The sequence below is a fragment of the Dreissena polymorpha genome, chromosome 6, assembly GCF_020536995.1.
Source record: "Dreissena polymorpha isolate Duluth1 chromosome 6, UMN_Dpol_1.0, whole genome shotgun sequence".
Taxonomy (NCBI): Eukaryota; Metazoa; Mollusca; class Bivalvia; order Myida; family Dreissenidae; genus Dreissena; species Dreissena polymorpha.
The window spans coordinates 84,408,672-84,480,760 of NC_068360.1; the positions used below are offsets into that span (position 1 = coordinate 84,408,672).

Sequence of the window (72,089 nt, forward strand, 5' to 3'; positions counted from 1 at the left end):
GGGTGACACTGTTTTGTCTAAGCATACTGATCTGTCGACTTCGGCTATTCAACCATGATTTCCCTTATACATTCCATTTCGACGCATTAATGTGCACTAACTCATCGCTTTGGTAACAGCCGCTTGGAAATACGACCGACTTTATTATCACATTCAAAACAAACATGTATATAAATCGTAGCATAATTTAACTTATCACACATATTCAAGTAATATATGCAAAAGAAACAAGTAATAAGAATTATCATATATTTTCACACGAATAAATTATAATATATATTTAAGTAAGGCCACAACAAATTGAGGATTTGTTCTAAGGAATCCCCCCCCCCCATCCCATGAAAAAATGAAGCGAGCGAAATAAAAATAAATTAATTTTATTGATTTTTTTTGAGTCACAGGCGAGCAAAATGCGAAAATAAAAAATACATATATTGTGTATGTAAATTTATATATTTGTCGAATAAATGCACGGTATCTGCAAAATACCAGTACAGTAGCATTTAATAGTAATAACTGTGTTTTATCTATGATCCAATGCTTGTAAAAATAAATAAATCTCCAATAGCTGTTCCGCTAACTCACACCAGATAGTGTCTACTTAAATTTAACATGGTACTGTTTAGTTTTCATTATCAAAATTTATTAGAAGCTCCGCTTTCTTTCAATGATGGTGAAATAACATAAAACATTAAATAATACAATAAACACCAAGCAAAAGCAAAAAAATTATTCGCTTATTTACAGCCTGTGTGTTTTTGATTAGGGAAAAGTGCGATTAACCATGAAATTGGGAACATTTAAACGTTATTATTGTTATTATAAATAACAGTATACTAGTTTCTAAAAAGTGCATGTTTAAACTTTTTTAAATTATTATTATAAAGTGCTTGGGAATGAAACTGCTATATGATAAATTAAATACACCAATTAAGTTTCTTTAAAAAGGTTGGCATATTATTTCGGAAAGTTTGGCCAGTTGTGTGGAAACAATGTCACTTTTGCCAAAGTGAAACATACTTTTGTTTTACTTTTTGGAATTTGAACACAGCCTGTAAGAGGCTGTTATTTTGGGGGAAAAACATCGATACGAAATATATTGAATTTGTATTAAGGGGCAATTTCACGTTTTGGTAAATTGACTAATGCAAAAATAGGTTTTAGATTCGCAAATTTTCGTTCAAGTCATTTTTATATTTGTGAGGAAACAGTGATACTGAACATTAACCATGCTCTAAAATACCCATTTTTATGCAACTTTTGACGATTTAACGATTAGTGCCGTTATGTTTTGTGATACTAAGAGGATTGCTTATAAAGTATATAAAATACACCACTCATTGTATGTGCACGGATGGCCGTGTGGTCTAAGCGATATACTCTAGGGGTTCGAGCCCATTTTAGGGTTACTTTTTTCTTTCTTGAATTTTATTTTGTTTTTTTACCGGAGCTTTTTCGATCCAATGTTTACATTAACCAATATCAATATAAAGCATTTAATGGCAAACTTCAATTCATGCAAAAATCTGTGAAAAGGTTCCTTTAGTTCTAAATATCATAGGTTATGGTTATATACAATACTCGATGCATTACTTGTATTTGTTTTGCACTGTTAAAATGATAATTGAGAAGTGTAAGTTTTGTAAAGTAAGAAAAAAAGCTTCCTTATGAAAGAAAAATAACAAATGGATAGTAAAGTTTTCTATTTTAATATAAAAAGCCAATCAAATCCCAGTAAATTTGTTAAGGTCCAGAAAGTGTCTTCACTTTCGCACGTATGATAATTTCATGTTTTTGGGGCATAATGATTACCTTGGGCTTCAACAATTTGAAATAGTAGATGGGAGGCGTGTACAATCTATATAATACTCGACAATTGTTTTGTCCAGTTCAATGGCGATACTCAATTGCATGCTAATGTTTGATATTTTAACTTCAATTTATACCATCAAGTTCATTGCTTATTTTTTTTTTACCAAACGTACGCAAACCGGCAACATTTCACATCCTGACGAAGATGCGGCTGAGATAAATTAATTACTAAAATTCTCTGTGTTGCAATGACTAATTTCCCCGGGGAAACATTAACATGTCCATTTGTGTCCTTGGCCGACACGTCAAGGCAGACGAACGCCGCAATTTTTTACCAAATAACTAATCTAATAACGCCAAGCATTATACCAGTTTATGTCGTTAAATAGGTAGGCTAAATTTAACTCAATCATTAAATGAATAAGTGCGCAACAAAATTGTTGCTGCGGGCGAAAACTAATTTATTTATTTTCGTTTTAGGATTTTTACGTGCGGAAAATCCGCCGAACATTTAATCAATTGGTTGTTGCTTAACCTTTCCATTCAATTCAATATGTCCACATTAAATATCCATTTTTAAAATAACAAATAACTGCTAAAATATTAAAACTGCTATTAAAATCTTCTGTATAGAACAGTTTAAACTCCGACAGGTAGAATCAAAATTATTTAAACATTAGCATTATCGGTTCTAAATCATCTTTTGTTTACTCGCCGAATCAGTTGACAGAGATCAATGAATCATTTCTTAATATTGTGAGAATGGTAAATCACGAATTAACAAAATTACTTTACTAAACTAATATACAGAAGACGATTTGAAAATGATTGATCTTTGTTCTTCCGTCAAATATTTAAAGTGCTCATAGATCCGTATAAAAGCTACTGGGAATGGGAAATGGCTAAATATTGTGAATACAATGGTTGATTTTTAAAAATTATACAACTGTGGGAGTCACAATCCTGAACTTAATTAATAAGATACAAAATGAATTCTTGAAAGATACATTGAACTCGTTTGTTGAATCCAGTAACAAGGACCCATTTAAAACCCAGTTTTGCTTAAAAATTAATTATTCTATAACCCAGACATAACAATTGGTAACAAAAGTGTTTTTTAAATCAAGGTTTGAAAAAAGGCGTTATTTTTTTGTGACTTGATGCACAACGCTCAACTTTTAACTTTAACAGTTATGATGATTTTTCTCAAAGAATTTAACTTCAATCAAAATTATATATTTTTGTCAAAGGAATTATCAACGCAGTTAATAAATGCACGAAACGCAGAAGCTACCATGACACTCCCTTGTTGGAGCCTTTTATGCCCACTATCCTACGATCCATCTTAGCTAACACAAAGTTTACACATCCTATGTATGAAATTATTACCAAAAATGAGTCTTCGCTAGTGTGCATAAATAAATGTTAAGGTTTTTTGTATTAACATTGAAACAAAAGAATGGCGACATATTTTGGTATGCCATTTCATATCACACGGGATACGAATTTGCAGTGGTTTCAGTACAGAATTTTACATAGAATAATAGGTTGAAAGTCCTTCGTATTTAAAATTTGCATGGTCAGCTTAGCCAATTGCACTTTTGTCAAACTGAATGTGAAACGATTAAAAATTTATTTAACGAATGTAAGTTTGTGATTAAATTATTAGCAGAATGGTTTTTTGGCTGTAATCATTTTTTCGAACTGTCTCAATATGCCCTCTTTTATACTGGGACTTGCAAATAGAAATGGAACCTTAAATTTATTTTGATAGAAATGTGTATTTATAATAGTAATATAAACCAAACTAAACCCACACGTAAAACAACAAAATCGTACCTGTCCTTACATGGCCTTGTACTTAATGCTTTTTTTAAGATTTGAGGGATAGTAAAAAATGGGAATTATTGTCAAGACGTGTTCATTAGGTGTGAAAAGAAAAAATGTATTGTCAAATATTCTTTTAACAAATGTTGAATATAGTACCACCACACCTCCAGCAGTTGTAAAAATAGACAGAAAAAGTCATGTATTATCCAATATTTCTTTAGCAAATGTTGTTTCTATTGCCATGTAAAAGCTATTGATGGTAAAATGTGGTAAGATGTTTTGTTATATGCATAAATTGATTGTAGACTCTTTACGGTGTGGGGTGGGATGCCCTCGACCCATTCATACCTATTCACGAGGTAAATAAACTGTATTGAAAGGAGAAAAAAATCAATAACAATGTGCTCGCTTCGGTGTTCCAATGCTGAACGGCATAGGCGCTATGCGAGCTCGAAAGCCTCTTAAAACGACACATATCGGGCAAGACATAAACAAGAGACATTAATTTTCGTCTTATTCGCTTACAACCTCAGCGCAGAGATTTGACTGGAACCAGCATATCTATATCAAATACCTGCCGTTATAACCAGCAGCGTGATGATAGCCGAGCCACGTGGTACAATACTTTTCCGCTTATTTTTACTTTTTTAAATTTATATTATTATTATAATAAACCTATAATTATAAATAAACTATTTTTAATATATATATATAAGAAAATGATACTACTGTTCATAATACTCAAACAAAAATATACAATCCTTCCAGAATTGGAAGGATTTACTTGTGATGGGACAATCTCCTCACAGAGTTATCGTTCCTTACTCTCACATACAATCTCTGCCATCACAAGACATCATACCAGATTCGGTAGGATTTTTTTTGTTAAAGTATTATATTATGATACGTTATACCATTTTCTTTTACAGTTTAAAAAAGTGGTGTTAATGTTTAAGTGCATAATAAACAAATACCTTAATATAACAACAAAATAAACAATAGCTGTGTTTGTGAAACACAATGCCCCCTACCAAGCTTTGAAGCCGTATGTTTAAAAAATTCAACGAAACTTACATGAAAGTTGAGGTTCAATAGTAATTCTATGAGACAACGATGTGGTGAGGAGATAAAGTTAGATGTAGCCCGCAGTCAATGCGCAGTCAGTCTTGAAAGAATTTTGGCATGATAATAAATATTTCAATCAGCATTGGCTTATTTTAAAACAATTTAGAAAATTATATAATTCCGTAAAAACCCTACTGTAGGGAGAGAGGGAGGCATTTCATCTCCTAACCATATCGTTGTCTCATAGAATTACAACTGAATCTCAACTTCCAGGTAAGTTTCGTTTAATATTTAAATTCTATTCCGACAACGATATTTTCGTTCGTCGACAAAATGAGACTTTGAAGCATAACATCCCGCCAAACACAACTAATGTGAGAATCTTTACCTGTAATATTTCACAGCTTTAATACCGCATCTGCAACTTTGTCTTTCCCAATTATCTCTTTATCATAATACCTGGCAAAGGTACTGGACCTTGACCAACCTGCTTTCTTCATTATTTCACCAATTGGACCACTCTCTTACACTGTGGTTCATTACATTCACCTCTGTCGTGGGCTCACGGACTACTTTCCATCGCACGTGACTTTTAGTCACATGATCATAGTCGCATATTCAAAATGGCCGCGCCCATCGGCTTTGCTTTAACTACTAGTTTTTGAAGTTTACAACTAGGCACGTGCTATTCAATTTTATTTCATGCGCATATTTAATTAAATGAACATATTGCAATATTAAAAATGAGACAAAGCTGTATAGAAATTATATTAAATTATTAAGAAGCGGCAATAATTAGTTGCTGATTTGACAAGATTTTGAGAAATGTTGAATATAAATATTGACCAAAGTAAATAGTCTATGTTTAACCAATGCAATGCAAGTTTGGTACACATAGACCCTAAAGATGTTTACTCAATTTAACATTTTCTATGGTAAAATACAAATCTAAAAATAAAGTCCAGGCCAACACCAGTGCAGTTGTTTTGTTATTGGTGTTTTAACAAATACATTTAATTGTCCCATGCTTTTCCTGAAAGGAGACAACTGGAAGCATCAATCATACACTTACAAGATCAATCAGCAATATTTATAAATTAAAAAATTATATAAGAGAATTATGACAGTCTGTCAACAAAGTACACAATCAAAACTGCACAAAACCAAGCTGCTATAACATTAATTCAAGTCTTTACATGATCTTTTAAATAAATAATAAATCACCATGATATTTATGCCTTTCCCCAGGCTCTTTAAGCACTAGGGCACCCCTGTGCCTTAAAATCTTTAATTTATCACATTTTCTCACCAATTGATGTTGCTGTAATTCTTCAATATCATGAACGACATACACATAACAAGAGCTGTCACCATAGGATGACATATGCCCCCTATAAACGCTTGATAGAAGTTATGAGCTTTTTTTGAAACCTAAACGCAGATTTCAAAACCTAAACCCGGACCTAAGTTCAAGGTCAAGGTCACAGGGGTCAAAATTTGTGTGCATATAAAAGGCCTTGTCCATATACACGTGCATACCAAATATGAAGGTTTTAGCTCAAGCGGCAAAGAAGTTATGAGCTTTTTTCGAAACCTAAACGCGGGTTTCGAAACCTAAACCCGGACCCTAAGTTTAAGGTCAATGTCACAGGGCTCAAAATGTGTGTGCGTATGGAAAGCCTTTGTCCATGTACACATGCATGCCAAATATGAAATTGCTTTCTGGAGCGACATAGAAGTTATGAGTATTTTTCTAAACCTAATCGCAAAGTGTGACAGACAGACGCACGGACAGTCCGATCACTATTTGCCCTCCATTGGGTGCATATAAAGATTCAACAGCTTTTTAAAGGCTGATTAGTTTAAAAATATTTGTTCAATTATTGCACTGTATTGAGTACAGAAACATTTGATTAAGTGCCTCAAATTGAACACATTCAAAGGGGTAACCCAGTACCTGGTGAATCACACATATTTTCCTCTGTGCCTTAGCGCATTTCATGAGGAAGACCTGAATTGCTGATACAGTAGTGCGTGTCCTTGTTTTGTTCAAAGTTAATATCATTTATTCAGGATATTCTGAAGGTTCAGCAATGCATCAAAGTACACAAATTAAAACATGATTACATGTGACAGGATTTATTTGATATTCTTCGCAAAAGCGAAGGATGAGTTAAACAAGAGAAAACAATAGGAGAAAAAAGGACAATGGGGTGTAAGTTCGAATGTCCTTACTTTTTTTTTCTTTTATGCACTAGCGTACTTTTCCATATAAATTATATCTGATTTTTCTAAAATGGAAAACACAACTTGCTTTCATTTCAATCCGTCATGTTCAGCTTTATTTCTGTTTCAACATACATTACAATGCCAATAAATAATTTTTTAAAATATCTTTTCAATCTAAACAACACTAAATAAATATTGACATGCGATGTTTGATCGTAATATTTTATCCATAGGAATGCCATTTGTTAATTCTATATAAATGGGTACGTATTGCACTGATAAATGTAAAAATTGATTGCAGAAAAAAGTTTATGTATTAAATAATAACTGTGACTTATAGTATTTTCTCAATTTTGATTGAATTAACGCTTAAATTCCCAATTGCATGAATAGAAACAGCAGTATATTTAGTTTTCTCATGGTCAATTTGTGCATATTTTTACAAACTGTAACTGTTTTTAACGGTATATACTGGTAATAATAAGTTGATACTGAAATGGACATTATCGAATAAAATATTCTGGATCATTGCTTTATTCAATTATTGATTTATTTACAATAATATCTTTGATTTTAGACATATTTGATATTGATAAACTAGTCAATGCAATTTAAAACAATTGCAATAATTGTATTTAAATGAAAGTACGAATTGAATATTATATATAAATGCTTTGTTGCCATTACATCATCTTCTGGAGCCCCTGCTGGGATTTTAACCCAGACCTCTTTCCAATTGGGTTGACTGGAAAGTATTCTCTCTTGAAAGGGCAGGAATGAAGAATTCAACAGTGTTAAGCATTTCGTTTATCATATTATTTATTTAAGTGGCAATAAGACCTAGAACTGCAGTTTATAGATTTATAGTTTTAGGCATTGTGAACAGAAAAAAACATCTCATTTATAACCTATAAATCGCGGATAACTTATAAATGAAATCGTGTTAGAATTGAAATAATGTGTGTTAGCCAGTGTACTTTTATTATTTTTATCAAAATATTAATGGTTGTTCATTGCTGAAATTAAATACAATTATTGAACATTAAAATTGTTAATGGTTCATTAAAACTGTTCATGTTTAAATAGTTAATTCGTTACGATAATAAAATAAATATTACATGTCTGAGAGGGTGACAGAAAATTGGTAAACTTTCGAAAAAATACTGTCAACTGAGGTGAACAATATTACCTAAAGTTGACAAATTTACTGTCACCCTGTCAGCCATGTAATATTTATATACTAGTAATAATGTGTATCGTGTAAGTACCTGTTATCGAACAGCACCTATCATCGGACGTTTTGTTTTGGTTCTGTATGCACACACGCAAAAGTGCGCATGACGTCACATTGATAAACAAATGGTCGCACATGAAGTCCATGACCTACTGGCCTACTTAGCTTGAAACAAATGCGCCGAAAACAGGTTAAAGAAATGCATTTATTGTTATTTACACCGTTTTGTGTGTTTTTTGCTATTACTTTTTGAATGCATTTATCAAAACGTGCATTTACACAAAAAAGCATATGCCCGTTTGCAATTTTGATTGCAGCAAAAGCAGATTTTTTCGCCGAGTCTGGGTCACGTGATAGTCATGTGACTTTGTATGCTGGAGTAGTATTTATGAAGTGTCGGGTAATAGGTAATGTTTACATCGGCCGCCATTTTGTTTTGTCTGCTAGAGGTGACAATAATCAGGGAATCATTGTTATGAATTCTTGAAGGTAGTTTGCTGGAAAACTTTACAGATAAATCATTCAATGATTGAACTGTTAGTCATATGATAAAAGTAAATGTTTTTGTCATTTTAAGTGTTTCAATTTTAAGGTTATTTAACGTAATTTCTTAGGTGTTCGATAACTGGTTCTTCCACCATATAATTTTTACTGTAAAGCATTAAAAGCAAAACATTGAACAAGCACAGAAGCAGCATTTGTTAAGTTAATAGTGCTTGGTGAATATTAAACCACATTAAATTAAATTAGCTAGCAATATTTCAGCAATACACACGCAAATTTGTAAATGTGATAATTATCTACATACAATGATACAATAAGCATACATCAAAACTATAAAAATAATTATTATCTAATTAGTTTTTTTGCAAAAGATTATGCTTTTCCAACATGCAGACTTGCGATATATTTCCATAGTCAGCTATTTCATTTGATTACACATTAAAGATAAACATACACGTTACGAAACTTTCAATGTGTTAGTAGATAAAAACAAGCTTTTCATCACTATTTCGTTTTTTGTTTACATTTTAGCGGAGTGATGCTATCTGCGTAAATGGGCATGAAAATAGTTCTCATAATTGTTATAAAATATGTACAGTCCAACCTGTCAATAAAGACCACTCAATGGATTTGGTCGTTGTGGTCTTTGTTCACAGGTGGTCTTTATTCGCAGGGTCGATCGAAACTTTGCAAAATATGCTGGTAGTTTTTTAACAGGTACCTTTTCTATGTATGTGCTCTGTTGTTTAATTGTTTGAATACTTCTGCATGTATAATGAAATAAAGGATTGAAAACACAGTTTTGTTTTACATTTGTATATTTATTACATGTTGTATTTATATTCCCTTTTGTTTTTATTATTTATTAAATTTATCATATACTGTATAAATAACTATTGACATACATGTATACGTACATGTACATGTAATTCTACAAAGAACAAAGTACAAAATAGACATAACATAGCAAACATTTATACATGAAATACATGAATTACTACTACACAACCAGTAGAGTTGACGATAATGGACAATAAATGACATCTGATATTTATATAAGACTGAAAACATCCAAGAATAAGATTCCAGACAGATACTCAACGTACCAGTAGAAACAACAAAACACAATAAGCACTACGACCCCCGTCCCCCTCCACGCAAGACACACTCTGAATTTGAGTTTTTCCTACACCAAGATCACTAGCCACTCGTCTACAACTGTGTCCTTTACCTAACCAACTAATGACCTTAACGCGTTCTTCCAACGTCAAGAACTTACGCTTGGAAGCCATGATGGTTAACTTGAACTGACAATTTACTTTTCTATAATCTATGAACGTCTTATTACGGAGAAATTTAAGAAGAGAATGACTATCAAAATGTTTGTGTTTAATAGGCATCGTAAGTGATATGAAACTGTTAATTTCCTCAATGAGTTTATGAAAGCCCCAAATTTGTCTTTGATATTTTCGGCAATTAGTACATTAATCGCGAGTCACTTAAATACAAAGACAAATTTTTACACTTTTGACAAACGGTCAAATGCATAAAAGAAGCAGGCGACTACCAATTAGCAATACATGTTAAATAAACAAACAACTGCTATCGAGTGCAATAAACTGTCACTTGCCAATATCTCCATAGCGACCGACGAGTCCACTGGTAAGATTGTATCACATGACTACGCAGCGTCCTGGTGGCCATTTTGTTTTTTGAAAGTTACGAAATCGTTGATTTTTATGATTGCAGTGGTCGTTGTAAGCTATCAAAATGGTAATTTGGGAATGTGAAAGGGTGGTCGTTGGTCTTTGTTCACAGGTGGGCTTTATTCGCAGGTTCAATATATAGTGAAATCGTTCAGGAGGAAATCGGTGTGGTCGTTATTGACTGTTGGTCGCTATTAACAGGCGGTCGCTCGGGCAGGTTGGACTGTAGATAAATTAACAATATATGCACTTTTTAAAGGTAATTACTTTAAAATAGTATGCTTGTGGTCCTTGATATTTCCACGAAAGAGCGTACAATTACGTTGATGTGTTATGCCAAGATTCCTTGCGTTGAGGCCGCTGCAGAGACGTATGTTGAGGCACGAACGACAACTCTGCTAGGAGAATGCAATTGGACTTGCCAGTAACTTTGCTTTCGACGTTGCTAAAGACCGAACATTATGACCGCCATACTTTTCAGTATTTATTCCTGATTTCCTCATAACATCTTTGTTTCAACGAGACACTGTATCCCGTGAAACAGCTTTATATGGCGTTATGTAACTTATCAATAATCTTCCCCCTGAGCTCTGTTTAAGCTCTTTAGTTCTTTTAAAATATTGTTTTAGAACAGTATTTACACAACCTCCTATCTGGAGGAAAGGCTTTTAAATGAGCTCTAAAACAATCAAACCCAGGCCGGCTTTGTTTTAACAAACTATCAAACTCAATAATAAACTCTGACGATAACTTTTTAAAACCATTAGTTGTTAACAAATGAACAGTCTGTTCCCTGGCTGTATTCACAAGTTCAAGAAGCATAGCAGTTAAATTCTTCAAAGTCAAATGACGCCCAGGTGATAACGTTTGCAAAAACAACAGAAGCTTGTTTACATTCCATATTTCGGAATATCTACTACGCGGTGGTCGAAGATTTAAAAACCCTTTTCATAAATCTCAGCACCAAAGGATGTGTACCTTCAGTAAACTGTCCCAATAATATTTTCATTGAAGAAAAAGCACCCCGGTGGTGTTAATTGAATAATGACTTTATCTTGTATTATACTGTTCTGTGAGAAAGTCATTAATATTGTATTGTTCAAAGAAACTCGAATTATATCAATCTTTTGTTCACTACAGAATTGAAACCACCGCGATAATTAGACTTGAGACTGGCGTTTTGTTGATAATCGCCAAGAGGCCATGAGGATCTCGGTAGATTAAAAAAAACAACTTTGGGTTCTGTAAGATCTCCTGAAAACTTGCATGAAAGCACAACCATTTGTTGAGCTAGTGGATGCGTTCGATCTGTATGTTGTATCCGCAGAAGTTTGTCCACCCTTGTTAATATGCTAGGTTTTGCAACTAGGCGTAACATCAGCATTGGCCACCACAACTGTGTTGTCCACAATGCAACCACTATGGCTGCGTTGTTCTGATCTTGTTCCACCTTTTGAATACAGCTAGCAACCATACTGAACGGTGGAAACATGTGCCACAGTTTGAATGTATTCCAGTTTAAGTTGAATGCATCAATAAAAAAGGCTTCATGATCAGGCTTCCAAGAGCAAAATACTTGTTATTTCTTGTTAAGTCTGATTACAAATAAATCTACATCTGGTTTTCCAAACAAACTACAAATATCATGAAACACAACCTGATCCAACTCCCATTCGATATTTTCCTTCAAAAACTGCGAAGGCTCGTCAGCCTCATTTTCAACTCCAGGAATATGTGAACACATAATCCGAACATTATGATTTGAACATTAATTGCAAGTTTGCAAGCTTTTATAATTACAATCTTGAGATTTAAATCAAACAAAATGGTTTATAAAGTATATAGCTGTTGTTTAATCTGTTAACACTTTAACAAACTTGCCCTGTATGCACGAGACAAAAGCTTTGAAAGCAAACACAATTGCCCTTATTTCTAGAACATAAATTTACATTTTGAATAAGAATCCGTTCATCTTCCTCCTATTTTTTCATCATCTAAAACTGCTTCCCAGCCGCACGTACTACTGTCTGTTTGGATGACAATTTGTGGGTTTCCTCGTCTTATTTTACGACACATTATTTATCCACCATTTTAGTTAAGATTTCATTGGAAAAGTAATATGCAGTAAAAGCTCCATTATTGCCATTTTTAACTCCCTTTAATGAATTTTTCCCATTTTTACCGCTGAAAATGAGGATAATAACAAAAGAAAACAATAAACATAATAACCTTAACCATCATAATTTTCAAGCCGTTCAATGTTTTCATCTTGAACCATTTGTGTATAGTGTTTTGAACACATAATTGACGTTCTCTGCAAGCGCATTCTTCAGATTCATCAGTGATTTCTTTGCCCTTAAATCGCTTTGCCATACTAGTCTAGAAAACCGACTATCGGCTTCCACTTGTTGGGACAGGGGCCCGACTTAACACTGACACATTCCTCAGCAACTTCACCTGCATCAAAATAATCGTAAACACAAATCTGTCCAGGGTAATCCTGACATTTATTATACTCATAAGTTTCTTCATATTTTTGAACCTGTAAAGCATACTGTCAACCTTTTGGTCGTACTGTTTTTGAATCGACTGAATTCGCTGTAAACACTGCAAAATACCGCAGTCCACATCTTGTTTACTTTTTTCTGCCTTCGAAGAAACAAGAGGACCATCAGGCCCTAAGGCGCTCACCTGAAAGCCAAAGGAACTAGACTATTCTGAAAAAAATGCAAGCTGATTCATGAAGATTATTTTGGACCAAAAAAGTGACTTTTAACATGTTTTTTTTATATTTGACCTTGTGACCTAGTTTTTGAGCTCATATGACCCAGCTTCAATCTCTGGCGAAATTTCATTGGGACAAATGTTCTGACCAAGTTTCATGAAGATTGGCCAATAAATATGGCTAATATAGTGTCAACAAGTTTTCACTAAAGCCATATAAGGACAACTGCCCGCCCCCTGGCGGCCATGTTTTTCAACGAACCATAACCATTTTCAAACCCACTCGAGCTATTGTTAGAACAAATGTTCTGATCAAGTTTCATAAAGATTGGATAATAAATGTGACTTCTTGAGTGTTTACAAGATTTTGTAGTAAATAGCTATTTAAGGAAAACTCAACGCCCGCTGGCGGCCATGTTTTTTTAACTGATCTCAACCATTTTTAAACTTAGCCCAGATATTATTAGTTCAAATATTCTGACCAAGTTTCATGAGCATTGGACCACAAATGTGACTTCTAGAGTGTTAACAAGGTTTTACCATACAGTAAAGCCATATAAGGAAAACTGCCCCGCCCCATGGCGGCCATGTTTTTTATTCAACTGGAACCATTTTCGAACTCGTCCAAGATATTATTGGGACACAAGTTTCATGAAGATTGGACTAAAATGTGACTTCTAGAGTGTTAACAAGGTTTTACTATAGCCATATAAGGAAAACTGCCACGCCCCCTGGCGGCCATGTTTTTCAATCAACCGGAACCATTTTCGAACTCGTCCAAGATATTATTGGCACACATGTTCTGACAAAGTTTCATGAAGATTGGACTAAAAATGTAACTTCTAGAGTGTTAACAAGGTTTTACTATAGCCATATCAGGAAAACTGACACGCCTCCTGGCGGCCATATTTTTCATCCAACCGTAACAATTTTTAAACTTTTTAAGATTTTATTGGGACACATGTTTCCACCAAGTTTCATGCAGATTGGACTAAAAATATGACTTCTAGAGTGTTAACAAGGTTTTACTATAGCCATATAAGGAAAACTGCCACGCCCCCCTGGCGGCCATGTTTTTCAACCAACCGGAACCATTTTCTAATTCGTCCAAGATATTATTTAGACACATGTTCTCACCAAGTTTCATGAAGATTGGACAATAAATGTGACCTTTAGAGTGTTAACAAGGTAAATGTTGACGACGCACGACAGACAAAAGGCGATCACAATAGCTCGCCATGAGCACGTTGTGCTCAGGTGAGCTAAAAAAAACAAGGGCTTTCCCTTTCGATGCATTTCTTTGTTTTGACGACCCTTTAGCACTACTATTTTTACTTATTTTGTCAGATTGACTTTCCGTGTTGGCTTCGCCATAACGACGAGAGACGTGATCTTTGTGCAGATAAAATTTGCACTTAACACATCTGTCAACGTCTTAGGCGTAAATTAACACTAAGACTCGTCTTGAAATTATCCGATGGACACAAAAGGACATCTCGGATGTGTTATTTTACTTCAATATCCGAAAAAGACTGATTGCAAAATAGCAAACATGCCGATTCCACAATTAAGCGGAAGCTATTGACTGCGCATGCGTGGGCTACATCTCATTTCGTCGACGAACGAAAATATCGTTGTCGGAATAGAATTGACCTTGACCTTTCACCATTCAAAATGTGCAGATCCATGAGATACACGTGCATGCCAAATATCAAGTTGATATCTTCAATATTGCAAAAGTTATATCCAAAATTTAAGTTTTGGGACAGACAGACATACGCATTCAATGGCAGCTAGACAGACAGGCCAAACAAAATATACCCCCGTCATTCGATCCGGGGTTGGGGGGAATAAAAATAACAACGGTAAAATAAGTGTACCACGTGGCTTGGCTATCATCACGTGGTCGGTTATGAAGTCAGGGCTTTGATCCACCTATGCTGGTTCCAGTCAAATCCCTGCGCGGAGGTTGGTGATGACAGAGGTTGTATGTGAGAGCATGGAATGACAACTCTGCGTGGAGATCAATTCGCTTCCCTCAAACGCCGAAAACTACATTTGTATCCACCGGAGAAGTCATGCGGTATGTATTTCTATTTGTGTGCATGGGCAAACACGTGCACGACATAATAGGGTTTTTTAATAGATTGCAAATAATCGTTTATGGTTTCCGATAAAATAAAAAAATCGAACAAGGACCGGACGCAAACTTACATAATTATATAGACAGAGAAGAAACTCAACCATAGGTTATTTGCAATAATTACGGGCATCATGTTCGCAGGCCCGATTAATTCCAGTGCAATAAATTGAAACATCCAAAAACAATCGTAAATAAGAAGACTCGTTTAAACACACGAAGTGTTGAGAATTAAGCCATTGTACATCCACATCAGATACATAAATCAATAACCTTGTGTAATCTTAAAATTATCTCTTAAAATTATCGGGAACATATAGATGATATTTTGTGTTTAAAGAAAGTGTCTTTTTAGCAAAAATCAATGTTAGGCGGAAAGTGTCATCCCTGATTTTCTTTGCGGATTGCACAGGATAATCTGGACGACACTTTACGCACATTCATTAAAGCCCCTTTTTAAAGAACGTGGCTCATATATATATATATATACTGTAAAGATGGATGATATAGGTGCGACATAGTCAATCGCGCAAACTGAATGCATGTCATCTTTGTGTTAAAGGGCCGCCCAAAATATTTTGGCATGTATTGAAGCTTGTCATTAAATGCTTTAAATTGATAAATGTAAACATTTTGAACTAAACATCTCCAGTAAAAAAAAACAAGAATACAATTGAAAAAAGGAAAAAAAAGCAATCCTCAACAGGACTAGAACCACTAACGCCTGGAATCCTGAAGTAAACAGTTTCCCGCGTAGACCACTCGACCATCCACGCTCATGAGTACAGCGGATGTATTTTTTAGCTATATAAGCAATCCTCGTAGTTTCCAAAACTTTTGTTTCGCGTCACACAACGCTTTATCTGTTGGACGACCCCTTTAATGCGTTTTGCAATAAATAGTTTTCAGGTTACCGTGTTCTCATTATTCGTTACGCGTGACTGACTTGTTCAATAACATCATATGTGAATGACATATTTACATTACCCTTACTTCATGTCTAAATAATAATTTTTCTATGGACATTTTGCAGAAAATTAAAAAAAAGTATAAGGTGGATTTTTAGAAATTCTAACGCTGTACAACAAACTGTATAGTATAATCAAATTTATGTAACACTATTAACCAATTCATAGAAACAAACCAATTTATTTATTTTTCGTGTTATAATACATTATATTATTGTGCACATATATAAAATAATTCCATTGATACCAAGCAAACATGAATATAATTTTAAAAGTAATAAATTACCAGAAACAACTAACATCTAATAACACATATGCCAATGAGTTTTCTATATTATACTGAACTAATTATAAAGCTTTAATAATATTATTCATATACGATTTTGTTTCAATGGACAACTAGACATGGAACATGTATAAGCTTAAAGAGTTAACATTTTTACTTATATCCTCTTGTTTCAGTTGTTTCTATATATAATTAAAACCAATTTTATATAAATAGATATGAACAGATGATAAATACATATACATGTATAGCAATGTTTTTGGGACATGAAAGTTATTTACAACACATGACAAAAGAAGATGCTGTTCTTATATATAATATTGATAAATAAAAAGTTCTTGAGGGTCACATTTTGAATTATTGTTGTAAATAAAACAATAAACAATGACCCATGGGATTAATGCATAGAAGTTGAATTGCTTTCTTGGCTTAACAGACTCATAATGACGCAATTGTTTACCTGGCCTATAACCAACAATACTGCATTTATTATTTTATTTTAACATTATTGAACAAAGTTTTTTGCAATAGTTAAAATGATTATATTTTGTGCATGGTTTAAATTTAAATATTTCGGAGTATTATAATTATTTTTAATTTACTTTAAAGTTGGTCAAGATATATCATGAACAATAGCTTATTCTCTCTATACTTGCTAGCATAACTGTCATTACAATAACGGAAAATGTTAAAAAACAAAAATAAGTCTACAACATGAAAGTTCTTACTGACTTTTTTCTTTGTTGTCACACAAACTTTGCTAATTAAAAGATTATATAAATACATTGTTATGTACAGTATTTTTCGCAGTCTGGTCAGGAGCTACCCTTTCAGCTTAAAAGTCACACAAGGATTTTATAGGCACTCCTTACCCGACTGGCCGGATGCGCAGGCTGTGTTGGAGCAACGCTGACTATATTTTGCATGAGACCCATTTCGGCATGACGTTGCTTATCATCCAGTCTATACTACATGATTTTAGTGAAATGTACCAGTTTATGCAAGAGTGTTATCCCTTTCCCACTCAGAAGAAAATTGACAAGGGACAAAATTGTCACAAAACCAGGTTTTCATTGTGAAAAAAAACAATCTGATAAAGGGAGAAAACTCAAACTGAACTTTTGAAATGACTAAAAAAAAATTAACCCCCTTTGTAAGTTTTTTTTTTTTTTTTAAATCTATTTTTAGTCGTGGCGACCTTGACATTGGAGATATTGACGTGATTCTTTCGTGGGACACACCGTCCCATGATGGTGAACAAATGTGCCAAATGATTTTAAAATCTCACAATGAATGACATAGTTATGGCCAGGACAAGCTCATTTATGGCCATTTTTGACCTTTGAACTCAAAGTGTGACCTTGACCTTGGAGATATCGACGTAATTATTTCGCGCGACACACCGTCCAATAATGGTGAACAAATGTGCCAAATGATTTTAAAATCTGACGATGAACGACATAGTTATGGCTCGGACAAGCTCATTTATGGCCATTTTTGACCTTTGAACTCAAAGTGTGACCTTGACCTTGGAGATATCGAGGTAATTATTTCGCGCGACACACCGTCCAATGATGGTGAACAAATGTGCCAAATGATTTTAAAATCTGACAATGAACGACATAGTTATGGCCCGGACAAGCTTATTCCGCCAGCCCGCCAGCCAGCCAGCCCGCCAGCCAGCCCGCCCGCATTCGCCAATCTAATAACCAGTTTTTTCCTTCGGAAAACCTGGTTAAAAATGCCTTTATGCTACCAGCATAAAACCAGAACAGCCTGCAAGTTATTCAGGTTTTATGCTGTTTGCTGCTCATCGGTATCTTAGGGTTGAAAATGATTTGATTTTGAAAATTCAAAGGGATTACAAACATGTCAATAGGTTTACCTGAGTGGTAAAGGCATTTAGTTAATGAGTATAATTTGCTACATCCCCAAGGTCGAGGTCAAGCTGTGACGGGCTCAGTGGGGACAAACTGTTTCTTGCAGATGTAGATCTTGTGATTGGAGACCGTGATCACGTACATGAAGCTGTCCCAGACAACTATAATGAACGTGTGAAAAAAATAAAATAAAATCTTTTACATTAAAGATAAGAAACTATTTGGATGTTAATTTCTGATAAATTTGTTTGTTTTTTTTCATTAAAATTCATATCATGACAAATATTGTTAATGTTGCAACAACTATTTAATAATGACTTAGCACTGTTTAAGAAATCATCATCCTCATCCTAATTCACACCATTATAATCATCATTATCATTCTCTCCATCCCAATAATCATCAGCAGTAGTAGAGGCAGCAGTCAGCAGCGGCATCATCATCATCATCATTATCATAACATAATTATCATCAAAACCAACCATTCAGCTGCAGCAGGAGCAGCAGAAAGTTAAGCAACTCTTCAAGAGATTGTGGCATCAGCAGATAGAACTTACTGTTAATCTTTCATTGTAAAAGCACTAAGGTCATCATATGTCAATACATAACACGGCTATACTCTTACAAGCAGATGTGCCGTGGGTCCTCGTGGTGTTGTGGATATACATGTAGTGTCTGCCTAGAAACCAAAGGTCACAGGTTTGAACTCCACTGGGAGCCTAAATTTGAACTTCTCTTTAGACACCAAGTACTGGTTATACCCAGGAAACCGATTTGAGAGCATGTCAATATGCCTTTGGCACTCGATGCAATCAAGCATTGGCACAAATAAATAGGTTTAAGAAAACAAGTAGGTGTACCTGATAGTCTTTTGAACTTATCCTTATGGCTGGTTGGAATTCTCAAGGCTGTTCTTACAAGGTGGAGGAACTTTTGTGCCATATCTTCCTTGTTCTCCAAGTCTCCACCTGACTGTCAAGTTAACATTTAACATTATTATACCTAACTTTTATTCACAATGCTAAACTCCCATAGGCCATCGTGACATAGAAATACTATCAGACCCAGCGTGAAAAAGTTTACTGTCCAAAAAATACTGTCGCCCGCTACCTTAGTAATCACGTGTGGAATGACGTCACTTTGATTGTCCGCCCACTGTTTATGAATGAAGACGGCGTCACTTGATTTTCATTGTTTTGGTGATGTCACGTTTTCGCGTTTCTGTTCGCCTTAGAAAACACTTACAGAGACATACTTAATACTGTTTAACTATTGAATTTGTATTTTCTGTGATAAGAAATTGACTTTGTTAACCATTGTACTTTTATAATTGTTATCAAAATATTAATGGTTGTTCATTGCTGAAATTAAATACAATTATTGAATATTAAAATTGTTCATGGTTCATATAAATTGTTCATGTTTGAATAGTTTTTTCGGTATAATAAAATAAATATTACATGTCTGACAGGGTGACAGTAAATTTGTCAACTTAAAAAAAAAACTGTCAAACTCAGCTTCCCCTCGGTATTTCCTCAAGTTGACAAATTTTTATGTAATATTTATATATTGTAGTTTCTGTAGGCTCTTGTAAAGTACTTAATTATTGCTTTTCTTATTGTCCATCATTATCTTGTAAGCTTTAAAAGCCAGGCTTCCTAGAGCCTAGAGGCAAAAGGTCACAAATTTAGATTTTCAAAACACTTTTATTCAGTCCCACATTCATCTTAAATTCTACATGAAACAGCTTATTCATCTTCACCATGACCACACATACACGTATTACAAACAAAGAATGTTTAAAAGTTAGTGAAGATAAGATAAAACTGTTAAGTGGTTTCACCTTAAATGACTGTTTTCAATAGTTTCACATGACAGCACCTCACTTTCCCAGTCTGTATTGAATGATTTAAGACTTTGTTAAAGATATTACTTTATGCCCCAAAACTAAACATAGGTGCATATGAGACCCCAATACTTAGAGGGCACACATGTTTCTTCCAACCAAATATGTAGTAAAATTACATAACCAAATCATTATGAGATGCCTTCTTTGATAGATAATTATTTAACAAGAGGACAAAAGCCCCTAAAGCGCTCACCTCACACCCCAGCAATTTTACTGTTCTGAGCATTTAGTGTTTACAATAGACTTTTTTAACCCTTTACAACTTTGATACATTTTCTGACGCATTTGTTGTGCCTTCAGACAATACCAAACTTCCAGATTGGTGTCAGACATACGGTCTGACGGATTGACAAATTCTGTCAGACCAGATGAGTGTTATTTCGAAAAATAATGCGTATAACCGAACATGTGCGAGCTATTCTTATTGGAGGACACAAATAGATCGAAAACATAAAAAAACACTGGTATTAACGTATTTAGTTCTACATGTTTTGATGGCAAATATTGGATTCCCACGGAGCATCAGACGATGATTAATAAGATATTTATTATATTTTTTGAAGTCGGACATTTTGGTCCGACGGAATTGCAAAATCGATCAGATCTTGTCATAATCTGTCAGATATGTCCGTCGGTCTGACGAAGTTTGGTATTGTATGTGCCTTATAAAGTTACATTTAATTTAAGACCTTTCTTACTAGATTCAAGTTTTTAAGACAACAATTCCAACATTTAGACTTTGATGTTCAGCAAACAGCATAAAACTCAAGTGTCTGTGAGTTACTCTCAGGCTGTTCAGGTTTTATGCTCTTTGCACATACATGTAGCCTGCATTTTCACTTTGCTTCTAAGTGGGAAAGGGTTAAATGAGAGGAACAGCATCATATGCCATGTCACTCGTCAGATAAATAATTAGAGAAAATCTTCAGAGTGAATTTCAGGAAATTACAAAAATAACTATGGGTGTTTAAAAGATTTAGTTTGAGCTATTGACCTTGTTTTTAACCACACATGACCTAGCTTTGAACTTAGCCAAGATCGAACAAAGTTCTTACCAAGTTTTATGAAGACTGGGCAATAAATATGGCCTTAAGAGTTTTCACAAGCTTTTTCTTTCCCACTTAGAAGCAAAGTGAACAATTGTCTACGTGCAAACATTACAAAACCAGAACAGCCTGGGAATAACTTGCAGTCTGTTCAGGTTTTATGATGTTTGCTGCTCATCAGTATCTAAGGGTTGGAAATGAAGCCTTTAAAAACTGAATCAAGTAAGAAAGGTCTTAAATCAAATGTATCTTTCTAAGGGACAACAAATATGTTGTCACATCTTCAAGTTTTATGAAGATTTGAAAGTAAATGCGCCCTTTAGAGTGTTCACATGGTTAATTTTTAATCCTTTCAGTGCGGGAACCGAATTTTGAAGGCCTTTGCAAACAATTTGGATCCAGATGAGACGCCACAAAATGTGTAAAAGGAAAATGCTAATTTGAGAAATTCAGCAGCCAACATTTTAGCAGCCGACAAATTTCCCAGCATGCAAAGGGTTAATGATGCACAATGGATGACTGATTATGATTGACAGACAAAAGGCAATCAAAAAGCTCACCATAATCAGCATGTTGTGGTTAGGTGTGCTAAAAAAAATAAACATGCACACAAGTATTTAACAATTTACATGTCTGATCACTTACACTTGTAACTGCTCCTTCTTCGTTTAATACAAGATGGCCTAAGGCATCATTCAATCTCTCAAATGGGGTTGTCATTTTGTACTAGATTGATATCTGGAAACGGATAATACAAGCTGAAAAATAAAATATCATATATTAATTGATGAACATTGAGAGTTTGCTAAATAATATCTAAACTGGAAAAAGTTTTGCTTGCTTGCCCCAGTATTTTATCGTACAACCCACACAGTGGATCAATTGATAAGATGAGGATTGCACTGACAAATTACTTATTTCAAACATAATTAGCATGTCTATCCATAGTATTGGCCCTCTTGATGAATACATATGAATTGTGGAAGTTAACAAATACAAAAACACGCATGTTTTATATGTCAATCTATAAATAAATGTGTATTCTTAGACATAACAAGAAAAATGCATTTAAATCGGCAATGTTTTGACAAATTACTGGCAAGACTATAGTAATCTGTTTCATGTACATGAACAATTGTCTCATAGTATTGGACCTTCTGATTGGGTGCAAAGATTTGTTACTATTCACATGTGCTTGTTCTAAAAAAAGTAACTTAATGGTAAAAAAAAACTCTTGCTCACGTTGTTCTTAAAATATTTTTACTTTTTATTTAAAAATGAGCGGCATATAAATCATTTGATTGCAAAGCTACTTTTAATCCATAAACAAACTAACATAATTCTGTGCTACATAATTAAATATCAGCATCACCCTGGAATAAACATCATTGACTAACTGTCCAACAAACAACGAAAATCATGTGAATGATCATCATAATAGTCATGGATAACCATAAAAAAATTACAACTTCTAAAAATAACAATAAACATTAAGTTTCCAGCACTTCTTGGCAGTTTTTCGTTAAAAGCACAATATTATGAGGAGGACCGATACTATAAGACTAATAGTTCTGGCTACCATAACTTTAAATGTCACTTTTTATGATTTTTGACTGGCGCGACTTTACAGGTGTGTAAATACTATGTAAACTGTTTGCTGAAGTTTCTTTAGCTATGAGACTGAGGGATAATGAAAATGAGGAAATAAAAGAAAATATATCCTGGATCAATAATTATAGAAGATGATATTTACCAAACAACCATCCTCATTTCAAATAATGAAATAAATTATATTATACACTAATAATACCTAAATGTAAGTACAGAAAATCCTATATAATCTATGCAAGCAAATTGTCTGAAACTTAATCATCCGAAAACTATACAATTATTCGTTAAACAAATTCTTGAGATACGTACGTGAACTAGTGAAATTAAGTCCTCCTTATTATAACAAGTATAAAAAATTTGCTAGCCTTGTCATAAAAGTAGGGTTATTCAATACGCTTAGTTGTTTAATATTGGATTATTTAACTGTTGACGCGTTGTTGTTGTTTCGACCTATCAGTTGGCAATTTAACCCAATGTAAAAGGTTACACAACACGTTGTTTGGTCCATCAGCATAATTTTCAGAGATCTGTCATGGCATGTATGGGTACGATAAAGAAGTTTAATTTCTATGTTGATTGTTTAGTTCGACACTTTATAATGTAATTTGGAGACAGTTTGGCCTGCATAATGCTTCATTTAAACGCTAGTCAGACGCCCATATAATTTCATCCCCACGCATAAAAATATCTCAATGGTCAACGTTACATGACAAAATTTATGTTATGCATCAACAAAGTTTAAAGCGCATTAAGCAATCAAGTCGAAACATATTTTTCCCTAAAGACATGCAGCTAGGAAGATATGTAGAGGCATATTGAATACAGTATTTCGGACGCGCCATCCTCACGATTTTCTTTACCTAGAACCTGATGTTTTTTCCGAGAGTATATGATATATTCACTATGTTTAATAAAGCCCGAATAACATATATTATATATACCTGTACAACTTTATAAACAATTACCTTTACAAGTTCGAGTCTACCTCACATTTCATGTATTTTTTAATATTGCAATGTATTTAATCCTTGTATTAGCCATTTGTGTACAGAAACATGGGAAACCCCAGTAATGGCCTTTGCGCAGGGAAGTTGTTAGGCGGTGGCATGATTGCATCAAACACAGTTGAGATCACATAGAGATATGTGTCTTGTTCTGTGGAAATTGGGAAAAATGCATGTGCGTAAAGTGTCGTCCCAGATTAGCCTGTGCATTCCGCAAAAGCTAATCAGGGACGACACTTTCCGCTTTTATGGTAGTTTTCGTCTAAAGGAATTTCCCTTTTTACCGAAAATCTAGTAAAAGCGGAAAGTGTCGTCCCTGATTAACCTGTGCGGACTGCACAGGCTAATCTGGGACGACACTTTACTTACATGCATTATGGCCAGTTTTCTCAGAACGCGACTCAAATGTTCATGATACTTGATATGCCTGAAATCTTATTAAAAGTCCTCAGTTTGGTGTGGGTGAGGTGAAGGTCAACGCGACTAAACGTGAAACAAGGTTTCCGTTGAACAACTTGATAATGAAGCTGCATCCCTTATATTTACAGGGTGCAGGATCACGTGACTGTGTTGGGTTCTCAATTAAACGGTATGGATGTTAACCCACTGATAAGTGCTGCTTTTTTCGAAGTGACTTTTTGATACAATTTTTGTTAAGAATTTCAAGTAGTGCATAACAGACAGATTTTTATGCTGCTTGTGGCCGTGTAAAATTCATAAGAATTTTTTACTTTATTTAATAAGCATGCGATCTTGTTAAAAAAATTCCATGTATACTGCACGATTATGTTTCACGCAACGTTAAAATTTGTCTCCGATTCCAGACGTATTCAAGGATGTATTCTTATACATTAATATATCGGCACAAAACTGCAAGAAAAACTGTCTCTTATGTACGAAAGATTTTTGCAAATGTATTTCAATAGCTTGAGATATTTTCAAAAATGAAATTCTTAACGATGTGTTTAAATTCTGTCCAGCCCGTGTGTAAATCCCCGAAAACCTTGTTTATTATGAACCCTGATTAAGCCAATTCTTCAAAACGCATGTGTAAAATCTAGGGCCAACGTGAAGATTAGAGATGTTAAAATGTAGTTTTATCCCTTAATAATTTGATAACTCACTGAGCTTTTCTAATAAAACTGTATGTTTATGCTATATATTTTAGTCGAACATGTATGGTTGAATTTATTACCAAGGTCATCGAAGTTTTAAACAAAAGTCGAAACAGTATATCTGGTTGACAATTTAACACATTGAGCGTTTGAAACGTGTATTTTTCGTGGACATTTCAGGTTCCCATGCCGCTCCATAGTTTTAGCATATTCGTGCTTCGACGCTTCAAATGTCATCTGTAGTTTCACAGCTTCCACTTACATATCACGTATTATATATTTTATGCAACGGAAAATATAATGAGTATATTGACAATTAACGCAATCCGTGTATATTTATATTTATATTTAATCAGCGTCCAATAATTAGTTTCGCAGGATAAAAAAAGATTTTTCTTTCTTTTTAAATACCTTGAGTCCATCAACCGAGACTAAATAGAAAAGTCCCCCAACAGTCTTTTAGTTGATACCTTTCATGGATGCATGAAATATTGTTCATAAATGATAAACATTTTATTTCGTAGCATTTCGAGGAGAAAATTGTTATTTTAAAATTGATTCCTTGAGACCAATTTTATTAACCAGTTATGTGGGCCTTATTGTATCCACTGATTAATTTGTCCCAATCATCGTCGCTTTATTATAATTAACATATAATTATTACAATTATAACATATTGGCACGTAATTAATCTCATGTTGCAATTACGCGATTATGTCATCCAGAAGTATATATACACTATTTCACTCTCCAGCAGACCACACTACATTCAAATTACCAGCTGCAAATATCATAAAGTCGTGCGCTTAATGTTAATTGAGTGATTAGCTCAAATTGGTGTTTAATCATAATTAATGAGTTCCCCTATTTGACTTCCATTAGATGGGCAGCATTCGGCGGATAATTGACAACTCGCAGACAATGGTCGTCGCGCTAATGACATTATGACTTAATCGCTCGCTCGCCAGTTTGACAGTTTATTTTAACATGTTAAAGGGGTGAGTACACATTTCGACATATTTTTAGTCGAGCTCTGAGAAAACCGGGCTTCATGCATGAGCTTAAAATGTCGCCCCAGTCTAGCATATTAGTCCGCACAAGCTTAGAGGGACGACACTTTCCGTCTGGACGGGATTAAGAAGAGGCTTTCTTGAAGCGAAAAATTTAATGAAAGCGGAAAGTGTCGTCCCTGATAAGCCCTTGTGGACACTTTCCCCTCATGGAATAATCCCGGACATAAGTAGTTCATGCCGGGTGAAAAAATCTACTTCTTAAGATGAACGCAGATTGGCCTTGTCTATAGCACTTGCAACGAATTCTTATAATTGGGTTAAATAAATATAAGGCTCAATCTGGAACAACGGGGCTTCATTCACATGCGTCAAGTGTCGTCTAAGATAAATTAGGGATATCCGGGACGACAATTGTCTCTTTTTTCGTTTGAACGAATTCTATTCTTAGCAAAAATTCTGTTTAGACGGAAAGTGTCGGACTGCATATGCATATTTGTGACGACACTCTACGCACATGCATATGCCCCGTTTTCACAGGCTCATACATCAAGAAGCATAACCCCTAAAACGAAAACAAAGCATCGTTCATAAAGAATCAGCTGTTGAAATATAAATTGATACATCCATAATTCTGGTATTCAGTTATATTTACATTGACGGAGACGTCTTACAGTGAAGTTAGATTTGTGTGGTTTTACGGAAGGCCATAGGTTCAAATCCCCGGATTCAATACTTCCTTTTCCTTTTATCAGTTGTTTTTTATTGATAATCTTTTTTATATACGCGGCTTCAAAATTTCTTTCATGTAGAAAGATAGGACTTTTATTTAAAACCTGTGTACTTTAGCTCAAATGCATAGAAAGCCTTAGGCTTATTTGAAGCGCTCTCGAGGTCGCTTCTTAGAACCAGTACTTTGTGTCTTCAGGGAGACCTAAAGAACGCTCCAAGAGTGGGAATCGAAACCGTGACCTCCAGGTCGCTAGGCAGAAACCACATCTACAACGCCACGGGGTAAATACAAGACTTACGACCTAACATATTTTCACACGACCGCTATCAGTCCCTTTAAAGTGCGGAATAACAAGGCGATGCGTGTAATGAGCGGTCGTATCAATTCGAAGGGAATATTGCATGAAGAAAAATCATGGATGTAATGTATAGGAATAAAACACCTATTTCTCGATGTGGTATGTGTTTCTTTGAAATAAATTAAGTATATTTAAAGGTAAACCTTAAATAACAATGATGTGGATTTAACCTCGAGTTTGTTGAGTGTACAACGAACCACAATGACAAAGTGGTGTTCACTGCTCAATATATAACAATACTACTACTACTTCTTCTACTACTGCTGCTACTGCTGCTGCTGCTGCTGCTACTACTACTACTACTACTACTACTACTACTACTACTACACTACTACTACTACTACTACTACTACTACTACTACTACTACTACTACTACTACTACTACTACTACTACTACTACTACTACTACTACTTCTACTACTACTACTACTACTTCTACTACTACTACTACTACTACTACTACTACTACTACTACTACTACTACTACTACTACTACTACTACTACTGCTGCTGCTGCTGCTGCTGCTGCTGCTGCTACTACTACTACTACTACTACTACTACTACTACTACTACTACTACTGCTACTACTACTACTTCTACTACTACTACTACTTCTACTACCTCTACTTCTACTTCTACTACTACTAATACTGCTACTACTACTTCTACTACTTCTACTACTACTACTACTACTACTACTACTACTACTACTACTACTACTACTACTTCTACTACTACTACTACTACTACTACTACTACTACTACTACTTCTACTACTACTACTACTACTACTTCTACTACTACTACTTCTACTACTACTATTTCTACTACTACTGCTTCTGAAACTGCTACTGCTACCGCTACCGCTTCCGCTACCGCATACGCTACCGCTTACGCTACCGCTTACGCTACCACTTCCACTACCACTACCACTGCCACTACCGATACCACTACCACTACTACTAGAGCTGTAACGATTCAGCCATCATTCGATTCGATTTCGATACCAAATGGTCCGATTCGATTATTTTCGATTCGATTCAAATTAAACTATTTGCTGCTTATTTTGCAAAATAGTTCATGTTAGGTTTGTCCAGGGTATGAATTAATATGTTTGGTATTCGTTACTAACGTATAAAAGAAGTATGTTGTACATTTAAAGTGTTTAATTTTTTAAATAAAATTTAAAAACGCAACATTGTTGTATAAGTAACAAATTTGTTGAACAAAACTTCCTTTTGAGTTATTGATAAATAACATAAAAGGCACAATGTATCAAATGTGTTTAACAGAAAAAAAACAACACAAAAAACATGTAAGTATATAAACTACTTCCAGTTGACTTCTTAACAGAATGCACATAGTTTAGTAAACAAACCAACTGACTGATTTCAACTTACGTCAACAAAACACGTTTTGTAAGTTGACTTTGCATCAGAACCTTCGCGAAACCCGAAATGTTCCCATATTGATTTTAATTTTGACGGTGTGTCTTTCATATGGCTTAATAAGCCATTTTACCGGCTTATGTAATGCTCAGCAAGTTATTCATTCATTCATTGAATGCCATATTGGCTATTGACCAATCACAAGACGTATTACAAATGACAAGAAAGTTTAGACGACGGATTTGGAAAGTAAGGTTTAAAATGCGGATCTATCGGGATTGCAGTGAATCGAATCGAAATTGGCCGTATTGGTATCGAAATCGAATCGGCGGCGTTGAACCGGGTTTTCGATGCATCAAACCGAATCGTTACAGCTCTAACTACTACTATTGCTACTGTTTCTGCTGCTACTGCTTCTGCTACTGCTACTGCTTCTGCTACTACTACTGCTAATGCTAATGCTACTGCTACTGCTACCGATACCGCAACCACTACCACTACCACTACCACTACCACTACTACTTCTACTACTTATTATAATTAGATGAATTTAATCAATATTTTTAATTGTAATGTTTGTTATTATTATTTAATTTTTATATCGTTGTCAGCACCAGACGCCGCAGCAGCCGGACATCCGTCGAATGCGTATATGCAGAATGCAAATGAACAAACGACATCTGCTGTATCAACAAAACATCGGAAACTTAGAAGAATCCGCCAGAGGTACCAATAGTATCGAATTACCGTGATTAATATTCATATGAGTAAAACGTACCTTCTGGTATAAATGGGGTAAGCATGTACGACATTTGTCTATTTTCTACATCAATTCCAATTTATATGGACCACGCTGTGTGAAAAGGGGGTTTAATGCCTGTGCAAGTCTCTTGTTAGCAAAAAGCAAGTTTAGGCGGAAAGTGTCGTAACTGACTGTGCGGACTGCACACGCACATGCATGAAAGCCCGTTTTCACAGAGCACGGCTCATATCTATTGTATTTGTTCGACGATTTTATGTTTATTTTGGTATCATTTTTACCTTGTTTTCTTGACAGTATGGGGACACCAGCGGTGTTTTGCACAGGTCTGGAGACTTCGAGGGAATTACTCACGTTATCGGTTTATAATTTGTTTTTTGTAGGCAATACAATACTATCACTTGACTCCGGACCTCTGTTAACTTTAATTTTTTATTGCCAAAGGTTTCTCTGCTTTATCAGTCTTTCTTTCATAGAAAAATGGTCATGAAATGGACAAAAAAATGAAGAATATATATTTCCCAGCAGAATCCACTTGTTCATCACGAGGACTTTTGAATGGATCGTTCTTTCTCATCGTCTTACAGAACCACTTTCACCACGGGCCAACTGAAGACGCTTGAAGGCGCATTTCAACAAGCGCCTTACCCGGACATCATTGTCAGAGAGGCTCTTGCACGGCAACTTATGCTGGACGAAACGAGGGTGCAGGTACGGAAAGCCACTCGCAGTGTTACCTCCACATACGGGTTAACAGTAGCCATGTAATTGACAAGAACAATTCTTACAAATATGGAAGTTTTTTTTAGGTTTAAGTGTTATCCAAATTTACGCAAATCAGTGCTTTTTTATGCATTTATGATTTTTTTTTCCACGATATACAGTCGAAAATGTAAAATAAAATAAAAATGAATAACAAAGATTTTTAATCATATATACAATATTATTTCAATTGGCCATCAACATTTGGGGTTTATGGGCGGCACGGGTTTAATTCGGACTGTGCTCGAATTTTTGCGACGACGTTAGGGCGGAAAAATAATTTAATCGCTAAGTTGTTTTCAAACGTTATTTATATATTGTTAATGACTTTTGCGAAAGTGACGATTGGTGAATCCCGCGCGATTTTATCGTTGCTATGGTTTCCAGGCGTGTTGATACGATTCAACATGAAATGCAATTCGAAAGAATACTATTCTGATACAAAAGAATACATTTATATTTTGAATACCTATAGGCTATATGTTCACGTATTTTTGTGTGCATACAAGTGTACACAATCGGTCTATATTTTAGTTTAAAACTATTTTATTGCTTTATCATGTTTAACCCATTTATGCCTAGTGGACTCTCCCATCCTTCTAAGTCAATTTATTTCGAAAATTAGGGATGTCTAGAATATTCATTTCTATATTTAGAATATTTCTTACAGAAATTCATTGAAGAAAACATCTTAGACCCTGATGAGAAGCCGCATCATGCGGCGTCTCAGCTGGGTCTACGCTGTTTGCCAAAGCATTTTTTCTAAACGCTAGGTATATTAACATGTAGGCAAACAACTGAACGTAAATTATAGCGAGATTGGCAAACTTACATAAACAGTTTAGTTTCACGAGTTTCAACAAAATTAGATTTTTTTGCATTGATATCACAAACAATAACGCTGTTGTTACGATGATCCTGGAGCATCTCTATCTACAGTCGTATCATATAATTTGGTAAATACTTTATATGGCAAACCGCCTGCTGATTTACATTTAGCAATTAAAAGACCAAGCGCTCTGCCAGCACTTTGTGCCACACACTTAGCAGTGGCACCAAAATCTAGATGCTCATCCAATAGGATACCAAGGTACATGTACTTGTTCACAACTTGCAAATTGTAGTCACCACATGTAAATGAGATTGTTGTTCTATTTCTACAATTAGGTCTCAAATGCACTATGTGACTTTTATCATGATTCACAACCATACAATTGAAAGAACACCATGTATTTAAAACATTTAACATAGATTGTAGATCCTGCTCATTATCAGAGATAAGAACAATGTCGTCTGCATAAAGTAATATACATAGTTTTTCATTACCACTTATGGATATTCCTTTATCCAGGGCTTTAATTGCAACAGCTAGATCGTTAATAAACAGATTAAAAAGAAGCGGTGACAGGCCACAGCTTTGTCGAAGGCCACATTGAACCTCAAACTCTTCGGTATAAAGGCCATTAATTCGTACACATGATGTTACATTATTATATAACGATTTGATAGCTATGACAATTTTTCCATTAACACCTATCACTGAAGTCAACTTATTCCACAAAATGCCTCTTTCTACGAAATCATACGCCTTTTTAAAATTAATAAAGGCACAGAAAGTAGACTGCCTTAAACGCTTTCTTGTTTCAATAATATTAGTTAGAGACGACAAATGATCATTTGTACTTCTATTTTTCCGAAAGCCATTTTGCTCATCAACAATGACATCATTATCCTCAGACCATTGTGATATTCTGTCATTTAGAATGGAGCTATATAATTTATACATGGAACAGGATAATGCAATGCCTCTGTAGGACAGGGGGTCTCGTAAATCAGTTGTACTTGATTTAGGAATGGGACTTATAATTATTTTACCCCACTCAGATGGTACTATGCGAGAGTTAAAACAAACATTAAAAAGAATATGTAGAAAAGAAACACAGACATCATTTTTTAACACATCTACAGGTATTGAGTCATTACCACATGCTTTGCCACACTTTGCTTTAGTAATGGCCTTCCATACTTCAGATAGAGTAATATTTTCATTTAAACTTTCACAATTTAGATTGTTCCCAACATTGCTATTTCCTAACCATGTTTGATATTGAAAAGAATTGTTTCTGTTGCAAAACAGACTGCTAAAATCATTCTTCCATTTTGACAAAACTGTGTCAATATTATCTGAAATAGAGCCATCATCACAGACCACTTCTAAAGGGATAGCTTTATTTTTGGATTGAGCAACAGCAATTTTTCCAATGGATTTCCAAAACTCTACCTGATTCTCTTCACATTGAGAGGCGAGATTAGTTTGAAATGAGACCCAGTATGCCCGTTTACTTTTCTGAACTTCACGGTCAAAAGCACGTCTTGCCGTTACAAATAAGTATTTGAGATGATTTTTGGCATTGGCCTCTTTACAATTTAACCAATACTTTTCTGCCTTACATTGGGAATTCCATAAGTTAGACAGTTGTTCATTCCACCACGGTTTGCCTATTCTTCTTTTCTTGTTATCTTTACTAAAAAGTATATTAACTTTTTTATATTCTAGTTTGCTATACATTTCTTTTCTAATAACAGTGCATATATCAATATAGGCTGAATCGACATCTGTTTGCAATCTGATACTCTGTTCTAATTTAAAAACAGTATCATGAAATGACTTGATCACACTGTCTGCCGTAAGAAATTCATTATTAATATTATCTACATTAAATCTATCATATGAGGCATTACGACCTGATTGATGGTCATCAGTGCAGCAATTATGTGCATAAAATTGATCCTGGCCTTTTAAAATATACGTCCATGACAAAATAGAATGATCAGGAACAGATGAGGGTAAAATACCAAATTGAGCATGTAGCTCATTTAAAATTTCCGTGCTTCGTGTGACTTTGAACTCTTGAAACAGATAAAGATTATCATGGTGAATAATGCAATAATCAACCACTGCACAGCCTTTTATAGACACCGAGGTAAAATCATTTTTAACAAAGTTGCGTCCATTAAGAACACACATGTTACTGTCAATTAGAAAATCGATAAGTTTATCACCATAGGAATTTGTTGTAAAATCCACAACATCTCTCACAGCAATCTCATCAACACCAACAATATAATCCTCATTCTCCCCAATTCTACTGTTGAAGTCACCACATATGCAAACAGTGCCAGAGTTTTGATATTCATATACATTAGTAAGCAAAGTGTCATAAAAATCACAAACATCAACCTGTCTTGAGGAGTTATTTGGTGGCAAGTAACAAACACAAGCATAGAAAGTATAATTAGTACACTTATCAGAAAATTCTAACCATAAAATACCATCATAACTGTCATTTACGATCTTAATAGAAAAATAATTAGCAATATGTTGTTTTACAAGAAATCCAACACCCCCAGACCCTGTCCTAGCATTGACATGCGTAAGTTTTCTATTATTACCAAACCATAAATAACCTGGTAAGTTTATAACATTCTGTCCTGTAAGTTTAGTTTCACTGATGCCTATAATGTCAATGTCTAATTTATCAATACATGATTGGCGTATAATATAGTTATCACTATTGAGGTCTGCACTAAAGCCATTAATGTTCCAGAACCCGCAGGTGACCTAACTTCTTCTGTAGCCGCCTCTTGGTCCTCTTGGTCTGAATCCACGCTGACTCTGTGCTCCACCTCGTTGATCTGTCTGTCTTGGACCACTAGGGCTGGGTTGAGTATTTGTGCCATTATTATGGGCACCATAGTTAACACTATTTAAACCATTGTGGGCGCCACTGTTTGCACTGTTTGTACCATTATTATGGGTACCACGATTCACTTGGTTTGTGTAGACACGGTTTCCTCGTATGGAAAGATGTTGGCCTCTATTTACAGCATTCACCATAGCTCGAAGATTCCCAGCAGCAAGTCGCTCCTCTTTTGACTGATCTTCGTGCACGAAAACTTGTTTAAAAATGGAGTTATTCAATTGTTTCTTAGCCTTTAGAATCTTTGACCGCTGCTCCTTGTCTGTGAAGGTAGCAACTACAATGCCTGGGATCATTGGGTCATTTCCACGAACAGGTAGTCTTTTGGCAGATGAAGCTTTGACATCATTGACGTGCATGTGGTCCTTTATGATAGTGTTAATTTTATCAACAATGTTTTCATTAACAGTTTCTGGCACTTTACGGAAAACCAAGCTTAATGATCTATCACAAATCTGGTCAGTCTGAAGAACATCCGTCATTGAATTCACTCGGCTTGACAATGTATCAAGTTCATTAGTGATATCAGCACGCAAAGTGTCGATTCTTTCATCAAGACTTTTATGAATTTTATTCATCTCGTTGTTCACACGTCTGTCTATACTTTGTGCCATCTTATCCAGTAGTTTTTCTGTAAGTTTTCTCTCTAATTCATTCTCAAGAGTGTCAATACGGTCAGTCAGGGATCTGTTCACTTCTTTAACTTCTTCCGACAACCTATCTAGTTTCTGCAAAATTACAGCTATACCACTGTTGCCTATTACTTGGCCCTCAACACATGGTTTGCTAGGTGTCTGCCCATACAAAGTGCGTCTGGCGGATGCCATAACGCTATCAGTCTCATCTTGGGTTTCTTTTACTTTCTTGCTGAAAACTGTGTCAAGAGGTGTATCTGAAGAATGTCTTTTCCGTGAGGTCGAAGTTGACACTGAACAATCAGAATGTTTAGGAATTGGCTGTTAGGCAGACATAATATTGTCAACATAGTCTTTACATTGTGCTGCCTCCATTGTCAACAGTAATCTAGTCTGACAAGTTCTCACGTATACAAGAGTATAATAATGGTGTCTATAATAGTATATACCTGTGCAGAATGTCAACAGAAGAAGATGCACTGCTTTTATAATCAATATTATAGTCACTAATAATCACTGTTATAAAGTATCACTATCACTATCAGTCAGAAAATCAAAGGGAGGCAATTTCTCCGGACTCGCGAAAATATATGACGTCGTCTGAAAAAGACAAATATGATATAGGGTGATCAAAGATTGCGCGAAATATTGCGACCCACATATACACCGGTACGATTGTTTTTAAATATGACGAAACACGTGCACATTAGCCGGCGTACTGGATGGTGCAATTTCTGCGGAAAATGAAGTGGTCGAACATAATAACGGCACACAACTTTCAAAACATTAACTATAACAAGTTGCGCGTTATATGTATTTTATGTTAAGAAAGGGAGGCTATTCTGAGTAGAAGATTCTGTGTACCCGGCGACGGTTGTTTTCCTTTGTTATAAATTATGTGTCAATTACCAAATAAAAATACAAATGTGCTTAAAAACTTGGCAGCAGCTTATTCTGATCCATATCAATCCTTCATTTAAATGTTTTGATTTAATTGGGGTCGATGTCTGTGTCGCGATGCTTATTTATACAACATAGACCATTCATACATTTCGTACATTGTAATCCGATTTTAATCAGACGACACATATATGACTGATAATTATAACAAGGATTTATGTAGGGATTGTTTCAGATTTGGTTCCAAAACCGACGGGCAAAGTGGCGGAAAGGGCAACCGTCAAAACAGGAGATTTCACTAGATGGTTGGTGATTTTTCTTCTTGAGAAAATGTATATTCGGAGAACTTGCAATTATGTAGCTTTGCGTTAGGAAATCTTAATTAGTAACCAATATGCGAGTTATTTCTAAAAATAGCTTTGACAATGCGAAAACCTGCTTAATTTTTAAATAAGTTACTTGAATATAAGTAGTCGATTTGAGAATTGTGTAGCGATAAAGAGATTTCAGTAGCGATTGGCATTTGGGACTCCCGGTAACTCCATCATGACATCACTTGCCTGAAACGCTTTAATAGGCTTCTAACTATGTTTATTTTGATATGTATCGTGTCTTCTGTGTACTTTTTTCCAATAGGTATGTCCAATAGGTATAGCAATTTTTATTTAACAATATCTAACACATTCACGAAACATTTCATTTTAAACATACAGAGTGATTTCCGTTCCTTGTGACGTGTTATACAAAAACATTTGACTAGAAAAAGAACACGTTTGATTTAAAAATTGCATTCACATTCTTGGACTTATGGTTTTTTAACTATAGTAATTTTAGACACTGTATAAACTGGACTTATTTAAAAAAATACGCTTCACTCTCCGTTGACTAATAGAGCTAAACCGAAAACAACGCCCTCGGTGTGGTGTCGGAAAACTGGTCTTATTAAATGGTGACATATAATACAACTTATTTATCGAACGTGAATAACTTGAGACGCCATTCTCACGTTTTCTCTTGTTGCGTCTTTATCGAGAATTTTCCTTTATTATCGTTAATAGATGAATCCCTACTCGAATATGATGTAATTTTGACGTCATAACACATGGAACCGTTTAAGCTAAAGAAGTCATAGAAAGGCAGGTTTAAGATATGTAAGGGTTTGAAAGAGGAGGTGAATGGTTGTACATTTGTATTGCAAATGGTTTTCAATGCAGAAAAATCACGTTTATGCAAATCAAATAGTTCAAGTTGTTTCAGCAACGGCGTTATTCCAAAAACGTTAGTCCATGTCGCTGTTGCCCTGACACATTTCCTAAGGAACAATATCACATGCTCAAGCATGAAATGTATTTTATAACATGTATAGTATATGTTCCACATGGTGTAACTTGGGAAAACTAAAGTATTTTTTATTCTGTTATGTTATGTTTTGCTTAAATTAAAGTATAGTGCAAATGTAACCACAGTGTAATGAATAACCAATCGTTTCTTACTCTTGTCTCTATGGAACATAACCACATTTCCCCAGATGTTTAAGGTAACAACAACTGGCCTTTTAAATTTTTATAACACATGATTTGAGATAAGAATATTTCAATACCAAGTTGATTCGAAAAATTCATTATATTTTTTTCACAATTACTACCTGACCAGCCGTTAACATATGTGCACGGTTTCAGAATCATTCCTTGTACGAAACATTAGTTCACGGTTTCAGTTTCATCCGTTGTACGGAACATGTCGGCACGGTTTTAGCAACATATGTTGTACGACACATTTGTGCACGATTTTATTGCCATGTACGCATCCCCACAACACGTTTCCTATTATTAGCGATTTATTAAATATATGACCAACTTTATTACATAATTCACGCGTCATGTTTCAGATACAAATTCTACACCGGACACAGGCAAAGATTCGAAGAAATCGGATAAACAACCACTTTTCATTCCCGTACCGGAACCGGCAATGTTCAGCTCGCATACTCCCTGGTGGTTCCCTATACCCGTTCATCACCACAATCTTGTCGTGTTTCCTGTCTTTTCGCCAAGCTGCTACGCAAACGCCAAAAGCGTTCCGAATAGGATCCTAATTTCTGATTGGCTGAGATCGAGGTACATGGTGCGTGAGACTCCGATAATCTCATGAACATCGCTTCGGCGGAAACCTTTTAGTTGTTATTTGAGTAATCATAAATACAATTATTCAACTTGCGTTAAAATTCAGCGATTCATTATGTTTAGGTTATTATAGATAATTTTAACTGCTGAAAATATGAGTGCCATGCAGGATAGCTTTATTAAATAAACCGTCAATAAAAAATACTGTGAAATAGAGATTAGTATGTGTCATGATATCACAAACAAGTCTTGTGCCCAAATGTCTTAAGTGAAGTTGGCTTTCATTAAGAGCGCTCATGGGATCCGATCATAAGAACTCAAAACATCCAATCAAACCAAACCATTTATTAGGTCGCCATCTGTAATGGAAAAGTTGTCCGCCTAGCGACCGGGTGGTCACGGGTTTGATCCCCTCTGTAGGAGCGTTCTTTAGATCACCCATTAAGACACCAAGTACTGGTTCTATGCACAGGAAACGGACTCGATAGCGTTTCTATAAGCCTGAGTCTTTTCCTACAATCGAGCTAATATAAATATATTTAAATTAAATCAATAATGTTGTATGTTTAAGACAACATTAACATCAATATGGATTTCAAAGCCGATTGTTATTTTCTTGGACGTTAGTTTTTGTGTGCTTTATTCAATCTAAATAGTCAAGAATTTCGGTGCATTTAACTAAATGTATAAACCCTTGCCCTGCCCCAGCACCAGCACTACTTCTGATGTGTTTTCAACACATGTTTTAACTATTCATCGCATTTTAACTTCCTTGGTTTTTAAACAAGTATCATTGTAATAGCAATATGCAAGTTACTTTTCTAAAATAGTCTTTATTATTTGTGTGACCCATTGGTCTACAGAAGATCACCAGACAAATCAACTATGTGATCGTGCTTTTGGTACAAAAATTGTGTTATTTATTTCCTGTACAGTTTAATTTAAATTCGTTTAAACATATTTTATTTCCAAATTGACAATTACAAATGAATTACAATTCACACAATATATTATGGAAAAAGGGTTGGACCTTAAGTTTTACAACATTATCGGGGGTCTTTCCCTTGAGTATAAAGTTACATAGATAAAGGTGACTGTTTAAGATGTCAATATTAGGCGTCGTTTTGGAAATTTTACGAAAACTTCTTAAATAGATAGATGTAACTACTACTTTGACTATAATGATAGTAATGATGATAATAATAACAGTAATAAAAATTGGCAATAATAATTATAATAGTAATACTAAGAAAATAATAATGATAATAATAATGATAATATAAGTATAGTAACAATAATAATAATCAATAATAAAAAACACTTTGGTGTACAAGTAATATAAGTATAATGATACAAGGCAATACACAATAATGCACAATAATGTGTCCTGTCCTGGTGCGTCTATGCAAAATGCTTCGGCTCTGATATAAATCTTTGCACTTCAGTAAAAATAATTACATTTTCTTCGTCGTTCAATAATTGTTTTCCATGGAGAAGAATATCAGAATGTAAAGGGTAAAATGAACGTAATGCATTAAATAGAAACAATCGCTGTCTGTGGTACTTAGTGCATCCAGAGAAATAATGTGAGGCATTTTTATTTCGCTGCCACAGGAGCAAACAGGCAAAACAGTCAAATGGTTTTAAAACAAGTCGGAGTTAAGGTCACTGCAATTATTTCTTAATCTAGCATGTAATATGGAGGATTTTATATTCCCACTAAAAAATATTGGGGAATCTTTTCGCTAGCGAAAAATACGCGTTTCAAGTTTGAGTTAAAATGTGAAATAGTATTGCTGTTACGAATATTTATGTCTAAGGAATTCCATAGATCTATGGCAGAGGGTAAAAAGGAACGGGAATATAATTGTGTCCGCCGTGATACAATAACGTAGTCGTCTCCGTTGGGTAGAGAGCGTGATGATTGTTGCTGAACTGTGGGTGGGAGAAGATTTGCCAAAATAAGTGGGACTATGACCATTATGTATTTTGTACATATTAATAAGTTTTATATAATGTCGTCTTTTATCAAGAGACGGCCATTTTACTCCGTTGTACAAATTAATGAGTGAAACAGATCTGGTTAGACCGGAGACAATTCGAGCAGCTTCGTGTTGAATTTAATCTAATAATTCCTTTTCGTATAAAGAGAATCCGTCCCAGACAACACATGCGTATTCAAGTATTGGGCGCAAATGAGTGACGTATATAGTGTTTAAGCTTTTTCTGGAAACTTTAAATTTAAGAGACCTCATTATTCCCAGTACTTTCGATGCCGATTTCAGAAAGTTATTAATATGATTATGCCATTTGCCGCCATGTCCTAAAGTTAGACCAAGACGTTTATGACTTTCAACAAAATTAACCGGAATATTATCAAAGCAAAGTTGAGGTAATCGAACATTTTTTGGGGTTGTAAATAAAATGGCTTCCGTTTTCTGTGGATTGAAGTCAACCAGCCATCTTTTGGCCCACACATTTATCTGATGTAAATCAGGATTCACTATACCCTTAAGATCACTTAAATTGGATGTCGTACAAGATAAAGACGTATCATCTGCGAACAAACGGGTGATGCTAAGAAGATTATTGACAATGTCATTAACGTAAATTAGAAAAAATAACGGACCAAGGACTGAGCCTTGAGGAAAGCAAGCGTTTTACTTGCAACACATTGGACATAGGGGATCTGACAAATACTTTTTGAGTTCGGTTAAATAAATAACTCTCAATCTATTTTAACAAATTACCACTGATCCCATTTGTTTCAAGTTTGAATAAGAGGTTTTAATAAGAGGCCTTGATTCCAAAAGCGGTCAAATACCTTGGAAATATCACAAAAAACATACAAGTAACTTTTTTTTCGTCATGAGAACGAGCAATTTGATCGAAAATATCAATAAGCTGGAAGACAGTAGAGTTTCCGCTAAGAAATCCCGACTGCTTACAATATATAAGGTTATGCGAAACAAAGTGGTTATACAGATGCTTGTAAACAACTCTTTCCATTAATTTACCAAGGCAGCTTAAAAGTGAGATGGGACGATAATTCGAGGGTGTATTTGCATCTCCTTTCTTAAATAAGGGCATGACCATTGCTTTCTCCCACAGTGCAGGAAATGTGCATTCTTGTAGTGATTTGTTAAAGAGCAAGTAAAGTGGTTTTGCTATTGAGGAACACGTACGCTTAAGAACTAAATGGCTGATTAAATCTTCACAAACCGCTTTGTTAGTAAATAAAATCTTAATTATATCTTTTATTTTAGATTCATTAATTGACACTTCGTTTATGCAATTAAACGCAAAAACACTAGAGTCAGGTAGACCTCCGGAAGACGTGTCTAGCGTTGATATTGAAACGAAATAATTATTTAGACAATTTGCCTTTTCTTCGTCAGACATATAAATGTTTATATTTCCATCAGGATCAATGGTTTTAAAGGGCGGTATCATATCAGAATGAGAATATGAGCTAATGAGTTGTTTTAAGAGCTTCCAGTATTGCTTAGAGGTAGACGCCTGTAATTCGTTTAAAGTAGTTTCAATATTTGAGAAAAATCGTTCTTTAGCATGTTTAATCATATTGTTGACTCTATTGCGAACATGCTTGAATTTAGCCCAATTGTTTGCAGACGTTTTTTTATCGCTTTGGATTTGATGCGATCGCGTTTCCGCGTAAAAGAACGTATCATGGAATCATACCATGGTTTATCGTTAGGACGCACTGTGACATGTTTAAATGGGATACTCAATTTCATTAATTCAAGTAATTTGTTCGTAAACAATAAAGTTGCTTCGTCTATGTTCGTATGGTTATGAAGCTCCAGTTTTCGCTATCAATTAAAGCATTTAAACGATTGCAGTCTGCACGTTTATATAGACAAACATGTCTCATGGTCGGTTTGCTGATAACTAATTCAACTTTAATATGTACGGCCGTTGCATGGTGATCACTGATGGAAGAACAGACGAAAAAAAAACTCGCTATCGAGCACATTAAGAGTATTGGATACAACTATAGGATCAAATAAGGTAGAAGTGTTAGCCGTGACTCTGGTTGCATTTGTAATCGTATTACGTAAATTAAATAGTGTCAGTGCTTGTTTTAAACGCGTGAAGTCTTTAAGTTGGTCCTCGTTAATGTCTCCGACCATAATTAAGTTTGATTTCACGTCTAGAGCTTTATCGATACTTACTTCAAAATCATCCCAAAACGATACATTAGCGCTTGGGGGACGATAGAAACAGCACTACAATGCAGTGAAATGGACGGCTTGAATTTCTATCCAGATCGAGTGCAAGGCGTGACATTCTAACTCAACCATGCGGCGCGATAATATAGACTGATTCACGTATATAAGTAAACCGCTTGAATGCGCTGTATAGTCCTTTCGGTGGAACGCTATATTAAAGCCTTAAATTGTTAAGTCATTATCAGATACGATATCGGTGAGATGATTTTCGGTAAAACATAGAATGTCGAACTCACACAAGTTTTAAATAAAGTCAAGTTTGTTTGAATGCACATTAAGATGCTGAACGCTGAGAGAGCAGCTGCTATCTGACCCCGGATTAAACTCCATATCGCCCGACAATAAGAGCAGTAACTGTATTATGTAAGAAAAAACACATGTTTAAGGCGTATATATTTGCTCGGAGTATATATCTAAGAAAAAATGCATGCGAATATTAAAAGAGGAAAGAAATAAACAGCAGAATATCTGATTTTGCATTCCACGTGAAACAAAACCTTGAACGACAAAGGTATTTAGATGAATTGAAAAATTCACGGTCATTCTGTAACCGGTTATATCGTTACCTGTTTGGTAGGCGGACGACGCACAGACATAAAAAAGCGAATGACCGTGTGATAAGAAAACCTAAAGTGCACTTTGAGACAACTGCTTGCTGCACACTGGACAGGACTATTATTTCACATAAGATAATAATAATAATATAAAAAAAGACAAAGAAAAAAAAGATAATTTAAATCACGTCCGTAGGATTTGTGTGTGTGTCGATCGTGTTTTAAAAATAACTACTGCTAGAGTAATTTTATTTTACAAACATTTTGCCAGCTAATAAATGTGCGCATTTTATATTTGGATTCATTTTCGACAGTTTCGATGAGTACAACTATTAAAATTTACTTGTGTTGAGCGTAACTGAAAAAGTATTGCTTCAAGAGTTATGACATTTTGCAAAGACATTAACCAGCATGAACTTACGTATATGCACATATATTTTCGACATAACGGGATAGATGATTTTTTAAAGATAACTATGGTATGTAAATTTTTTTGGTTGCGTAGCATTAGAAAATTGTACATAAATGCAACTTTAGAAAATCTTACCCAACATGAGAACGTTCGCATCAATGTATATTGTGTTGTTGTTGTTATAACTTGTTTGTGCTCATGCCAATTTGTTCGCTAAGTAAATGACTTGTAAATATGTACACAAATAGGATCCTATCACAATTTGACAACCTGTACCGTTGTCAGTCAGTCAGTCAGTCAGTCAGTCAGTCAGTCAGTCAGTCAGTCAGTCAGTCAGTCAGTCAGTCAGTCAGTCAGTCAGTCAGTCAGTCAGTCAGTCAGTCAGTCAGTCAGTCAGTCAGTCAGTCAGTCAGTCAGTCAGTCAGTCAGTCAGTCAGTCAGTCAGTCAGTCAGTCAGTCAGTCAGTCAGTCAGTCAGTCAGTCAGTCAGTCAGTCAGTCAGTCAGTCAGTCAGTCAGTCAGTCAGTCAGTCAGTCAGTCAGTCAGTCAGTCAGTCAGTCAGTCAGTCAGTCAGTCAGTCAGTCAGTCAGTCAGTCAGTCAGTCAGTCAGTCAGTCAGTCAGTCAGTCAGTCAGTCAGTCAGTCAGTCAGTCAGTCAGTCAGTCAGTCAGTCAGTCAGTCAGTCAGTCAGTCAGTCAGTCAGTCAGTCAGTCAGTCAGTCAGTCAGTCAGTCAGTCAGTCAGTCAGTCAGTCAGTCAGTCAGTCAGTCCAGTCAGTCAGTCAGTCAGTCAGTCAGTCAGTCAGTCAGTCAGTCAGTCAGTCAGTCAGTCAGTCAGTCAGTCAGTCAGTCAGTCAGTCAGTCAGTCAGTCAGTCTGTAAGCCGGTCGGTCGGTCGGCCGGTCGGTCAGTCAGTTTATCATATACCTTTCCACGGGTACGACACGTATACTTGCGAAGCCAATCATCTGCCAAGCCCACATGGTCTCAAAACAAACAACCAGTAATATAAAAACACCGGTTAATTAATATGTTCGTCATTAAAACTTGAGAATTTCAATTGTTTATATCACTTTTTATTCACTAAAACTTTATTTAGAATGTATAACTTCGTTTTGTTACAAGCTAAATATTTACAATATGCAGTTTTCTTTTAGACACTTTGTTTTACTTTTCAAACGAAACGACGTTTTAGCTCAGAATCTTTAGTATTTATTTATTTATTAGATATTCATGTATGCATGTATTCATGTATTTATTATTAGCGTTTTAATTAATACCACAGTTATAATTACAGTTTACAGAGTGCCATTTCCGAGCGTTCCCACTTTTGTAAAATTTAAGTTTGTCATGTTGTAAGAATACTCATAGAAGGAACCCAAGCCAATATATTTTATTGTTACAAAATATGTACAAGTAAACATATTTTTACTACACTGGTGACATGCCTTTTTTTCTTCAAACTTTTTAAATTTGTGTATTTACATATACATTAATCTTTATTAACCTCGCAGATAGATAAAAATTATATGTGTTATTTGTGCATGTACTTTTATTATAATACTTGTATTATAATACGATAAATTCGTGTATGATTTTTTCCAATGTTTATGTATATGCATATCTTTATTTCTTATATACCTGTTTAATGCTTTAACAAAATACAGGTTGTATCAATCGTTGAAATAAAAAATCCCGTATTACGCTACTCGCTGTTTCCAATTCCGTATTACCATACTAGCCGGACTACTTCGACCCATTTAATGACGTCACATTACGCGCACCGAAAAAAGAAATATTTTATATTACAAAATATATTACGTAGTACATCGTGTGACGTCATTTCTGTGACGAAACACAATAGTTTTATCTTAACTCTATGGAATTTAAGGACCTGTCGGACGTGTTGTTTTTTAACAGTAAACTATTTGTTAAAAACATCGAACGAATTCAAAACGTATTTTGCATTGTGTGTGTTTTTCATGCATAAATGTATATTTCGATAGGAATTCAATAAAATAGTGTGGTTAAAACTAAGTTTCGATAAAGACATTGAAGATAGAAGTGGAAGTGCATATTGTTTCAATGTTTTTGTTATAAACATCCGATCGATTAAAGTTGTCAACTTAATTGTTATAAAAATTGGATTAACGATGGCATTAACGTAAGCGTGTCGGAAACCTGTGTTTTCCCGGTTCGAATGTTTACATGTTAATTTATATAAATTAAAATGTATTCATACGCGTCTTTAATAAACTATGGCGTATCATTTTAGTCATTGTTTTGTCAGTTTTGTTAAAGTAAAAAATACAATTGTTAACTGTTTTCGTTAGTTGTTGTATATAATAAAAAGAATGTTACGCTAGTCAATTGTTCCAAGAGGTCAATTGTTCAAATGGTGACTGAAAACACAAGATGAAACAACATCTTGGACCTTTTCCTGACCTCTAATCATACTCCTGTTAACGCTGTAAAGACTCTCCCAGGCATATCAGACCATGATATTGTATCTTATTTCAGATATAAAACCAAAACAAGATGTGTTTGTGAAACACAATGTCCCCCTATATGACGTTTGACCTTGAAGGATGACCTTGACCTTGTGAAGGATGACCTTGACCTTGACCTTTCACCACTCAAAATGTGCAGCTCCATGAGATACACATGCATGCCAAATATCAAGTTGCTATCTTCAATATTGCAAAAGTATTCATAAAATAAGCGATTTGGGCCACATATATTTGACCTCTGACCTTGAAGGATGACCTTGACCTTTCACCCCTCAAAATGTGCAGCTCTATGAGATGCACATGCATGCCAAATATCAAGTTGCTATCTTCAATATTGCAAAAGTGTTAATAAAATAAGCGATTTGGGCCACATATATTTGACCTCTGACCTTGAAGAATGACCTTAACCTCGACCTTTTACCACTCAAAATGTGCAGCTCTATGAGATACACATGCATGCCAAATATCAAGTTGCTATCTTAAATATTGCAAAAGTGTTCATAAAATGAGCGATTTTGGCCACATATATTTGACCTCTGACCTTGAAGTATGACCTTGACCTTGACCTTTTACCACTCAAAATGTGCATCTACATGAGATACACATGCATGCTAAATATGAAGTTGCTATCTTCAATATAGCAAAAGTTATTGCAAAATGTTAAAGTTGGCGCAAACAGACCAACAGACAGACCAACAGACAGACCAACAGACCAACAGACAGGGCAAAAACAATATGTCCCCCACTACTATAGTGGGGGACATAATTAACAAAACAGACACCTAGGGTTGTACCGCTGTATAGAAAGGCAGACTGGGTTTCCTTCAAAACCCACATGAAAGGAGTGAGCGACAGGGTGCTTGAAAAAGGTAAAAGTACCTCGGTAGAAGAACTTTGGTTAATTTTTTCAGATGAGATATCAACTGGTATTAAACAATTTATTCCCTCAAAAACTGTAGGTACAAGAAGATCATTACCATGAAATACCCAACCAATAAAACGACTTATGAGAAAATGAGATAAAATTTATTTCAGACTCAAAAACAATGGAGCTCATAAGACCAGAAATATGTTCCTTAATATTAAAAACCTTATCAAACAAAATACCAAAATTGCTTATAATAAATATATCGAGTCTATTCTAGGCATAGAAGACCCTGACGTCCAAGAAAACAGATCCAACTTAAATCCGAAGAAACTGTATAGTCTCTTATAAAAAAACTAAAGAAGACGCTCAAGGTATTTCTACATTTTTTGACAATGTTTCAGGAAAATCTACATCAGTGAACCAAGAAAAGGCCAATGTGTTGAACCAACAGTTCCAATCCGTTTTCACACCTATGTCCCCCTAACCCTTTCTCAATCATGCCTCTCCTTTTTCAGAAATCGTAATGAAATTTCATCATCATCTTTTAGAAAATTTCCAACAATGCCAAAGATCACAGTCAGTGTCAATGGGGTGCAGAAGTTGCTATCCAATCTTAAACCAGACAAGGCAGCAGGTCCAGACAACATCAAACCTCTTGTTCTAAAAGAAATAAGTGCAGAAATTTCTCCAATAATAACCCTCCTTTTTCAGAAATCCCTGGACACCGGAATTCTCCCGAAAGTATGGACATCTGCAAATGTAATACCGCTGTTCAAGAAAGGGAGCAAAGAAGACCCAGCAAATTACAGACCTATCTCTCTCACCTGTATTTTATGTAAATCCTTAGAACATATAGTTGCTTCTAATCGTTCAGTCTTTCATTTCAATAAATATAACATACTTTATGACTTACAGCATGGTTTCAGAGAAAAGCGTTCCTGCGAAACACAACTTCTACAACCCATTGATGACCTGGCACGAAATATGGCATCTGGAAAACAAACTGATCTATAATTGCTTGATTTCAGCATAGCGTTCGACAAAGTTGACCATCTTAAACTGCTTTTCAAATTACAGAACATGGTGTGGATAAAGATACTTTCTCATGGATCAAATCATTCCTTATAGGTCGCACTCAACGGGTTGCTCTAGATGGAGAACTATCATAAGAGGTACCAGTGACATCCGGGGTACCACAAGGGTCTGTGCTTGGTCCGTTACTTTTTCTTCTCTATATAAACGACTTACCTAAGTCTATTACCTCTCAAGTTCGCTTATTTGCAGATGACACTGCCGTATACCTAACAATCAAGAATATGCATGACTGCCACACTCTACAAGAAGATCTATATAAACTAATGAAATGGGAACATCTTTGGGACATGGAGTTCAACCCAAGTAAATGTCAAGTTTTAAACATAACCAGAAATAAATCAAAAGTCTCTTTTAATTACAGGCTCCATGGACAAATATTAAAAACTGGTGACAATGCAAAATACTTAGGCGTGGACATTTCAAAAGACCTTTCCTGGAACACCCATAATAGAATTAGAATAACGCTAATAAATCTCTTAGTTTTCTCCGCAGGAAGATACAGACGAGAAATTCCAAATTACATTCGCCAGCTCGCATACAAGACCATGGTTAGACCACAGGTTGCTTTTTACCTATGGAGCCTTCATGCATTACAAAATATACAAAAAATTGAAAATGTACAGCGCCGAGCAGTTCGCTGGGTCAAACATAACTATTCCCCATATGAAAGTGTCACCTCCATGCATCAGGAACTTGGTTTGCAGACCCTAAAAGATAGACGAAATAACACTACATTAATTATGTTTTTCAAAATTGTTCAAGGTTTAGTGGCTGTATCCCTACCATCATATATCGAGCGACCCACCAGATTTACTCGTCACATGCATCCCCTCTCCTACAGACAGATCCATACTACTGCAAATTATTATAAGTTTTCGTTTTTTCCAAGTGCTATTGTGATGTGGAACAACCTCCCCGCCACTACAGTTTTACATCCAGATCTTGAAGGGTTTAAGCAGTCCCTGCCTTCCCCCTCTGGCCCTTGAACTCTGGGAGACATGTTTTTATCAGTTTTTGACCTTAAATCACTTCACCTTTTAATAAATGTAACATACTTTTAACATTCTCACTTTTTCACTTTTAACACTTTTACCTGCACTTACTGCGCACCTGTCGATAATACCAGAAAAGGGAGTGAGACAGTATATATAGATAGATAGATAGAGTTTGTATCACTCTCGTGGCTTGTGCTATTTCGCATCACACTCGAGGCGGAATCATCACACAAGCCACTCGAGTGATACAAACTCTTGGAACAATTGACTAGCGTAATATTCCGTATAAATTAATCTTGAGCTACTAACACAATCTTTTGTAAGTTATGGAGCAGGATGGCCTCGACCTGCACATACCTATGGACGAGATTAATAAAGACTATATATATATATATATATATATATATGTATATATATATATATATATATATATATATAAAGGTTTGTCACGTTGAACAACTTGTATGTTTTCGATGCAGTATGACAGGTTAAAATTGGTGTCACAATAAATAATTGTGAGTTGTTTTTTATTGTTTTTTGGAAAAGGCACCATTTACCTTCGATTTCAGATTTTTACCAGGTATAATAATCAAAATCAGAAGTAATCATCAGAATGAACAGGTCACTTCTTTTTTCTCTGAATACATTGTTATTTATCATATTACGTCTCAGAGATATGCATGCATGTATATGTATGCTATGTTGGTATTCGATAATTTTGCCGACAATAAAGGTATATAAATCGTCAGTGTTCTTTCGTTTTCGATTAATATCGGCGTATTCGTGGATAACCTGTTTGCTATACAACATTAAAATGATGCTTGTTATTAATTGGTCGTTGAATGTGATAACTAATCCAGAATAAACCCGGACAAAAAATACACAAGGTACGTCTTAAACTGCTCCAGCAACAAAAATTTGAGCCGCGTTCTGAGAAAACAGGGCTGAATGCATGTGCGAAAAGTGTCGTCCCAGATTAGCCTGTGCAGTCCGCACAGGCTAATCAGGGACGACACTTTCCGCCTTTATGGTATTTTTAGTTTGAAGGAAGTCCCTCCTTACCAAAAATCCAGTTGAGGCGGAAAGTGTCGTCCCTGATTAGCCTGTGCGGACTGCACAGGCTAATCTGGGATGACACATTACGCACATGTATGAAGCCCAGTTTCTCAGAAAAAGGCTCATTTGGTATTTGACGCAAGTATGTAGTTAACGACTGTTCCACGCATACCAATCATAATGTTTCGATAATGATTGTATGTATTATGTTTCTGGTGGACATTGCGGCGCAAGGTATGTTCATGTTAGCGTTAATTATCGTTAATTAGAGTTAATTATCGTTTGTGTTTTGTTAGAACGGGGCAAGGAATGTTAACGGTAGCGTTAATACTCGTTTATTCTTCTTAATTATCGTTTGTGTTTTGTTAGAATATTGAGATCTCACATACAGCAAAATATCTTTGTCGTGTACACACACACACATATATATATTTCAAATGTATTAACAATGACAGTGCTGTGCAACACGTTATTGGTTTGACCTTCTCAAAAAGCCTTTGTAAAATCTTTTTACCATGAATTGCAAAGGGTTATTTGAACTCCATGCTCATAAACATATGTGTAGTTTCTGGGTCCGGCAATCAATAGTTGGCGAGGTATTCAATTATTTTAAGTCAAAGTGGAATTATGTTCTGCGTAAGAAAACCAAGTAAACAAAGCAATATGTAGCTCATTTAATACCTCAAACATTCCCTTAATTTTCATGTTGTCGAACAATAAGTCGTCTAGACTTAAAACGCCATTCCACACGTATCACCCTAATAGCTCGATCCTACCAAAGCAAAACTCGACATTATTATTGGGTGTAATTGCTCAGTTGGTATTTACATGAACCAATGTGTTCTTTGAATGGATACATGCATCGGGGAAAAACATAAATCCACAAGCAGGGCGAGTGGGTATGTACTTCAATCACTAAATAAACAGAGAATCCTGATCCAATTATCAGATTAAAAAATCTATATATTTTGTATATACGGTATTTATTAATAAGAATATATTATTTGAACATGTAATTTTCACGAAGCAGTTGCACCAGCATATACTGTGATAGTTTTCAAGACGTTGTAAAACACACTTTTTGTTTGTTTGTGTGTGTATGGTTGAACGCCCTGACAAGAGTATCTTAGTCATATCACGAAAAATAATCATGATTCCTGGGTTTCAACAATACTCTCCTGGGCCACGGCGCTGCAGTGTCTTGCCAAATGACACTCCAATGAAAGATTTCGACGCCTCAGGTGAGGATAGAACCCATGATCCCTTGCCAACACCCTTAGCAGTAAGCCAAGAAGGACTAAACACAAGTTCACGTCTTTTATGTCTTTCACCCTGTCTGTGGTGTTTTTAATTATGAATACAATATCTAGTTTACTGCGCAACTGCACAAAATTGCTATCTGATTGACCTTAATGTTTACAGTTCCTCTGATTCACACTCCGAGTGTTGTTCACATGCATCGTTTATATCAGTAACGGAGACATAGTTGTTTTGAACAGTATATTTTTAATATCGACTTGTGATTGTTTACACAGTTTACATAGTTAACCTCATGAATCTCATGAATCATATGTCCGTGAAATTCAAAATGGCGTCGCACATTAATTGCGATTACTATATTTCATTTTTCAATTTTACATTTTCTATCAATATTAATTGCTGTATCAAAAAAAGATAATAAATAAGGTGTTTACCGGTTATTTATGTCAATATATTTCAGACTTTTTCTGTCAAACTTTTATTCCAAACTGATTTTTAAAACACATTTTTACACCAGTTAAGTAACCCACGTCTTCACGTTTTCAATGTCAAGTTCGCAAAAACATGTTTGCACCACACTAACTAGGCATCATGTAGTTTCAGTGTATCAGAAAGCATATCCCAGTAATGACAATCGACTTTTAGCAGCATGACTGTTCTGGCGGTTATATTCCCTTTCATAACATTCATAATTATTTTGACATTATCCTCTAAATAACTCACAATTAATGCTTACTGCATTTTGACATTTACTCAGATAGTACAATACCGGCCGTAGTAACTAGCAGCACGTGTTTCGACAAAACGCATTTACTGCGAACGTGCATATATTCGTGGAGGATTCATCCACAATCTTACTGTGTTTTAACTTGGCAACATTCATATTAAATAATGGCAAACAGTAGACATATATTGTTTATTGTCATTACGGTATTTATTTTTGAATCACCGAGTGCTGCACTACAAGAATTACGTCTTCTTGCACAGCAACCATGGAATAGCAATTGGCGAAGTAGGATAGATCCATCCGAGGAAGAGAAATTCAGCCTGTGTGACAAAGCAATACAGAAAGCTCTGAAAGATATTAACGCGTTTACAGGCCTATTAGACGGATATAACCTCACTTACCACTACGTCGACATGGAATATGTTAGTAAAGCAATAATAATAATACTAATAATAGTAATAATAATAATAATAATAATAATAATAATAATAATAATAATAATAATAATAATAATAATAATAATAATAATAATAATAATAGTAATAATAATAATAATAATAATTTGTATTATTATTTGCAATTATTATTTGCAATAAAAAGTATGAATATTTTATTGAGTGGGTATTTGTATTGTTTATTATTATTGTTGTTTTAATAGTTTATTCTTATAAAAATAATACCCATTTTGTAAAATGTATTTGTTTTTAAATTATTATCAGTGATTATATTCATTATTGTTATTTGTTATGTCTTAAAAAATTAATAAAAATAATAATACAAACAATTAGAATTAGAATAAGAATAATTTGTATTATTACTTGCAATTATTATTTGCAATTATTAGTATGAATATTTTTATTCAGTGGGTATTTTGTATATTTTTTATTATAAATTTTGTTTTAATTTATTCTTATAAAAATAATAACCACTTAGTATAATATATTTTTGTTTATTAATATTAATGATTATATTCATTATTGTTATTTGTTTTGTCTTATATTAATAATAAAAATAAAAATATTATAACTGATTGATTTTTCTTATTGATTTGGCGTAGTTGTGAAAAATAATATCGCGGTGACAAATGCTTTTGTTTTCTTAATGTAGTCATAAGATATTGGAAAAAGAAAGTTGTTAAGGCATGTAACACTAATATGTTTCTGTCATGTTAAAGGTCGCTGAATTTGTTTTGATAAGGTAAACCAAACATTTACTATATTAGGTGTGAGGGGATGGGGTCAATGAATGTGTACATCTATAAATCAAAGTTCCTTAAATACCTCTTCATTTACTCTGATATATCAATAATGCACCACCATAAAAAACAAGACTTATATATTTTTCAATACATTTTCTGTATTTGGTAAAGCATCTGGAATGTCTTCTGTCTGCAGCGAACACGACACACATCAATAATGATATAATAACTTAACAAATACAAATGATCAGAATTTATGTTATCTACATGAAAAAAACCCATTTAATGCATACACATATACAATATCCAACTTTGTTTTCATCTCTATATTAACCAATACCTTAATTATTAATAAAGTACGAAAATGTATTCAAACTGCAACAGTAATTAAAATGCAAAAAGGAAAAACAAGCATACACCTTAAATTTGTTTTTACAGTTCGACTGTCCAAAGCTGAAAGACGAAAAACCGCCAAACACACTCAATGTCCTCGTGCACACTTTCAGTTCGATCAAGCGTTCATTACATTGCATTATGGGAAAATAATTGTATTCTAATTCGTAAACATAAACGACAAAAATGATATTTCTTTTGGAAAATGTATTGCTACCGTTATCATGTTCGCAAGCTTAATATCCATGAATAATGGCGGTACAAGGAAACTTCCTTCTTTTTCCTATGCTCAAGTAATCACATATTTCAGGAAAGAATGTTCTTCTTCGTCATTGTTCTTAGCAATACTTGTATTACTGTTTACAATTGTATTTTTCAGTGCAGCCAAAAGTCAGGCTTGGATTTGCTTAATAGCATGATGGAAATTATTTTCAATGAGGGAAATCCACTTGTGATAATCGGCGGTGCATGCCCAGAAGTAACAGAGATGATTCCAGGTGTTGAAATAATATATAATATGGTTCAGGTAGGAATTCACACATATTGACTGTAAAATGCATCACTGCATAGTTAACGTTTGTATATCCGTATTAAGCCATATTAAATAACATGTATTGTGACATAAAACTTAATAAAATTAAATGTTATTATACTTTTTTTAAGTTATTCGCGTCCTGTGTCAATCATTTACGAATACAAAAGAAAACACTCCTTAATCGATTCGTTTGCGATTGTAACACGCTTTATAACTTCATACATTTACAATAATGGTCACGCATTAAACATTATGTTCAAGATGTTTCTTCGAACTATTTATTTGCTCTCAGATGAAGGAGTGTATTTGTTTATTTTTTTAGTCTTTGAGAAAAGTGGTAAATTAGTCTATATTCTGTAACATAGTTCGTCGAGACACAATACAAGATAAACGTGAACAGTAAACGTTGACAAAGTCCAATTCTGTTTTCTTTACGTTTTATTTCTGCTTATTAACACAACACATTGTTTTCCAATGTTTGTCATATTCAAAATCAAAGCGAAAGCCCGCAACGGGCGCAGCACGCGAAAGCAAGCAATAATGTGCCAACTATCTTCCACTGCGCAAGTAAGACTGCCTTATTAATATAGACATAGATAAACAACGAAAGCTTCCAATTGATAATTGTTACGTAATCAGTTCTGATTTGCCGTGTAAAGTCACGTGTCTGCAACGTAGAGTTGATTTAACGTGTACTATTCTGATTAGCCGTTTGTAAAGCCATGTGTCTGCAACATAAATGACAATTGCAACGGACACATAACGAATACATACGGAATGGACTGAAGATTGACACGTAAGGCAAGAAAATATTCGTGACCGGCACTTATTGAATTTCGATAACCCGAGGCTACCTAAATGTTGATCCAGGTGGCCGCCTGTCCAAGACCGCATTAAATCTGGTACACATTTCGACTATCATATTTATCCAACAATGCCCCAAATGTGCGTTTTGTGTGCGTTACGTTACAATTCAACATGTAGCCAAGTCCCCTAAAATGGATTCGTAAGTGCTACACTAATACAAGCGTTACTTTATTTTAGTCACACATATGATTAAAAATATCTAGAGAAGTGCCAATTTGTATGAACTATTGTATAAAAGTTTTCTATACATGTGTTTATATGATGTCGATAACAAAATGGTTCTGTCTCGGGTAGTGTATTTAAATAAGTATATGCTTATAGCACCTCTTTTAAAATGTTAATAGAAAGGGAATGCATTCGGTTCGGAAAAAAACCTGGGTATTGTTATTCCTATTCTACGTTAATAACTTTATTGATTCACATTTATTTAACGATGACAACGAAGACTTTTGTTTGAAGTTAATGTAAATGATTAAGTCGAAAATAAAGTGAAGTCGATTACCTGAATATAAATAATAACAATACAACTAACCGCCTATAGAGTCGTAAATACAATACGTAGTCCAGTAAGTAATCCACATTTAACACAATAGGTTTTTTCCTATTAGACAATCATATAAACATATTAAACAAGTAAATATATCAGAATAATTTTGAGTTAAGTACGTAAGCCACACATAATAAATTACATATAAAGGGATATATTAATATAAATGACAGGTTCCACGGATACTTTGTGTATGGTAATTTTATGGTAAACTCACTTTCTGTCAATCCCTTTTTTTACCCTGCCCGTAAACATCATGAAGGTAATGCAAAATAAGTCCATGACAAGATGCAATAATTGAATAGATAAAACATATGGTACGTTTGGTGGGCTATTTCCACTCTTCACAAACAAATGCAAACGGGAACAACAACTACACGACATTACCAAGTTTACTTGCACAGTCAAGGAAATAAAACCAAAACAGTTTATCTCAGAAAGACTTTTACAATACCGCAATTGCAGCCTTAATTATGAGCCCACATACGATATGACCATGCTTTGACATATGCAATCATGAAAACCCTTTCCCGACCGAATAAAGCGACAAACCCAGTTCAAATGCAGGTTATTCAGCCAACAAAAATTGCAAGAAAATAGTTAAACATGGCAACAACGTAAAGAGCAATCACATATGAGTGTCTTTTGTTTATCTGTGACTACCGTGGACTTTTTCTCGTTTAATCTCGTAAAACGCGTAAATCGGTATTTTCAAAAAAATATGTTTGAGCATCTCAGTCGAAACTAGCTTCTCTAAATACACATTACTAGTTTGTGAGTGGTATATAGTTTTTCTTCGTCTGGCTCTGCTTATGTTTTGTATTAATTTGAAACGCATGCTGTTATTGTATATGTATGTGTATGACGATGAGCTGTATGTATGCTTAAGTCAACATAAACTATTCTGTTATTTTCTGTTGTTCCAGTTTGTTACTATTTGTTACTCATACAAAGCATGTAAGAATATCTCGAATATTTCGTGTATTACCAGAAAGAACAACAACAAACGGCCCAGTAACAACAGCGATACACTATACTGTATGTGTGGTGTTACTATCATAAGTGCATGTCTTACATTCAGCCTTTGTTACGCTTTTATATAAGATTATTATTAATGGATTATAAATAGTATTTGATTATGTATTCAATAATATGTAATTATTTGCAGCCATATATATTAAGCATGTAGTACGCAAAGTGGTTTTAAAAATTCAGTAGGAATCACGTTTTTTAAGGGATGTCAACGAATATCCAAATATCCGAATGTCCGAATAAGCTTGTTTTGTATATATGGTAAATTCATTTGAACTGACTATGAAAGAAATGGTAAATTGGATGCTAACTGTTCTTCAATCGTTTACATTGTACGGACCTGATGTTAATGGTATTAATTCATATGCATTTTCATATTTATTGTTCAAGTTATTTCAGATTGAATATCTTGCTTCATCATCTAACTTGGCTGATAGAAACCGATTCCCCAGTGTATACCGACTAACAGCCCCGGAACGTGTTGGTACTGCCATTGTGCAACTGTTAAGAACCTTCAACTGGAATCGTGTAGGGATTATAGCGGAAGAAGGACACCTCTTAATGGTAATGGATTTTAAGTATAACATCCGCAGGAAGGGTTGGATCTATATTGCTATATGTCAAATAACTTTTGAGGACTGTCCCCTAAACTTTGCACATTTCGCAATAGGTTTGACAAAACGTTCATCTACATCTACTATGTAGCGACATAAAATGCAAATATATAAGCACTGATGTACCATTTAAAATAGGCTTTTTATTTTCAAAATAGGGATTGTGCAGATCATAAATTTCTCGTGTATTGAAGGATTTCCGAGTGTTCCGCGAAAATGGTCACCTATTTGAAACGGTTTTCGCTCGCAACAAACATGTTGTGGCCTTCAGTTTGAAAATAAAACTTTGAACTTAAATGATAAAGTGAGTTATTTTCTTTTTCAAAAAGAGATTTTGGTACACATTGAGGGATCTCGGAAGCACTTGCCACATAATTGACCATTTTAGACGGTCTGTCGCGCGCAATAACCAGGCAGCTGCCCTAAGGTCAATGTCTAAAATTGTAGTAAAAGATCACAATATTCTCAAAATAAGGCTTAACCAGACTTAACATTTCCATGCACTTACGGATTTTAATATACAGTGACATCGCTAGTTTTCCGAGATGTCTTAAGCACTCTTGCGATTAATGTCAACCAAGAATATTAATCGATTTTACCACAAATAGGATTCTTCATACGATAAACATACATCATTGTACGGAAGTTATAACCCATAAATGGTCGTCTTATCGGTTTGTTTATTAAAAATGTGTATCGTTTCAAATTTTATCTAATATAATGTTCGTTCAACGGTTGTTTAGAAAGATCGGTGTTCAATTCTTCTATTTTCTGATGTGCCCCGATGCTAATAAGTATTTCGTTTGAAATACTCAAGAATCAGTCACCTATTTCTCTAAAATTAATTACGCAGAAAGCATATTTTATGTACATCTTAAAACGTAAAATATGATAACACTATTTGGAAAATAATAGATGGGTTGATAATATATCGTTTTATTTCTAAACACACGATAAAATATGAAGCTTCTGGACTTAGTCGAATAAGTGCACAATATTCGTACCAAGATGCGATAAGGTAAATATTTCATTCGAATCAAACTCTTTCAAACAACAACATATTTAAAAACATATTGAAAAACAAAAAAAGTGGCTTAATTATTTTATTTAGGGATATTAGATAATAATTATTGATTGTAGTGTTTTTATCGACTAAAAATAGGGTTTAATGAAATAAACCTCGTTTTCTGCCATACCAACAAGTTTCAGATCAGCATCGATACAATTATTGTATACGTACTTATATTGAATTAAAATGTAGTAAATGTGACAAGATTTTAATTCAAAGTGCTATTCAAACATGCCGTAACCGCCCGATTTCCGCCTGTTGTCTGTTAATCTTTTTCTGAAAAAAAAAATAAACGCCCTGAATGTTAACATTATTAATTATTATTTCAAATTATGATCTGTGTTTAGACTATAAACGACTTGCGGAAGGAAGTCGAGAATAAGAATGTAGCTGTTATTGCCAACATTTTCGTTAGTCCAAACTCAACAATTCTGCTGGAAAATATGAAGTCATTAAAGGTAAGCATATTTATAACCTTTTATGTTTATTTATCGACACCAATGCACGTGTTTGTTTGAATAATTCATTATTGGCTGCAACAACAACACAAAAAGACATAATGTGTTCTTTTATGGGATATTTTGAGTGCAGACCGCTTTTAAACAACAAAATTTGATAAAGTTAGAGATGACAAACAAAAACAAACAATTTGGTTATGTGCAATATTTCTTAAATAAACCTGCAATGCAAATTACATGTGAATAAACTCAATATTAAATAAATATTGAAAAACAAGTGCATTTAATAGGGATAAGCATCACGTGTACGCATACATTTCGGAACAAAATATAACGAAATATTATATACATGTTTTGCACTTTGCTGTATTATAAATGATAAAAGCGACGTTATTGACGTCCGTGTGATAATCAACGCATGGTACGATATCCTTCAATAACATGTTTAATGTTCAAGTTGTTTTCAAATCATACTCCCTCAAATAACTTGTGTGTAATATATGTGTTATGTTTTTTGTTTCACTAATCAACGTTATGCATGTAAATGATAAATTTCAAATTCCTTAAACAAACCTCTAAATTTGGAAAATGTATAGATAAAAAAGCTTTCGATTTGTATACAAGCAAGTCTACGTAAACGTTTAATAAACCTGCATGTAATATATTGTGAACATAAACAACGTGTTTTTACGATGTAATGGAGGTGACCTTCCATATTTTGTTCATTGTTTTCTGTCACACTAACAGCTGTCAAGTTGTACGTGCGCACATGCGATTTTTTTTCTTGCACAAGTGGAATTCGTCACGTTTTATTTTGTACTTTGAACCTATTGAAGTACATGTATATCATTTGTATATGCGTTGTGTATACCTGCGTAATCACAATTCTTTTCGAGCGCAGGTGCAGTTTTTAACGCGCGCATGTACATACTTTTCCAAGACAATACAATTTTAATAATTGGTGATTCTAGCACGTGCCCAATTGAAATGTTTAACGTGCGCACGTAAAGACTTCTGCTTCCGCACGTTAAACATGTGCGTGCACACGTGATTAAAATGGATATCACTTCCATGCCAACGTGAGTATGTTCTTTACTGTATTTGTTTATTTTCCAGAATCTGGACGCACGTATCATTATTGTAAGTGCTTCACAAAATGCGGCGATAAACATCTTATGCAATGTAAGTTTGAAGTCAATCATCGCAATGCCATGTAACATTGTTGCCTTTGAGTAAAATCAAACATACTCTAAAGTACGTTGATATAAGATAGGGGTTACGTTACACAAATGTTTAAGGCCGTACATATCTGCACACACTGGTTTGCGTCCAGAAGGGTACTTGTACATTCAGTTGTTGTATAGTGTGCGTATTCTGACGCTAAGTATACAGTAAGCAGACTACATGCGTTGTGCTTCACAGACTCCGAGAGGTTACGCATTTAGTGAAAATCAACTGAAATAGAATGTCATCAAATGGCATAAACTTGGCACTAGCTACTAATGCGTCACTCGTATGTTAATACGATAAATATACGCACACTTTTCCTGTGGTGGTTGTTTTATATGTTTATGCATATATATATAAATGTGAATACGAAACAAGAGATCAACGTACGCAATAGTGCAAATCGTTCTTTACAGTGAAATAACAAACATTTACATTATCAACATATTAAAGTTAAATTGACAAGTTAATATCTATGTTTTAGCATTAAACACAAATATATTTCATTTAAATTAGAGGTAGGTACCTTGTTTTCAAGTGTCAGAAAACAGCAAAATACTATATAATAGGTTCAAATCAAAGTGTTCAACCTCAATTATATGCATTTAGCTTTGCGCAAGTGCGTTTATATGACAAAAATTAACGTCATTTTTTCATTATTGAATCCTATTATCATGTATACCATTCCATTAACTTAGGCGTACAAGCTGGTTATATACGGGAAGCAATTTGTATTGATATTTACCGAAATATATCCAAATGAGTTCTGGAAGGATGACGGTCACCGTGTCGATTGCACGAAAGAAGAACTGCAACAGGCGGTGGAAGGGGCGTTTTTCTTTCACGCTCTGAAACGTTATCCTGTTGAAAAAATCGGAAAAGCGAACATCACATGTAAGTAAATTCGTTTGAGATGAGAATATAGATAAGCTAATACAAGTATGTAGGACATTGTACAACAAACGTATATTAGTTTATGTATCTTTCATAAAAAGACCATTTGATTAAATTTGCAAATACACGTTTAAAAATCCAACATACTAATGATGCTATATTCAATAACTTAATCAAAGTCAATCGAATATCGTGAATAATTGTTTTGTGTATTGTAAAACTTTATTAATCTGAGAATGTCATCTGTTTTATTTTGTACTTTGAACCTATTTGCTTTAGCTAGATGGGATCGAAATAAAAACCCTTATGAAACGCTCTCGAATCACTTTCCTGGGTTGAATCAGTACATGGTGTCTTTGGGGGGATATAAAAAGCATTCATACAACGGGCATCGAACCCCATGACATCCCGTTCACGAGGTGGACACCATACTCATTATACAAAAGCGACCGTTTTTCTTGTTTTGTCGTGCCAACCCGATTTCATTAAATGCGTTGAAGATTTAAGCTAGTCAGCTTACTTGCACATGTTCTGCACGAGTGCAATATGACATGTTTTTTGCTATGGCAATAGTTTCCGATACTGAAAGCTCGTTTGTAAATGCATAAGATGAACGTCAGGGGGCATGCGTATACGAGAGCTTAACGTATGTGTCACTATATTATAATCGCAAAAAGTGAATTTGTAGTGGATAGAAAGATTTGTGCAAATGCAATACACGATATGATTTCAGAAGACGTGATCAATATATACATGTATTTTTTTCTCTTTTATACATATGTGAATACATATTATTTAAGACTGTTGCATTTAGGGAATAAAGTATTGGTTCACTAAGAAAGATTACTTCGTTTTTTTCCTTACATTACCTTCTAATCGTAGGTAATGTTCATATGTCAAATGCATAACAAATTCATTCGGACCAAAATCTTTTTTTATCATGTATATAAGTGCTGAATACAATTGAAAATGTATGCAGAGACATTGTTGGAATAAATGACGTAACACAGATAATGGTTTATTTTCATAAAAATATGAGAAACTAGCATCATGACATATACGGAACAAAACGTGTAGTTACGTAGTATTCATAGCAATTATATGGCACACTTGTCTATGTAGAAATAATAAAATAAAACAAACAAAAACACATAATACATTAGCTGTACATTTAGTTTTGTTTGGTTTGTTTGGTTTATTTGCTGTTTTAGTCCAGCTCTGTTGAAGGACTCTCTCTTGCATTTTCTACATTTAAATCCATGTGGTCCATGAATGGGGAATGGTATCCCAGTCGTCCGCTAATTTTAAATTCCTAATTACGTAATTGTATACTGCAACGAAAGATGCAGTTATAATCGCCCTTTAACCTCCATCATCTGAAAATACAGTAAAATAATGGTTAAAGAAAATTTCATATCAGAATAAGGTCGACACGTCATAAAATACATTTAATTAATTAAAATATTACTGAAAGGGCTGATAAACATTCTATTATCTCGTACATCAGCCACCCCACAACCCATCTTCTTTAAAATCGGTGAATTGATTCAATTGGTCGGCAGATTTTGTACAGAATTTTTATAATAATACAGTAAAATGATTAAGAAAACACATATATTGCACCACATAAAATGCTATAAAACTATAATAATGAAGTACACATATAAACCTTATTAAAGATGGGTAGGTATTTCGTGTCAATCTCTTTCACATATGAAAGAGCTGTTGGTTATTTGGAAGTCATGTTATGCTGCTTAAAGTACATGAAGATGCATAACTTAATTTAGATTAAGCAAAATAAAACACTAGGTATTTGCCAAGATTCATAAGAGTCAAATATATACGAGAAGTTAGAGCGTAATCGTGCGCAGCGAGACTTGCTCATATAGAATTAAACCTCTAATTGCTTTCTTCCGAAATAATTTCATGTCTCCGAACTAAAATGCAATACGCCCGGTGTTTCTTTTTAATATGCGGATTAATGCTCCGTTTTAGATCCATAATTAATGAACGCCTCAATATTTTCAAAACTTAACACCGGATTAACGTTCACCGACATTTTTAATACAGATTTGATATAAATACTATAGAGCTGAATAAAAAATACATTAAGCCCTGTTTTCCCGGCACACGCGCTGGACATACGCCTTTAAAAAACGCTATACAAATTCCAGTACTTTTGCACTTAATAGATTGTAAACAATGACGGTTGAAGTACGTACGTGGGAATAATTCTGGTAACCAATAGCGACGTCAACGTTCATGAATCCTTTCATTCATAAATGTATATATGCGTCGGGTGTCAAAGCCAGCATCACCGGATCTAAAATCTATTTTTGACCTGCATATTATCCGCCGCTGTGTGCACCCGCCAATTAGTTTAAAATGGATTCCGAACCGGTAAGTCGATTATATTACATTAGAACATAATATCCCTTCCGAAAAGGGCGCTATGCTGCTTTATAGTACATGTATATTGCAAAAAAGTGAAGCTCCCCACGTATAATGTCGCAGTTTATAACAATACAAGTTATTTTTCATCTTTTGTAATATAGCTTTTGGTTTCATATCTTTGAAAAGTATGAAAGAGGTATACATTTAAACAGAGGAGACGTTCTTTAAAACATTTATATAAATGGTAAATTCATTCACGACAGAAAGTTCGTGTATTACCTTCTTACATGGGTATGAGCTGTGTTGGTCATTTGGAAGTCATGTCCCAAAAATGTTCCTAAAAAGAAGTCAGTTCCAAAAAGAGTGGTTAAACCAATAGTTTTTGGCAATAAATAAGTTATAAGAGATAATACGGCGTCGGGAAAATGGAATAATAATGGTTTTAGTTATATTTGACTGTACACGTGCATCAATAATGTCTATTATAAGAGAAAATGATATTTGAACATCCCATTTTTCGAACGTCACGTAAGGAGACAACAGATTTGTAGACGTTTTTTCTTCAATAACTTTTTATCCCGACGTCTACGAACTTGAAACAAAAAACCGAGAGAAGCACAAACACCGGAGAACCGAAAGGGCGTATTCATTTAAAATAATTATAAATACAAAGGGGCTTACCGGGTGAAAATATCCTCTCTTCCTTCAAGAAAACCCAATAAACGACGCCATCTTTGAAGTTTTGTTCCAACTTTCTCACTTAGACGCGGTAAGCTCCGGTATACGCATGCCCCCCCCCCCTGAAAGTATTTATAACGAGAAACAAAGTAAATCGTTTGATAAAACAGAAACATTTACTTTCAAAGTAATTCAATTGCTTAATAGTAAATTGCTGTTTTTAGACTCGGGCCTTATCAAAGAGATTCGTCCTGATATGCCAACATCCAACAAATTCGACTACGCTCTCGACAAGTGTTACGACCATGTATGGGTTGCAGCGTTGGCGTTGGACTGTTATAAAGGTGAGCTCTTATAAATACTGTACATATTGTATGTTAATCACAATATATTTGAAACGGGTAAAACTTATTATATTGACCCATGTGTTGCTAGATATAATCTATTAATGCTTTCATATAATTTATTGCAAAAAATATTATTGTATAAATAAAATAGTTAAGTAATTTAAGGCTTTATGGTTGCATACTATTCTAGATGAAGCTTTAATTATTTGTTTGTGCAAATTGGTTTAAACTTATCTAGCTTAAAGGTATTGTTAAGGTTTTAGAGTCACAGTTCAAAGATGACTATTATTCAGATACTTCGAAATTAAACATTTAGTTAGTCATATATTGTTCAAAAAACGTGCTTCAAATACTCAATTAGTAGATTTGTCACCGTTGTTACCAACTCAATGTTAAGTAACAAATAGAGGTCAAATAGAGGTCAAATTTGATAATGTGTCCAAGCATGTTTCGTGGAAGCTTTGAAACTTCTAGTTAACGTGTCTAAATACAATAAATTTAGAGTAGCAGAGTCCTCATGAGTAATTGGATAATATTACATATTTGTTTGAAGAAGTGACGCGCCTGAGTTGATTCCAATTTATTATAGTCATGTTTGCTAATTTCTTCCATTTTTTTTGTTTAAAGTGGAAAGTTGGTTATGCACTTTTCCGTCTGTGCATTTGGTCATGGAATATACGTTCGGTACCGCGTTATACTGTTTATGTCGACTGTGAATATTGCTTTAAATCGAAAAACTAATATTAAACTATGCATGTTTTATGTCAATTAATTTTCTTACGCGCGTAAGTGTATGCGAATGGGTAAGTACAGCGTATACTTGAAAATCTTAAATACTGTTTCGATATCTGGTATTCCAGAAAATATAATAACATAGCTTTATCGGCAGCATCAAGCGCGCATATGAATTAATTACGGATTATAATGTGGAAACGTGTACATGTACATCAGCTGTATCAATTTCATGTTGTTTTTGTTTCAGAGTTACATTTTAATGAAGATGTAAAGGATCATCGAGGTAAGTTTGTATGAATACTCAAAATTGTATGTTTATCACAAGCATGTGCTTTGAAGGTGATGTGCCCAAGCATGTTTCGTTGAAGCTTTGACACATCTTTTTATTTGGCTAAATGCACATAACTTAGAGAAGCAGATGTCTCATTCATTAATTGTATATTACTCGTATGCAAGATCTGTAACACCTGAGCTGATCCCAAACTCTTCTAGTAATGTTCGCTAATATTCAAAGATACATTTTATTTAAAGAGGTAAGTTGGATATACACTTTCCCACCTGATCATCTGTCCATAGCATATATAGTATGTTGTGTTATGTTTTATTTCTTTAACGAAGAATGCTTTAACGAGGAGCTTTTATTATAACGTGCATAAATGTGTACCTTGTATTTTTATTTCAATAACTGTTTATAATTGCGTATGTGGATGCTTACGGGTAAGTACAGCGTTTAGGTGAGAGTTGAACATGCAGATTCAATACCTAGTATTTCAGTAGATCGAAGAAAATAAGCAAGATCAAGTACTCATTAATTACAGATCTGCATTTGAAAAATTGACATGATCTGTATCAATTACATGTTTCTTTTTCAGAACGCCGTTTCTTGAGTGGAGATTATATTTTTTGGCGTTCTATTACCGACTGCATTAAATCCATAGATTTTGAAGGCACGTCAGGTAGGATTGTGTTTGACGAGGGAGCTGTAAATCCAGTTGTTGAATTGCAACGCATTCAAGGTAATGCAACCTCGTGCACATCATCTTACTTTATGCGCTTGCGCTTTTACGCAAACTGTTTGCTGAAAATTTGTCGATTCTGGTCGTTTTTCCAAACCAAGAGTAGGTAGCTTTGGTTCTAAAACATTTACAAATAATGGTATCAGTTTAGGGAACAATCTTCCTCAAACTTCAGGAATGTAACTTAACCTAACAATTTAAAGGGTGCCATCAAAAAACCCTTTTTACAGTCAATGGAATTAAGTGAATATCATTTTTCTCTTTTTTGTGTTATCCTTGGTATTGTGCAAGCATTCCATGGTTTACTATGTATATTGCTGTGATAATATATTTTATTTTGTCTGCATTATGTAGTAGCTATGTTATGTTCATATTTTAACCAAATAAAATAAATCATTCAAATCAATCAATCAACTTGTAATATTTTGTTGGTGCCTGAGAGTGTTCAACCAGGTCAACACGAATAAACTTATTTAAAGTAATACAAATGTGTTTTATTAAAGACAAGTAACTTATAATAAATACGATAATTATGTCTTTGTGTTTACACAAGTTTGATTCAGGTTAAGTTGACTAAAAGTGTGTTAAAATATTTATTATTTTCTAGATTCGAGAACAAATGTGGTGGCTTATTTTATTCAGCATAACCGCTCGAATTCTCATTATGAATGGAACAATGGAGCACTTATTTGGCAAGGTCGTATTTAAGTGCATCTATTAAATATTTAAAGTTAATTGGCACACATTATGAACAAAAATCCAAAACGGTCCCCAATGTCCAATCTCAATGTTCTTGAAATAATTAACGAACTGTCTTCAATACCAATGTACTTAATACTTAATACAAAACATGTAATGCATAGCAATCATGTTTATCAGTACTGTCTATTTAAATTGAAACATAAACCATTTTGTTGCGTAATCATATGTTTAAATATTTTTTTGAAATGATAACTAAAATAAGGCGACTGTTTTTTTTGCAGAGAATAGTATTCCACATGATTCTGCTGTTACACTTTTCGAAGAGAAGCCCGTTCCTAAGTCATTATCCGTGACGATGTGTGGATTAGCTGGTCGGTGGAATTATTCTCACAATAGCTTGCTTCTCGTTCAATGTTATTTGGAGAAATCACAGGTAGAATGTAGTTTCTATTTTCATATTCACTTTTGCATGAAACCAATATTATAGATATGGTTAGCACTTTATCGTGTGCGTGTACGTTACTTAAGTTGTTTGGTAAACAGTTTCGATATGTTATATAGTAAGAATCAATTTTTTAAAGTGCAAATTTGCAATACCTTATTTCCATTTACAAATGGCTACGCAATAAATATTTTCTGAGTGCAATGATGCCTGAGTAGAAACCCATTACATTCGACTCTTGATATTTTGCAGGATAGTGAAAATGTCATCACCAAACATAAACAGTGTTTTACTTGTTGGTTGTCTATTACTGTATGTAACTATAATTATCAAGACAACGGCAACGACCATCAAAGAAATGTGTGCGGTAAGCAAAACATTTAAACATTTTTTGTTGCTGCTTATAAAAAGATTAAACTTCGGGTTTCGTACGTTATTATATAACTCTTGTTTGTCCTATACAGTTTTGGACAACAGAATAGAAGCATATTGCCATATAATGGTTGAAAAATATATCCGCATACTGAAGGTCGAAAGATGTTTATCCTAGCTAAATGTTTAAATCACATAATTATATCGAAAATGATATGCAATGTATGTTTGTTTTTAATAAGAGTTATGCGTCCGGAATTTGTTTTGAATCTGATTTAGGTGCGATTGTTTTGCTTCTGGATAGGATTCGCTACCACATTTGGTGCCATGCTTTCCAAGACATGGAGAGTCTACAGAATTTTCACCAATAAACGGATGAAACTAAAAATGGTATGTCTGATAAAAGAAATCTTTCAATTTACACATACTATTTTTTTTAAACATTTAGATAATGAAAAGTGCTTTGTTTATTCCCTCCCTCTAAATCGTCTTATGTCACATTTTCAAATATTAATTACAATTGTATCTTTTATATTATTATTTCGTACGCATTTACATGTGACGGGGCCATCGGAAACCACTCCCTCGTCGGTTGCTTCATTATCGAGAAAAAGATATATAAATGGCTTGTAGCGAAGTATTTTATCTTTGAATTACAATACAATGCTACAGGTTCTATTCCACATTTCAAAACTACGAAACGAAACATATGCCGCCCTTAAATAGTGTTACCTCAATAAAATGCTCAATTGTTTGTAAACAGTTTATAAGGCATATTTCCTTTGGGATGCAGATGTTGTAAGAATCTCGAACGTTGCTTTTTTGTTGTTATGTTGTATTTCAACACAAAAGCTGTAGTGTTGGATTTGGTACATGGATAAATCATGCAAGCAGGTACGCATTACGATTTCTATTGTTGACATTGTTAATTATTAAATTATTGTTCTTCCTCATAACATATTTCTGCAGATTTTGACTCGCAAATAATTGGTATTGACAACAATGAAAAGGCTTGAATTTTAAATTGTAATTTCTGTAACAATTAATTTGAACAGTCACAGTACTTGGTTCAAATTGATAATACATTTTTAGATGCCTTTGGTTTTAAAAATTCAATAAATATGAGCAACTGACATATGGTGGAGACCTTGTTTCTTAATTTAATACAGTTTTTTTTACAGAATACACGTTAAAACATTTTCAGTTGTATTTTGTGATATCTCATACATCTTATTTTCTGTTTGTTTTCAATTTCTTCATTAATGAATTGTAAATATGAAAACTATTGCTTTACTGTTAGAAAACTGAAAACAATTTAAAAATAATGTATTTATCCACAAAATATACAACCAGTGTTACAGAAGTATGCATATTGTTGACATAAATAAGACAATAGCCATCCAGCCTTTGATTTAAATCTAAATACATGAATGAATAACATTTATTGGAATTGGTTAATTTAGGTTGTCTTATTTGTTGTTGAATTTTATAATTACAATTTATGATAGCAAGCCACGTCTACCGTAATATATTGTATAACCATTGGAAACCTGATTTGTATACAGAAATGAGTGTACTTACTTAAGTACATAATTACTGCATTAGTATCACAACTGTATACTGGTATGTCTAATGGATTGAACCCTAACAGTTCATGCTTGCAGGAAAACTGAGTTTGTCAGTAACAAACTTAACAAAACATTATTGACAGCTTCTTATCGTATGAAATGTATTGACTGAATATTTATAAAGAACATATATAATAAACATGAGCTTCCAGAAGGACTTCAAAGAATGTATGGCTATTCTAGGTTGGTAATCTTATATTGTTCGCCCAAATGACTTGTTAAAGCAGCCCGGGTCAAACATATACAATGCACAGTTTAATTGTGATTTATGCTTGTAGTCCATTAGGGACAAACATCTACTTGTCATCATCGGTATACTCGTTTCTATGGAAACACTTGTCTTGATCGTCTGGGAGGGTTACTCACCGCATCGAGTAGACAAGCAGATGCTGAAGACAGATAACGTAAGTGTTGATTTGATATACACAAGAACAATACTAATATTTTGCTTAAAGATAATTCTTCTTGTTTGTTTGTTGTGTGAGATATACAATGTTTTTACCAATATTACAAAGGTGACCAAAGATAGTGGGGACACGATTGCAGCGTTTTACCTTGTTTGCGTATCTGACTACTCCAGCTATTTCAACTGGACCCTTCACACAGTCAACGGTGCTCTTATAGCCTTCGGTGCTTTCTTGGCATGGGAAACAAGACGAGTATGTCAATTTTGTCCCCAATCTCATGCTTAAATCGATAATATACCAAACACTTTATCTAGTTATTAGGTAAAAGTTTATCAATTGTGTATCATGCATCCGTCAGTCAAAAAATACCTAAGTTTGCTATTACCTTTTAGATTTTTGATTTGTTTCCTTATCACTTTGGTATCATTTCATATAATAATTTTGTCATTTAGCATTCCCATGTAACTAGACAATTTTGTCGAGAGAAAAAACATGTAATTGTGATCAGCTACTGTGTCTTCCAACCATGGGATCTCTGCAATGTTCAACATCCACAATGGGAAATAAAAGTTCTAAATTAAATTGGCTTCAAATTTCAAAGTGATATATTTTTAAAAAATATTGACAAACAGCAACACATCACACAAATATATATCCAAGCTCACAATTATGCCTTGTTATAAATGCAAATAGGTACACATAGACAACTTGAACGACTCTAAGACGATCGGTATATGTTTGTACAACGTTGTCGTCCTGAGCGTTGTTGGTCTTGTTCTGTCGCTGATTCTTAAGGACAAACCGATTGAACTGCTTGGAGTCACTTCCTGTGTGCCTTTTCGTCGGAACTCTCGTTTCGGAGGTGTTGATATTTTTCCCAAAGGTACCGCTTTACTTACTAAGGAATATCAATAACTTAAAAGATATGAGAATATTAAAAATATTATTGAACATCCATTCATCTAGGGAAACTGTATTGCATTTGCATTATTCAAAATAATTTGTATTACTTGATTTTACATTGAACAGATGTTAGCTGTTTACCGGAAATTTATTCCAACCACAAACAATACCTTAAAAGGTCTAGAATTGTCCACATCACGTTCGTCTGACAGGGCAACACAAACTGACTAGAATGGATTTACACAATAATGAACCTACAAAGAGTTTAGATAGAAGTATCACAATGAACTGACCACGAGATTTGATAAACAACACACATTTAACTTACGACGAGATTGGATTTGCATTACGAATTAAATTAAATCACAAATTGAACATATAACCAGTTTGGATTTACATCACACATTACACATACGACGACATTGGATAAACACTATACATTGATACTTATTATACATTATAATTTGTAAATGAAATTGGCTATAGGATTTACATTTTTTTTACCAAATCAATATTTTAAGAGGGCCATATCTTCCAAGATTAATAATCTGGGCTCTATATTCTAAATTGCAAGACGGTGATCTTGCTTTCATACTAAATGATGCCACGAAGCTGTGTTTATCAAAAAACAAAATGTGGCTGATACTCGTTTAGGTATCATTTAAACGTGACTTGCTAAGTTTAAAATATGTTTGTCAGGTGTGTACCAAAACCATGGAGTATTTAAATGATTAAATTAAATTTAAATCTTCTTAATTGCTATTTAATTTCAAGTGTGATGCTATGAATTTTTGAATTTTGTTTTATCACAATTGAATGCTTTGTGAAAATTTATTGGCAATGTGTAAGGCTTGTGGCTCCATCAAACCGTTTTGAAATCCCAATTATTAACATTGACCGTTCAAAAACGGTGATTCCGATTTTATTAAAATGTGTCGGTTTGTTGTGAACTTGGGTGCCTTTTTGTGTATATTTGTACTATGTTTCACTATTTGACAACTTTGTTATTTTCATGATATAAATCTTATACTGTTAACAACTCAAGTTTTATTATTTGTATATACAGTTATTTTATATTTTTCCGAATTTACTTTCTTTTACAATGCTGTTTTCAGTAGAAGGATGCTCGTTAATACAGTACAACACAGTTTCCCGTTGTGTGAGGAATACTTTACTTACTTGTTCACAACTTAACCTAACATCAAATTGTAAAAATCATTTTATGAAAAATCCATAACAATAGTATATAATTTAATGTGAATAAGATCTATACGTGTGATCTATAAGACAAGAAAAAGTGTGGAGTGAATGACACATGTGGAGACAAAACGTAAAATTTGTATGTTGATATTTTGAGATTTACTTGCAATATTTTTAACTTGATATGTACATGTATGTGTTTTTGTTTATACTTTCAAGTGTATTATGTTTTACTATTTGACAACTTTGTCATTTTCATAAATAAATGACTGTTCTTTATCATGTCATTAATCTTATACTGTTACATCTCAAGTTTCATTTTGTGTATATACAATAAATTTATATTTTTCCGAATTTACTTTCTTTTACAATGCTGTTTTCAGTAGAAGGATGCTCGTTAATACAGTACAACACAGTTTCCCGTTGTGTGAGGAATACTTTACTTACTTGTTCACAACTTAACCTCAAACCAAATTGTAAAAATCATTTTATGAAAAATCCATAACAATAGTATACAATTTAATGTGAATAAGATCTATACGTGTGATCTATAAGACAAGAAAAAAGTTTGTAGTGAATGACACATGTGGAGATAAAACGTAAAATGTGTATGTTGATATTTTGAGATTTACGTGCAATATTTTAAATTTGATATGTACATGTATGTGTGTTTTTTATACTTTCTAGTGTATTATGTTTCACTATTTGACAACTTTGTCATTTTCATAAATAAATGACTGTTCTTTATCATGATATTAATCTTATACGGTGACAGCTCAAGTTTATTTTGTGTATATACAATTATTTTATATTTTTCCGAATTTACTCTCTTTTACAATGCTGTTTTCAGTAGAAGGATGCTCGTTAATACTGTACAACACAGTTTTCCATTTTGTGAGGAATACTTTACTTACTTGTTCATAACTTAAAATCACACCAAATTTTAAAAATTATTTGATGAAAAATCCATAACAATAATATAAAATGTAATGTGAATAAGATCTATACGTGTGATCTATAAGACAAGAAAAAAGTTTGGAGTGAATGACACATGTGGAGACAAAACGTAAAATTTGTATGTTGATATTTTGAGATTTACTTGCAATATTTTTAACTTGATATGTACATGTATGTGTTTTTGTTTATACTTTCAAGTGTATTATGTTTTACTAGTTGACAACTTTGTCATTTTCATAAATAAATGACTGTTC

At 34.2% G+C, this 72,089-nt stretch overlaps 2 protein-coding genes and 2 long non-coding RNA genes across 5 annotated transcripts; 3 read left to right on the forward strand and 1 right to left on the reverse strand.

Annotated features, from left to right (window-relative positions):
- Nucleotides 1–16,377: 16,377 nt before the first annotated feature.
- LOC127835156 (uncharacterized) lies at nt 16,378–23,410 on the reverse strand. Of its 2 annotated transcripts, XR_008028387.1 has the most exons (5): nt 23,254–23,410; nt 21,979–22,091; nt 19,239–19,350; nt 18,001–18,539; nt 16,378–17,838 (listed from the first exon to the last, which is right to left on the reverse strand). It is a non-coding gene; the product is annotated as an uncharacterized LOC127835156 (long non-coding RNA). The 2 variants fall into 2 exon arrangements; XR_008028386.1 differs by having other exon boundaries at nt 16,378–18,539.
- A 5,765-nt stretch (nt 23,411–29,175) lies between these two features.
- LOC127835209 (retinal homeobox protein Rx1-like) lies at nt 29,176–37,695 on the forward strand. The gene is made up of 4 exons (XM_052361531.1): nt 29,176–29,280; nt 29,902–30,025; nt 35,608–35,677; nt 37,261–37,695. Exons 1-4 carry the CDS (start codon nt 29,207–29,209, stop codon nt 37,521–37,523), a joined length of 531 nt encoding a protein of 176 aa, XP_052217491.1. The 5' UTR covers nt 29,176–29,206; the 3' UTR covers nt 37,524–37,695.
- A 28,131-nt stretch (nt 37,696–65,826) lies between these two features.
- On the forward strand, nt 65,827–66,737 carry LOC127834609 (uncharacterized). Its single transcript, XR_008028017.1, has 3 exons — nt 65,827–65,921; nt 66,208–66,359; nt 66,621–66,737. It is a non-coding gene; the product is annotated as an uncharacterized LOC127834609 (long non-coding RNA).
- A 287-nt stretch (nt 66,738–67,024) lies between these two features.
- LOC127835002 (gamma-aminobutyric acid type B receptor subunit 2-like) lies at nt 67,025–70,199 on the forward strand. Its single transcript, XM_052361168.1, has 5 exons — nt 67,025–67,130; nt 68,647–68,772; nt 68,884–69,027; nt 69,469–69,658; nt 69,805–70,199. Exons 1-5 carry the CDS (start codon nt 67,068–67,070, stop codon nt 69,885–69,887), a joined length of 606 nt encoding a protein of 201 aa, XP_052217128.1. The 5' UTR covers nt 67,025–67,067; the 3' UTR covers nt 69,888–70,199.
- The last annotated feature ends 1,890 nt before the right edge of the window (nt 70,200–72,089 follow it).

Coding starts and splice junctions, on each gene's coding strand:
- LOC127835209 (XM_052361531.1), top strand. CDS start 29,207: ATGCAGAATGCAAATGAACAAACGACATCTGCTGTATCAACAAAACAT. Junction 29,281..29,901: donor CTTAGAAGAATCCGCCAGAG/GTACCAATAGTA, acceptor ATCGTCTTACAG/AACCACTTTCACCACGGGCC. Junction 30,026..35,607: donor TGGACGAAACGAGGGTGCAG/GTACGGAAAGCC, acceptor GGATTGTTTCAG/ATTTGGTTCCAAAACCGACG.
- LOC127835002 (XM_052361168.1), top strand. CDS start 67,068: ATGCTTTCCAAGACATGGAGAGTCTACAGAATTTTCACCAATAAACGG. Junction 69,028..69,468: donor TGGCATGGGAAACAAGACGA/GTATGTCAATTT, acceptor AAATGCAAATAG/GTACACATAGACAACTTGAA. Junction 69,659..69,804: donor TGTTGATATTTTTCCCAAAG/GTACCGCTTTAC, acceptor TACATTGAACAG/ATGTTAGCTGTTTACCGGAA.